At 42.6% G+C, this 72,089-nt stretch overlaps 3 protein-coding genes across 8 annotated transcripts; 1 reads left to right on the forward strand and 2 right to left on the reverse strand.

Moving 5' to 3' along the window:
• Positions 1–9,360: 9,360 nt before the first annotated feature.
• Positions 9,361–13,523, reverse strand: ARMCX1 (armadillo repeat containing X-linked 1). Of its 5 annotated transcripts, XM_055393624.2 has the most exons (4): positions 13,375–13,523; positions 12,378–12,481; positions 11,490–11,605; positions 9,361–11,234 (listed from the first exon to the last, which is right to left on the reverse strand). In XM_055393624.2, the coding sequence occupies exon 4, from the start codon at positions 11,110–11,112 to the stop codon at positions 9,751–9,753; it is 1,362 nt and encodes a 453-aa protein (XP_055249599.1). In that variant the 5' UTR covers positions 11,113–11,234; positions 11,490–11,605; positions 12,378–12,481; positions 13,375–13,523; the 3' UTR covers positions 9,361–9,750. The 5 variants fall into 5 exon arrangements, with proteins under 5 accessions (XP_055249599.1, XP_055249598.1, XP_055249604.1 ...); XM_055393623.2 differs by lacking the exon at positions 11,490–11,605; XM_055393629.2 differs by lacking the exon at positions 11,490–11,605 and having other exon boundaries at positions 12,378–12,541; positions 13,375–13,495.
• A 20,536-nt stretch (positions 13,524–34,059) lies between these two features.
• LOC129563966 (casein kinase I-like) lies at positions 34,060–35,148 on the forward strand. 2 transcript variants are annotated; one of them, XM_088833636.1, is made up of 2 exons: positions 34,060–34,507; positions 34,580–35,148. In XM_088833636.1, the coding sequence occupies exons 1-2, from the start codon at positions 34,060–34,062 to the stop codon at positions 35,146–35,148; spliced, it is 1,017 nt and encodes a 338-aa protein (XP_088689762.1). The 2 variants fall into 2 exon arrangements, with proteins under 2 accessions (XP_088689762.1, XP_088689761.1); XM_088833635.1 differs by having other exon boundaries at positions 34,060–35,148.
• Positions 35,149–53,599: 18,451 nt separating this feature from the next.
• ARMCX4 (armadillo repeat containing X-linked 4) lies at positions 53,600–63,558 on the reverse strand. The gene is made up of 5 exons (XM_088833832.1): positions 63,312–63,558; positions 62,279–62,356; positions 61,856–61,936; positions 61,482–61,572; positions 53,600–61,138 (listed from the first exon to the last, which is right to left on the reverse strand). The coding sequence occupies exon 5, from the start codon at positions 60,991–60,993 to the stop codon at positions 53,926–53,928; it is 7,068 nt and encodes a 2,355-aa protein (XP_088689958.1). The 5' UTR covers positions 60,994–61,138; positions 61,482–61,572; positions 61,856–61,936; positions 62,279–62,356; positions 63,312–63,558; the 3' UTR covers positions 53,600–53,925.
• Between the last annotated feature and the right edge of the window lie 8,531 nt (positions 63,559–72,089).

Genomic DNA, 72,089 nt, shown 5'->3' on the forward strand with positions numbered 1-72,089 from the left:
ATTTATCCCAAGCAGCGAGAGCAGCATTCTCTGCCAAGCTCCTTCCCTGTGAACTACACTCATCATCTCAGCATCGGGCTGCCATAGTTCTGTACTGTGCCATAGCACAGAGGCTTTATCTCAATCTATTTTATGTGTCCATTAATAATAATAATATTTATCTTAATTGGTCTTCATTTTAAGCCATTTTGGCTTGTGAAAGCTTTCACAGGAACACTCTACTTTTGGACAGCAGGGGAAACCTGTATTAGAAAATAAGAAAAAGGAGAGGTGTGGCCAAGATAGTAGGATTATGGAAGCCTGTGAACTCACCTCCTCCCATGGGAGCATCAAAATTACAGCCTTTACAGAGCAATTATCAATGGGAATGACCTGAAGACTAAGAGAAAATAGTTTCCACAATTGAAGATACAAAGAAGGAACCACAATGAGATGGGTAGGAGGGGAAGACACACAATACAGCAAAAACTCATGTCCCTGGGTAGGTGACCCACAAATGGAAGGATAAACACAATCACAGATGTTCCCCGCAAGGAGCAAAGGATCTGAGCCCCATATTGGGCTCCCCAGCCTGGGGGTCCTCTGTCAGGAAGAGGAGCCTCCAGAATTTCTGACTTTGAAGACCAATGAGGCTTGCAAACGGAAGAGCCTGACAGCTATAGGAACAAAGATTCTGCTCTTAAAACTCGTGCAGCTGTTTTTGGGAGTTCTTTCTCCTACGAGAGCACTGATGCTAATGAGGACCATTTTGGAGTCCTCTCTGTAGCCTATTAGTACCAGGGGCTTACTTACCACCAGCAGACAGGCCCAAGTCCTGGGAAACCATAAGCTGAGCAGCCATCTATTTGCAAACCTGGCCTCACCTACTAATTGGCTGGCACCAGCCCTGGAAACCCTCAGGTCATGCACTCAGCTGCACCAAGACCCAGCCCCACCTTCCAGTGGGTTGACAGCCACCATAAGAGGCAGAGAGTGGTAGTCAACCAGACCAGGAGTCAGCACTACCTATCAGCATGCCCACAATAGGGAACCCTACCACAACAGAAGGGTCCAAGTAGTTCATTCCCAACTCAGGGATCAAACCCAGGTCTCCCACATTGCAAGCAGATTCTTTACTGTCTGAGCTACCAGAATACTGGAATGGATAGCCTATTCCTTCTCCAGGGGATCTTCCCGACCCAGCAATCAAACCATGGTCTCCTGCATTGCAGGCAGATTCTTTACCAACTGAGCTACCAGGGAAGCCCCATATATGGAGTAACCCTAGAGCGTATAATTCTGGTGACCAGAGAAGAATGCACTGCTGTGATCTATAGGACATCTCCTACATATAGCCACTTCTCCAAGACTGAGAAACATAACTGACCTACCGAATACATAGAAATAAACAGAACAGTTAGACATAATGAGGAGACAGAGGAATATGATCCAAAAGAAGGAATAAGACAAAGCCCCAGAGGAATTAAAGATAAGCAATCTATCTGATAAAGCATTCAAGGCAATGATTATAAAGATACTCATTGAACTCAGGAGAAGGATGAGCACAATGAGAATTTCAACAAAGAGGCAGAAAAATAAAGAAGAATCAAATAGCTGAAGAAAAGAATTGCATATATATATGCATATATATAATACCCAAATCACTTTGCTATACACCTGAAACTAACACAATATTTTAAACTAACTGAACTTCCACTAAAAACATTTTTTAAACTTTTAGCCACCCAGAAATAAAAAAGAAGCTTCCATAATTTGATTAAAAACTACCTACAAGTGCACCAGCCCTGAGCATCTGAACCAGAGGGATGGGATGGGGAGGGAGGTGGGAGGGGGGTTCAAGATGGGGAACACATGTACGCACGGGGCAGATTCATGTCAATGTATGGCAAAACCAATACAATAATGTAAAGTAATTAGCCTCCAATTAAAATAAACAAATTAAAAAAAAACTACCTACAAAAACAAAGGAACAAATATCATAGTTAATGTTAAAGTATCAGGAGCTTCCACCTGAGATACATAACAAGAAAAGGATGGCCACTATCACCACTTTTATTCATTACCATGCTGAGGATTCTATGCAGTACAACAAGGGAAGAAAAAGAAATGAAAGTTCAAGAAAATTGAAGAAGAAGGAAGACTATTTGCATACAAAAGTATTACATATGTAGAAAACAGAAAAGAATCTATGAACAAACTATTAAAATTATTTCAACAAGATCATGAAACACATTGTCAGTACAGTTTTTAAAATCAGCTCTATTCCTATATCAGCAGCAAGAAATCAGAAAATGAAATTCTAAAACCTAAGTCACTTAGAAATAGCATTGAAAAACTACCAAGTCTTAGAAATATTAATAATTCATACAAAATACCTGGAAGACTGAAGATGGAAGTTCAGACATTATTGAAAGATGTTAAAGAAGACATAATTAAAGGAAGGAATATATCATGTTAATGAATTGAACTCAATATTGTAAATATGTTCTGGTTCATGCTAAGTCACCTCAGTAGTATCCAACTCTATCCCACCCTATGAGCTGTAACCCCCAGGCTCCTCTGTCCATGGGATTCTCCAGGTAAGAATACAGGAGTGGGTTGCCATGACCTCTTCCAGGGGATCTTCCAGACCCAGGGATCGAACCCATGTCTCTTACATCTCCTGAATTGGCAGGCTGGTTCTTTACTAATAGTGCCATCTGGGAAGCCCCTGCAAATGCGTTAATTCTTTCTAAATTGATTTCTAGATTAATTGCAATCCCAATTAAAATCCAAACAGCTGCAGTGTGTGTGTCTGTCAGTGTCTGCGTGTACATAAATTGGCAAGTTTATTTTTAAAATCTATATGGAAACACAAAGTGCCAAGAATAAGAAATCCTGAAAAAAAATTTATACTACCAAATATCAAGATGTATTATAGTTTATTTTTATAACTTGGAAGTAGGAAAGACTTTTCTCAGAATGAACAAAAACCCAGAAGCCAGAAAGGGAAAATATGAAAAATTAGATCACCTACAGGTTTTCACCTATAAAGGGAAAAAAAGAATAACACCAAATGAATTCAATATCAATCTACTTTGACAGCACTAACATCTATCTAAGTCAGGTCGCCCCAACACCCTGAGCACTAAATAAACAATCTTCTGATGATAATGTGGTTCCTGATGTACACCGATCCTAGGGACAGAATGTTCTGAGCAGCCAACACTAAAAATCTGTTCTACTTGGTAATTACATTTCTTAGAGTAACATAGACTCTCATTCTCTTTTTTTTGTTGTTGTTTTCAAAATGAAAATCTACCCAATTTAATAACATGTTATGTCCATGTACAAACTTAGAAATGCTCTAATGCCCAAAGAAGGCTCTAATACCCAAAGATGCTTGTACTACACTTACTCTTCCACTTTTTAAAATGTAAATGGTCAACGAGGGTCAAAGAGTTACACTTAGCCCACTGTCAGTGCTGGATCAAATTCCTTTGACGTGAACCTGGTAGAATGAAGCTACCCCTCCAATAAGGCTTCTTTCCCACTCCCTCCCTCCCCTCAGGCTTATCCCCAAACCCAACAATGCCCAAGCCCCTAACACTAGGCCTGAGAAGGACACAGTGGAGAGGGAAAAGCATGGAGATATACATCTCTGAAAGTAAATACGTGTTATCCTGCTTGACACCACACCTCAGGGGTCAATATCCTAGTCTTCTGCACCCGGAGATGGCAGCATGATAGTTCTGGTTTAAAGGCAAGAAGAGCCACAGTTTGAACAGAGAAATCAGGGGAAAAAAATCTTCAGTCTGGGATATGATGAAAAATGAATGTAAAATGTTAGCATTGAAAATAGTCATAATCATTCTCCAAAAAACCACTCTCAAGGGAATAGAGCAGAGAAATTAACCAAACAGAGGCATAAACACAAAATTTGCCTGAACTACATCAATTTGCTAAATCTACACTTAGAATCTCTTTTGAAACAAAGCAAGTAAAATATGAATTTAAAAATAGAAAACCAGTTTCCTGAGCCTTGAAATATTATGCTTTGGGTGACAATTTATAAGAGAACTATACTCCATCTTTGTAAAATTGCCTTTGAACACAGTTGACTGGGATAGATCCACTCAAATTCCTAAAATCATTGATGTTGTTCTCTCACTAAGTCATGTCCAACTGTTTGCAACCCCATGGGCTGCAGCATGCCAGGCTTCCCTGTCCTTCACTGTCTTCTAGAGTTTGCTCAAATGCATGTTCATAGAGTTGGTGATGCTATTTAACCATCTCGTCCTCTCTCTTCCGCTTCTCCTCCTGCCCTTGGTTTTTCCCAGCATCAGGGTCTTTTCCAATGAGTCGGCTCTTCGTATCAGGTAGCCAAAGTATTGGAGCTTCAGTGTCAGTATCAATCCTTCCAGTGAATATTCGGGGTTGATTTCCTTTAGTAGTGACTGGTTGGATCTCCTTGCAGTCCATGGGACTCTCAAGAATCTTCTCCAGCACCACACTTCAAAAGTATCAATTCTTTGGCTCTCAGCCTTCTTTATGGTCCAACTCTCACATCCATACATGACTACTGGAAAAACCATAGCTTTGACTATATGGACATTTGTTGGCAAAGTGATGTCGGCAAAGCTTTTTAATCTGCTGTCTAGGTTTGTCATAGCTTTTCTTCCAAGGAGCAAGTGTCTTTTAATTTTGTGGCTGCAGTCACCATCCGTAGTGATTTTGGAGCCCAAGAAAATAAAATCTGCCACTGTTCCCACTAAAATCATTGGATGAGATAAAAACCAAAATATCAGAATATCCTGAGTTTCTGATTTCCTCAGTTTCCCAGAAGTTGCCATGTTCTCTAAAGAAAAGACACTGGCTCCCCCCTGCCCCCATGAGCTGCCACAATCACGGCTACTATACTAGAAGGGTGCCCTTCCCAAAATATTTGAGAGTGGCAACCTCTGATGTGAAAGCATCAGGACATCAGAATGTGGCTGGGCCGGCCCTGTGTCTTCCCTGGACCAGGCAGTCACACATCTGTCTCACATAGCACTTCCCAAAGTCCGGGTGATTCAGTTCCAAATAATGCCAGGCATGGGACATCAAGATTCACGCAATGCACATAGGGCTGTTCCACACTAAGACCGGTGCTTTCTCAGTCTCTGTTCAACAATGATCTGAAAAGTCTTGGCATCCAGCCATACATGCCCAGGGTATCTTGTTACCACAGCAACAACAATTATCATTCTGTATCAAATGCCCATTGGTGCATGACCTGGTGTCATGGAAATGAAATGATCACCCCCAAAAGACGCAGCAGCACAAAGAGACTACTGTCAATGGTCTCTCAGAGGAGGAAATAAGAGAGAAGTGTGAAGGAGGGAAAGGGAAGGAGACTAGGAAGGGAGGAGAGGATGAGAAAAGAGACCTGCGGAGCAGATGGACACTGGTCAGGCCTGTGCCCCTGCTGCAGGGTGGCTTTTTATTACCCAAGTTCACCTCATTGCCACCCCAGGTCGAAAAGTCACTGAGCACTCCAAGTTCAAGTTATCAATATAGAAGTTTTTAACTATTTACTCCAATCTCCAACTATTCACCCTACCTGACACATAGGAGCAGTAATATACGTATCAGTATCTTTGTTCTCACCCAAGCCTCACTTGTAGGCAACTTCTAAGACTTTACTCTTTCTTCTTCATCTTGCTTGTGGATATCTACAAAGTTATGTAATCAATATACAGAACCTCATCTCCATCTCTGTCTTCATTAAGAGGAGTTTTGTGTTGAGTATCTATGGAGACATTATACTGATGTTTGGCTCTATAATGAGGATTTTAAAGCAAACAGTTGCTCATATTTAGATGGCTACTGGCTCTACCTCTTGCTGAGTCATCTTGGGAATCTTACCCAACTTATCTACATCTCATTTCTTCCTTAGCAAAGATATAATATTTACTTGACAGGATTACTGAGATTAGGGTGGAGGTGGGGGGGAAACATACAAAATGCTAGTGTCTGACAAATGCTAGGTACCACCCATTTCTTTTCTTGTCTTTGGCATAAATACCCTGCTTACAAAATTTGAGTAATATAATTCTAATTGCCTTTTCCCTAATAGGAATCTTTTGTTTTTATCAGTTTTGCAATAATTGGAAGACCACCCAATTCACGAATGGCATTTTGGTTAAATAAATATGCTGCATTGTTACCCAGAGTGACCAAGGCTGCTTCTTGAATAAAAGGATCATTAGATCTTTCTAAGGTGTTAAGGACCTTTTGAAGGTCAGCAGCACCCAGAATATCATCAATTTTATAGGGAAAGTTGAACTTGCCCTTTTGAACAGGCCATAACAAAGCTGGAGTCCTGGTGCTCTTAATTCTGGTCCTTCCCTTGGACTTGCCACTAGCCTTGCTCCCAGCCCTAGCTCCATTCCTCACAGGGTGGCAGCCTCCACCTAAATCAGATTCTCTTGATTTCTCCACAAAATCAGATTCTCTTGATTTAGACATTCCTTCAGTAGGGTGAGTCTAAGGACTACCCCTCAACCCTCTGCCAGTTTCCTAACTCAAACTACTGCAAAATTACTTATCAGTAGAAAGTGATACTTAACTTATCATGGAACAAATGCATCCTCTATGTATTAAGTATGTCTTTACATAAAGTATGTCTTTACAGTGACAAGAAACAATTTCATTGATCTAAGATGCCTTTGATTATTAGATACATCATTATTTTACATACTACTGAGAATGAAAAAAATACTTTTATTTAAACTACGACAACACTGTAAGACCTATCATAACTTCAGAAATACTAAAACTGGGGGTGGGGTAAGGAAATGTCCATCTTATGATCACTGAATATAGTGGCACTACTTAGTGCCATGACAATATTTAACATAAACACAAAATTTGACTCTCAAGTCACCAAGTGACACTTGAAAATACAGAGTATACTTACAATGAATTTCTTTAATGAAAACAGAACACTTTAAAAACATTTATAAGGAATGTGTTAAATCCAGAAACATATATGTGTATTTCCAAATTTCCACCAGCCCTACTCTTAGAAACATTTATGCTTCATGTCTTCATGTCTAAACCCATACAATGCTGTAAAAATTGATGAGATGGAATTGAGGAAACATTTTCAGCTCCCAGAAGGGAACAAAGATCCTATTTCTCAGAGGAATGTATCAGTTTATTTAAAATCTACTAGGCCAACAGATACACAAAAAGGTACTCAACACCTACTAATCATCAGGGAAAGAGAAATCAAAACCACAACGAAGTATCACGTCACACCTGTTATAATGGGTATCATCAAAAAGACAAGAGATAACAAGTGTTGATGAGGACATGTAGAAAGGGAACCCTTGTGTACATTGTGGTGGAAATGCCAGTTGGTACAGTCACTATGGAAACAGTAAGAAAGTTCCTTAAAATTTGATAAACAGAACTGTCATATGATCCAGCAATCCACTTATGGATATATGTCCAAAGAAAATAAAAACAAGATCTACAAAAGATATCTGCACACGCATGAGCACTGCAGCATTATTCAAAATAGCCAAGATATGGAAACAACCTATGTTTCCAACAACAAATGAATGGATAAAGAAGATGCAGTATATATACCACAGCCATGAGAAAGAAGGAAAACTTACTGTCTTCAACAACTTCAGTAAAACTTGAGGGCATTTATGCTAGGTGAAATGTCAGACCGTATAAAATAGAATGCTGTACGATATCACTTGTATGTGGAATCTAAAAAAGACAAACTCAGAGAGTAGAGTGGTATTTACTAGGAGCTGGGGGGTGGAGAAAATGGGGAGATATTGGTCAAAGGGTACAAATTTCCACTTAAAAGATTAACAAGTTCTGGGATCTAATGTATAACATGGTGATTATAGCTAGTAATACTGTATTATATACTTTAATATTGCTAATGGAATGCATTTTAACTCTTCTCACCAAAAAAAAAAGAAATGGCAATTATGTGACAGGATGGAGATGATAGCTAATCATTTTGATATAGATGAAGGAAAAGATTTAATATTAAATTCATTCATTATCCTGTTACTCATAGCCATTTTTCATATTTTGGTATATAACCTTTCAGAAATTATAATATATGTAAATATTTTGTGTTTATCAAAAATTGACTATAGTATATGGTAATGTAATTGGCTATTCCACTTAAGATTATATGCTGAATTTTTTCCATGTAAAAAAGTGTAGCTGACCATCAACATTTTCAAGAGTTAAATAATGTTTCAATGAATACATACCTTAATTTCTTAGCCAAGTGCCTATTTCAAGACAGATTTCTACAGGTGGAATCTCTGGGTCAAAGAGCATGCACATCTTGAAAGCTTCTGAAACATGTATCCAGATGGATCTTGTACCAAGTATGGTCCCACTAACACAGTTTGAAGGTGTCCCTCCTCCTACACTTCACCACACTCTAGGATGGAAGGGAGGTAGATCTCCAGTATGGATGTCAACAGCCGCATCAATGGTTCCATAAAGGCCCTGCCCCAAGCAACCTTGTAAAGAAAAGCTGATAGAAACACTAAAAATTATTTATTCTATTTTCTCATAACTTCAGAGTAATAACTAACGTATTCACTCCCATAGACACCGGAGTTGGACATAAAAGAGGATGCTTTTCTATCAAATGCCCTTAGGACCCTACAATGAAATTGTCTGTCTCTGTATGTTCCCAGGATATGTTGCAGCACTTCTTCACTCAAAACATCTCTCCCATCCTTCCTCCCCTTACCACTCCCATGGTCATCAGTGAAATTTCACAACTCTAGCATCTATGCCTGAACTATGGTGATAACTTCCTCATGTGATGTTGCAATCTCCAGTGGCTACACCTGTCCCAACCCCAACTCTGACTCATTCTGCACAGTCAGTCACATAATTTCCCTTTCATCCTGTCATTCATTCCTCTGGTCACGAAAGGCTTTTGTGTCTCCCAGGGGTGAGTGGAATAATACATAGACACCTCAGTTTAGAAATTGGGGATCCTCAATGCATAGGACTCACCCCAACTGCTGGACTGTATTTCCCATCACTCCCCTCCCCACACTTTGTATTCCATGCAGGCCAGCCTCCTCCACAAAGTTACAACCTCCATGCCTTTCTTCCCACAACTCCTCCCTCTTTCAGTGCTCTTCTGCCCTGTTCTTATCCCATCTTTCATGCCCACTACTTAAGCATCCCCTCTTCAGAGGAGAGCATTGTTGCTTGCATAAGTTTCTGCCAAAGGAAAGAGCTGGCCATGATTAGAGGCTCCCAGGTTTGTTACCACCATTTTGTTTCCATACATCTTGCCTCTCCATATATATCATCAACTCAAGAACATGATAATTTTTTGCTGGTTAAAACACACAACTTTATTGATGAAACATAAGATTAACAGATGTAAACCAATACAAAAGTATAGCTTATTTGTGGTTAGTTTGCTGTCAGTTTAAGAGTAAAAATATCTCAATCTAGGTAGCAAGATAGAATCAATAAATGCTTTCTTTGTACAAGCTCTAGTATTCATCTGACATCCTTAAAATGATCTAGCCTAAAACAAAGCATCACAGTCAGCATCACTGTTGATGACACGTAATAGTCATTATTCCAAAATAGCAGCTGAAAGGATCTCTTTGACATATAAGCACAGTGAAAAATAAAGAATTTACAAAATGCATTGTTTCCAACTGCAAACTAAAAAAAATTTCCCCAATATTTTTTGGGACAGACTCCCAATTAGAGTTTGGTCAATACCTTTAGGACTTTTACTTTCACGACCAGATCACTGTGATTTGCTAATGCTTTGATTTTCTTGACACACACTCCAGATTCTTTGAATAAGAAAAAAAGTGAACTTCTGCTGAATTCTTTCCTGGATGAGGCAAGCCCTTCATTTTTTATGTTGTCATTTATATTCTCGAATAGGGTAAGGATATTAAGAAGAATCTCTCTGTCCCACTCTTTATTAAAGAGGGAAATCAATTCTGACGGCACTTTACAACTCACCAGTTCTCTTGTCATGGCTGGATTCTCAGTAAAGTTTATGATTAGTTTCATAATCTGAATCTTGGTGAAGTAATTTCCCAGGAATAACAAAGCAAAAAAGTCTGGAAAAGAATAGGAAAGCAAATGCTGGTAATGATTAGTCACAGTCATGTTGGTTAACAGTCTTAGACCAGCCATCTGCACAGCTGAGTCCAAACGACAGATCATGGTGTCATCACACACTTGACTGATATATGTCTTAATCTTGCCCTGATTTTCCGAATTCACACTCAAGTTATTAAGGGCATTGTATGCCTTTTCCCTAATAATGGGATCTTTCGTTTTTATCAGTTTTGCAATAATTGGGAGACCACCCAATTCACGAATGGCATTTTGGTTAAATGAATATGCTGCATTGTTACCCAAAGTGACCAAGGCTACTTCTTGAATAAAAGGATCATTAGATCTTTCTAAGATGTTAAGGACCTTTTGAAGGTCAGTAGCACCCAGAATATCATCAATTTTATAGGGAAAGTTGAACTTGCCCTTTCGAACAGGCCATAACAAAGCTGGAGTCCTGGTGCTCTTATTTCTGGTCCTTCCCTTGGACTTGCCACTAGCCTTGCTCCCAGCCCTAGCTCCATTCCTCACAGGGTGGCAGCCTCCACCCCTGACTCCTGGGCAGGGTAAACCAGGTGCGAGGGCCCTGGTCCCAAAGATGGTACCCAACTTGGCAGCTTTGCCTGCCTTTGCACTTGCCTGTTCCTTCAGGGTGCTGAAAAGGGCCTTGGCCTTGGCCTCTAGGCCACCTCCACTCTCGGCCTTTGAGTGGGCCTCTGCCTTTACATCAGGTCCACTCTTGAGTTCCACAGATACCTCAGCCTTGGCCTTTGAGTCACCCTGAAGTCTGGCTCCAGCCCCCACCCCAAGATTAGCCTTAGCTCCTTTCCCAGTCTCTGAAATATCGCGAGATTCCTCCTCCTCATCGTCGTCCTCATTCCAGATTATCTCGTTCTCATCTCTTCCCCAGGTCAGCCTGTATACACAGTAGCAGGCTCCAGCCCCGATCACCACACCAGCAGCCACGCAGCCAGCTTCCCGAGTTCTGCCCATGATGCAGGGAGTGTCTGGAGGACTTGCTCTGGCTGGAGGAGTGCTCCCAAGTCGAGATGCGGGGGAGATGGGGCTGCGGAGTCTTCAGCTACAGCCAGCAGGCTCTGCTGCAGCTACAGGTACTGGGGGACATAAGGATAAAAGATTTAAGGCTTCAGTCTCCTTTTTGTGCCTTTGCATGCAGACAGACTGACCTACAGACCTACAAACAGACCAAACAAATAGAGACATGGCAGGGACTCAAAGCGAGATCACTGATTGCTTTCTTCAATCAGGAATTTTGGAAGTTTCCCCAACTCCAGATTCTCCAACGTCCTCTTCAACTACCCCACTCCAGTACAGTACGCTAAATTTAAGACAACTAATCAGTTCCCTACCTTCCCTGCCCCTGCAGATGTCGTGGGGGCAGAGGCACCCCCACATACACCCGCACAGGTCCAGGCAGTTTCTTCCTTCAATTTCTGGCCTGGAGTAACACCGAGTTCCTGCAAACCTGTGTACAAAGCGGGTGGGGAGGGTGGAGCTGAGCGCTCAGGGGACAGACAGATGAACCTCACCGGAGACGGGACACACGTTCCTCTCTGGCATCACTGGCCCTAGTCCTGAGGAGCCCAATATTTCCCATCTTCGGTTACCCTCCCCTCCTCACTGAGCTGCGGCTTTGATTTGAAAGTTTGTTTTGACCCGTCACTCCTCCCCCCACCCCGTTCCTACGACCTCCTCCAAACCTCCACCCTACCCCCTCCCTCCAAAAAAGTCACCGCCTTCGAAGGTGACTGCCACAACTCCTTCCCTGTAACAAAATGGATGGTGGTGGAGCCAGAGTGAGTGTCTAGAAGCCAGACAGGCGTAAAATGCACAAAGCTCTCGAACTCCGCCCTGGCTTCCGCCACCCCCACCATCTCAGAGGTACCGGGATACTCCTACCCCCACCCATTACATCCACTGCTCCGGAGCAATTTCCTTCCTCCCTCGTCTAAGGTTTCCGCCTCCATGTAACCTAAGGACTGACAACTCTGGGACCGGAGAGTAATTTGGCGTAACGTCCTCCCTACCCCCACCCCCATCCCAGGACTCTCGCAGACACCTACGTCCTCCCAGCCACTTCTTTCCCTGCAGAGCGCTTTCTTTTGCAAGCTCTGCAATGCTCCAGAGAGAAGGAGGGGTATTAGGGGGATGTCCACAGGCCCACTGGGGTTTGCAGTCTTCACCTTTCTCCACCCCAGGGATCCCTAAATAGTGCAACCACCTTCACCCTGACCTACTTGTTTCGGGGCAATTTTCCTCTTCTTCCTGCTCCTGGGGTTGATCTGGCCTTCAGGCGCAAGATCCACAGACACAGACAGGCGACAAGGCAGCGATGGGATGGCTAGGCAGACAGAACAGGACTTCAGACAGTCCTAATACCAGCTTTTCCGAATCCAAGGTCCTGGTTGTCAAACGGATTTCACTTTTTGATCTTTCACCCAACCCCCACTTCTCAGGACTCAGATAAGAGCAGCATTCTCCAGCAAGGGCGTCCATCCACCCCATCCCCCAGCCCCGAGTCTCAGCCCCAACTCCAGCGGTCAGCCATTTTCCCAGGAAAAGCCACACCCCTTTGGGACAACTGGAAAGAGGGGAGGCGGGACGAAGGAGTGCGGATAACCACGGGAGCGAAAGAAAACCCCAAGATCGGATTCCCCCTCCCCGATGCATTCGCGGCCCCAAAGACAACGCTGTTTCCTGTCTGCGTTGTCATATCCTATTTCCTGTATCAAATAGCAGGGAGGTAACTGGGAGTCGATAATGCGCCCGGGTTAGGGCGAGAAGCCCAGCCATCCTCATCCTTCTAGGAGTCGCGGGGCAATCCCACCTTTACACGGACCTGCTGGGCATCGGGGCAGATTCTTTATTCCTTTGCCCGGAGTGGTACAGCGCCCTACTGAAAGACACGGACAGACGCACAGCTCCAAGATTCTGGTTGCTAGATGGAGCAGCACACCGGGCAAGAATCTTAACACGGGTCCTTCCCGATTCAAGGCCCTGGATGTCAAAGGTTTCAGGTTTCCCCTCTCCTGGTCTGGGATGTCCCCTGGAATCTGGCTCCCAAGTGTCCACCATTTTTGTTCTTGGAAGTACCGAGGAAATCGTGCAAGGGTGTGGAGAAAGCGAGCCGTGTCCCTCTGTAGTCTCCACCCTCCGCTACCAGCACCGCGGGAATCCCCCAGGCAAGAGCCCATCCATCCACACAGAGACCTGCTGGCAGCAGGGCAGAGTTACCTCCTCCTCCTCCTCTTCTCCTGGCCACGGGCCCGCCCGCCTTCGAGGTAAAACGGAGATGGCAACCGGACCAAATGAAGACCAGGATTAGAAGGACGTCTGCAAACGTCTAGCTGCTGCTCACGTGAGAGCCACGTCACTCGTGAGCTCAGGACCCCAATTACCACTCCCACCAGCAGTGCGGCAGGAGCTGGCCCACCCCCCTTCCTTCCCCTCCACAGCAGGTCCTGCCACTCATGTTCCTCTGCTGATCCCAGAAACCAGAAGTAGCTTCTCTTGTAGTTGGCATTTGCCTTTCTTTGGTTAACAGAGACTACATCTGTCCCCATGTCCATCGGTCTTTTCTTACTCTTTGAGGAATAATTATTCTCTCCTCTACTCCCTGTCCACCCACCTCTCCCTTCACCTCCACCCCTCCCCAGCCTCAAATGAACAGGGCCTCTCCTGCACCACTCTGCGTAATTAGATTTAAGATCTCAGAAAAGGAGATGGGCAGTGGGAATATCTTACTTTCTTAAACTTTTCTGTTCATTTTAAAAAAATCAGCACTGCATTATTCCTATATAGAGAAAATGATGCTATTTTTGTTCGAGTGGAGAAGAATTTTAAGTGTGAGGGAATAACCCCAAAGGCCTCATTAATTTTATTATATTTATTTCTAACACAAGGAAAATGTTTCCACTGGTTATAGTCCAAAAGAAGCTTTCTAAATATAGAAAGTTTTTAAATATAATACAGTTTTAAAATTGAAAACCGTTATTTTTCACATGGTCTATGAATTAGTCCACAAAGATGACTGGTTGTCTAATCTTGGCGATTTTAAACAAATGATCTATTACTTTTTTGAATTTTGGGTCAACTTACAATTTGATAAAAGCAATACAATCATATCTTGTTTGATTAAAGAAAGAAATATATTACATTCAATTATCTCAAAGTTTTGACTGACTGCTGTGTGAACCTCTTGTGATTTGATGGCTTTTCTAAACACCTGTCCCAGATTAACTTTTTATCTACTAGGGCTTCCCTGGTGGCTCAGTGGCAGAGAATCCACCTGCCAGTGCAGGAGACACAGGTTTGATCCCTGGATTGGGAAGATTCCCCTGGAGGAAATGGCAACCCACTCCAGTATTCTTGCCTGGGAAATCCCATGGACAGAGGAGCCGCAGGCTATAGTCCATGGGGTTGCAAAGAGTTGGATTCGACTTAGCAACTAAACTACCATCTACTATGGCTGAAGAAGCTGAGGAGGTGAGGGATGAAGAAATTGTCCCTGCCTTGTCAAGAGGGGAGAGAGGAAGGTGATGCCTTCCCACCTCCCCTATATTCCAGAGTTTCTCATCTGACTCTCTTTGCTCACTCCTAAAATATACATGGACAGGTGACCAAGGTGGTAAATGCCACCTTTTCCTCAGGTGACCAACCTGAGTAAACACCTTTGACTTCTTTCCTCCCTCCATACTTCACATCCCACAGAGATAACTCAGGGATTCGGAGAAGGGACTGCTGTTCCCACCTACTCCTGCCGATTTCCATGAAACCTAAAGAAGCAATTTCGGGGGGAAAACACCCATGTCTGCCAGTCCTGCTCTGCCCTGATTCACGGTGGCCCAGTTAACCTTGTTCCTTATGCTGTTTGCTGATACCACCTGACCTGAGAGATGCAGCCTGCTGGCCTCTCACCTTCGGCCTTCCTACCTCAGGGCATCCAGGGGGAACCCAGCCTTGTTGCTGGGTCACTGCCCACAGCCCACACGCACCTTGGTGCCCCTTCAGCCATGCACACCTCTCCCGACTGACTGTCCTGATAAACGTAGAGTATGGCAACCCACTCCAGTGTTCTTGCCTGGAGAATCCCAGGGCGAAGCCTGGTGGGCTGCCGTCTATGGGGTCGCACAGAGTCGGACACGACTGAAGTGACTTAGCAGCAGCAGCAGCAAGTGTTCTCAACTGGCCGCCTCTGTGTTCTACCTAAAATTGTATCAAAGTCATGTGGATATATGTGTTCATTTTAGTTCAAAGAAGGGTCATAACTCTCATCAGATTCTCACAGGCATCATTTATGACTTAAAAAAATCTAAGAGGTACTCTCTTAGAAAAAAAAGATATATCCCTTTAGTGGTAATCAACCTCTGTTTTTCTCTCTCCCACATTATACACATTCTTTATATTTTTTAATGTGCAAACAACGCAGAAATGTATAAAGTGGAATGTGAAAGTTCCCTGTAATGCCTGTTCCACCAATAATTTTTCCAAAAGCAATCACTTTTAACAATCTCATTAAAGTAGAACTGATAACTTTAAAAATTGGGTCTTTCTATCCATGTCAACCTTTGCTTGTGGCTGTTGCGCATCATGTCTAACTCTTTGTGACCCCATGGACTGCAGCACTCCAGGCTTTTTGATTGTCAATAAATTTTATGTTTCTTCAGGGAGTTCATACTCATTACTTGTTAAGTTAGGTGTTTTATGGTTTTGTTGCTTTGGAGGGATGATATTCCTTTTATGATTATATTTTCTACCAGGTTATTGGCAAGGGAAATAATTCTGACATGTTTACTTTTAGTGACCTTTCTTAATATTTCTAATACGAGCATAACTCATTTTATTGCGCTTTGTTTTATTGTTTTATTGTGATTCACAGATACTGAGTTTTTTACAAAATGAAGGTTCATGGCAACTGTATCAAGCAAGTCTATTGGTGCCACGTTTCCAGCATCATGTGCTCACTTCATGTCTCTTGGTAATTCTCTCAATATTTCAAACTTTTTCATTATTATTATATTTGCTATGGTGATCTGTGATCTTTGATGTTACTATTGCAAAAACATTACAACCCATTGAAAGCTCAAATGATGATTAGCATTTTTTACTAATATCATTTTTTAATTAAAGCATACACACTAAAAAAAATAGTTATTTGGTTGTGCCAAGTGTTAGTTGTGGCACACAGGATCTTTAGTTTCAGCATACAAACTTTTAGTTGGGGCATGTGGGATCAGTTCCATGGCCAGAGATCAAACCTAGGCCCCCTTTATTGGGAGCACAGAGTCTTAGCCACTGGACCAGCAGGGAAGTCCCTGAGTACATTTTTAAGGACGTAATACTTTTGTACACTTAATAAGCTACATTATAGTGTCAGATCAGTTTATTTCTCTTCTTCTGTTCTTACCTCATTGTAATATTTGGAATGGTGGACTAAAGGGTTTAAAACACCAGGCAGGTTACATCGCAGTTTAGCTCAGACAGACAGATCTTTTATTAGACAGACCCTCCCAAGACATGGGAACAGGCCAATCCCAAAGGAGTTGTCCTCATAATCTCTCTTGGTTTCCCCCTTTATATACTTTCTTGGCTTCCCCTTTTTTATACTTCTTGGCTCTATACCTTTTTATACTTCCTGTCTCCTCCTTTTGGTTATGCCCTGTACAAAATAGGGCTTGTACCCACCACCAATCAAGAAAAGGGAATGCAAATGGGCGTACACTCAAGGCCAATTGACAACTGCAAGTTATATAACAGCCTATGTATGTCTTCCATTGATTCAATCTGTTATCAGTTTCACTTTAGTTTTGTTGCTCAGTCGTGTCCGACTCTTTGTGACCCCATGAACCGCAGCACGCCAGGCCTCCCTGTCCATCACCAACTCCCGGAGTTTACCCAAACCCATGTCCATCGAGTCGGTGATGGCACCCAACCATCTCATCCTCTGTCGTCCCCTTCTCCTCCTGCTCTCAATCTTTCCCAGCATCAGGGTCTTTTCAAATGAGTCAGCTCTTCCCATCATGTGGCCAAAGTATTGGAGTTTCAGTTTCAACATCAGTCCTTCCAATGAACACCCAGGACTGACCTCCTTTAGGATGGACTGGTTGGATCTCCTTGCAGTCCAAGGGACTGTCAAGAATCTTCTCCAACACCACAGTTCAAAAGCATCAATTCTTAGGTGCTCAACTTTCTTTATAGTGCAACTCTCACATCCATACATGACTACTGGAAAAACCATACCCTTGACTAGACGAACCTTTGTTGGCAAAGTAATGTCTCTGCTTTCTAATATGCTGTCTAGGTTGGTCATAACTTTCCTTCCAAGGAGCAAGGGTCTTTTAATTTCATGGCTGCAATCACCATCTGCAATGATTCGGAGTCCAGAAAAGTAAAGTCAGCCACTGTTTCCACTGTTTCCCCATCTATCTGCCATGAAGTATATATGTGTAGAATATTTATGAGCCTTTAATAGGTTCCTGTTTCCCAGGTGGCTCAGTGGGTAAAGAATCTGCCTGCAATGCAGGAGCTGAAGGAGACATAGGTTCAATCCCTGGATTGGGAAGATCCCCTGGAGAAGAGAATGACAACCCACTCTAATATCCTTGCCTGGAGAATCCCATGGACAGAGGAGCCTGGCAGGCTATAGTCCATAGGATGGCAAAGAGTCGGACCCGACTGAAGTGACTCAGCACAGCACAGCACAGCACAGCACAATGGGCTCCTAGCTGCCTAAGGTTACTTGGAGAAGCCCCTGTGGTTAGTTTGTATCCACCATGTGCTTAGGGAGCATGTGTAGGAGTTGGAAAAGTCTCTGGGTTATTTTTGTAGGGATTTGTGAGCTCTCCTGGGGTTGTCTGGGATGGGGTTTAGAGATCAGCTTGCATCCTTTTTGGCTAGGCCATCCCTCGTTGCTCATGCCTAACTTCCTACCTAACAATAGTATAAACAAAACTTCTTTGTGCACTGAGAAGCCAAAGAAATACATGACTCACTTTATTGAAACACTAGCTTTATTATGATAGTCTGGAAATGAACCCACAATACTCAGAGGTATGCTGGTAGTTTTTCAGTTGATAACTTTGGTTTTTCTAAGTATGCATACATGATCATCTGAAAATGATGATTTTTTTAAAATTTTGCCTTTTCCAATCATTGTATCTCTTATTCTTTCATTTTCTGGGTGTACTGCATCAGCCAGAACCTCCAGAACTATGCTGAATAATAATGGTGACTGAGAGCCTCCTGACCTTGTCCTTGAGAATGCCCCTAAAATTTCACCATTTAGTGTGATGTTTGCTATTTGTTTCTGCTGTGTTTCTCTTCATCTGTGTTTGTGTGATGGGGGAGATGTTTAACAACTGCATTATCATAACTCTTTTTGTAAGACTGAGAAAATGTAATTGTCTACATCAGAATATTGGGAGTGGGAGATGAAGAGGGAGAGTTGTCACAAGTACTGTGCTTATTGTGAATAAGTTGATGAGCAAAAGCAGACACTAACTCTGCTCTCATAGTGAAGAAAATAATAAAATAATCACATATACATACAAACTGAGCAAAATACTTTGAAGGAAAGGAACACTGTTAACATACTAAAAGAAGAGGCAGTGTCTGGGGATTGGGTAAGGTTTCCTTGCCGAGTGAAAGGAGAGAAATTTTGAATTGACATTAAGGAAAGCAAGTGTTAACTAGGAAAAGAGAGAAGCAGAAAATAAAAATGTCCCAAATTTTCCATCCTTCTTAATAACCACCATGATAACCCATCTACCTCAATCCTAGGATAAATCCTATGAATACTGCTGTTAACTATTCAATTGACTCAGTTTTTTTTTTTTTGTTTCATATACACCACCAAAAAGAAAATAATGTAGATATGTTATATGTGAGTGTGTGTACACATGTGCCTTTTAAAAATAATTTGAGATCATACTATGCAAATTATTCTGCACACTATTTTCACCTAATATACCATGTACAATATTTTATCAACTGTAATAATATTCTGTAGTGTGAATTTGCTAGAATTCAACCGATCTATTACTGGTTGATATTTAGCCTCTTCCCAATCTTTGTCTATTACAAAACTGCAACAGTGGGGACCTTTGTTTACATATGGTGCATGCTCAGTTATCATCCACTCTTTGTGACCCTATGGACTGTAGTCTGCTAGGCCCCTCTTTCCATGGGATATTCCATGCAAGAATACTGGAATGAGTTGTCATTTCCTCCTCCAGGGGATCTTCCAGACCCAGGAATCGAACCCTGTTGTCTCCTGCATTGGCAGGCAGATTCTTTACTGCTGCACCACCTGGAAACATTTGTTTTCATATATATTTTACAATTGTAGCGCTATTTCCTCAGTATAAATTCCTAGAAGTGAAATCACTGGGTCAAAGTGGAAGTTCGTTTTATTTATTTTTTCTTTTTTAAAATTTATTTTAATTGGAGGCTAATTACAATACTGTGGTGGTTTTTGCCATACATTCACATGAATCAGCCATGGGTGTACATGTGTTCCCCATCCTGACCCTCTCCCCCACCTTCCTCCCCATCCTATCCCTCAGGGTGATCCAAGTGCACCAGCCCTGAGCATCCTGTCTCATGCATCAAACCTGGACTGGCGATCTATTTCACATATGGTAATATACATGTTTCAATGCTATTCTCTCAAATCATCCCACAGAGTCCAAAAGTCTATTCTTTACATCTGTGTCTCTTTTGCTGTCTCACATATAGGGTCATCGTACCATCTTTCTAAATTCCATATATATGCATTAATATACTGTATTGGTGTTTTTCTTTCTAACTTACTTCACTCTGTATAATAGGCTCCAGTTTCATCCACCTCATTAGAACTGATTCAAATGCACTCTTTTGAATAGCTGAGTAATATTCCATTGTGTATATGTACCACAGCTTTCTTATCCATTTGTCTGCCAAAGGACATCTAGGTTACTTCCATGCCCTGGCTATTGTAAACAGTGCTGCAATGAACATTGGGGTACACGTGTCTCTTTCAATTCTGGTTTCCTCAGTGTGTATGCCCAGCAGTGGGATTGCTGGGTCGTATGGCAGTTCTATTTCCAGTTTTTTAAGGAATCTCCACACTGTTCTCCATACTGGCTGTACTAGTTTGCATTCCCACCAACAGTGTGAGAGGGTTCCATTTTCTCCACACCCTCTCCAGCATTTATTCTTTGTAGAATTTTTGATAGCAGCCATTCTGACTGGTGTGAGATGGTACCTCATTGTGGTTTGATTTGCATTTCTCTGATTATGAGTGATGTTGAGCATCTTTTGATGTGTTTGTTAACCATCTGTATGTCTTCTTTGGAGAGATGTCTGTTTAGTTCTCTGGCCCATTTTTTGATTGGGTAGCTTATTTTTCTAGAATTGAGCTGCAGGAATTGCTTGTATATTTTTGAGATTAATTCTTTGTCAGTTGCTTCATTTGCTATTATTTTCTCCCATTCTGAAGGCTGTCTTTTCACCTTGCTTATAGTTTCCTTCATTGTGCAAAAGCTTTTAATTTTAATTAGGTCCCATTTGTTTATTTTTGCTTTTATTTCCAATATTCTGGGAGGTGGGTCATAGAGGATCCTGCTGATTTACGTCAGAGTGTTTTGCCTATATTTTCCTCTAGGAGTTTTATAGTTTCTGGTCTTACATTTAGATCTTTAATCCATTTTGAGTTTATTTTTATGTGTGGTGTTAGAAAGTTTTCTAGTTTCATTCTTTTACAAGTGGTTGACCACTTTTCCCAGCACCACTTGTTAAAGAGACTGTCTTTTCTCCATTTTATATTTTTGCCTCCTGTGTCAAAGATAAGGTGTCCATAGGTACATGGATTTATCTCTGGGCTTTCTACTTTGTTCCATTGATCTATATTTCTGTCTTTGTGCCAGTACCATACTGTCTTGATGACTGTAGCTTTGTAGTATAGCCTGAAGTCAGGCAGGTTGATTCCTCCAGTTCCGTTGTTCTTTCTCAATATTGCTTTGGCTATTCAAGGTTTTTTGTATTTTCATACAAATTGTGAAATTATTTGTTCTACTTCTCTGGAAAATACCGTTGGTAGCTTGATAAGGATTGCATTGAATCTATAGATTGCTTTGGATAGTATACTCATTTTCACTTCTGATCCATGAACATGGTATATTTCTCCATTTATTTGTGTCATCTTTGATTTCTTTCATCAGTGTTGTATAGTTTTCTATATATAGGTCTTTTGTTTCTTTAGGTAGATATATTCTTAAGTATTTTATTCTTTTCATTGCAATGGTGAATGGAATTGTTTCCTTAATTTCTCTTTCTTGCTTCTCATTGTTAGTGTATAGGAATGCAAGGGATTTCTGTGTGTTAATTTATATCCTGCAACTTTACTATATTCACTGATTAGCTCTAGTAATTTTCTGGTGGAGTCTTTAGGGTTTTCAATGTAGAGGATCATGTCATCTGCAAACAGTGAGAATTTTACTTCTTCTTTTCCAATCTGGATTCCTTTTATTTCTTTTTCTTCTCTGATTGCTGTGGCTAAAACTTCCAAAACTATGTTGAATAGTAGTGGTGAGAGTGGGCATCCTTGTCTTGTTCTTGTCTTTAGGGGAAATGCTTTCAATTTTTAACCATTGAGGATAATGTTTGCTGTGGGTTTATCATATATGGCTTTTATTATGTTGAGGTATGCTCCTTCTATGTGGAAGATTATTTTAAATTTTATCCATGCTCCAAACTCTCACCTCTTAAATTTTGGTTTTATATTCCATGTTGAGATTCAAAATTTTTTGATTTCTTAAATTATAAGTGGGATTAAACATCTTCCCATAACTTTAACTATTTGTATTTCTCTTTCTGTGAACTACTTTTCCCCATTTTTCCACTAGATTTTTCATCCTTTTCTTATTAATACACAAGAACTTCCTGTAAATTAAGAAAATGTGCTCTTAGATTGTCATAAGCATTATAATTATTTTCCCAGTTTATAATTTTCTTTGGACTTTTGCTTTATAGAATTTTTGAAATCTTTTTTTATTAATTAATTTATTTTTATTGGAGGCAAATTATTTTACAATATTATATTGGTTGGTTTTGCCATACATTGACATGAATTCGCCCCGGATGTACATGAGTTCCCCCTCCCGAACCCCCCTCCCACCTCCCTCTTCCCTTTATCCTCCCTCTGGGTCATCCCCGCATGCCAGCCCCAAGCATCCTATAACATGCATCGACCCTGAACTGGTGATTCGTTTCACATATGACAACATACATGTTTCAATGCCATTCTCCCAAATCATCCCACCCTCACCCTCTCCCTGTGTCTCTTTTGCTGTCTCGTATACAGGGTTATCATTTGCATCTTTCTAAATTCCATATATATGCATTAGTATACTGTATTGGTGTTTTTCTTTCTGGTTTACTTCACTCTGTATAATAGGCTCCAGTTTCATCCACCTCATTAGAACTGATTCAAATGTATTCTTTTTAATGGCTGAATAATACTCCATTGTGTATATGTACCAAAGCTTTCTTATCCATTCGTCTGCAGATGGACATCTAGGTTGCTTCCATGTCCTGGCTATTATAAACAGTGCTGCGATGAACATTGGAGTACGTGTGTCTCTTTCAATTCTGGTTTCCTCGGTGTGTATGCCCAGGAGTGCGATTGCTGGATCATATGGCACTTCTATTTCCAGTTTTTTGAGGAATCTCCACACTGTTCTCCATAATGGCTGTACTAGTTTGCATTCCCACCAACAGTGTAAGAGGGTTCCCTTCTCTCCACATTCTCTCCAGCATTTATTGCATGTAGACTTTTGGATAGCAGCCATTCTGACTGGTGTGAAATGGTATCTCATTGTGGTTTTGATTTGCATCTCTCTGATTATGAGGGATGTTGAGCATTTTTTCATGTGTTTGTTAGCCATCTTTATGTCTTCTTTGGAGAAATGTCTGTTTAGTTCTTTGACCCATTTTTTGATTGGGTCATTTATTTTTCTGGAATTGAGCTGCAGGAGCTGCTTGTATATTTTGGAGATTAATCCTTTATCAGTTGCTTCATTTGCTATTATTTTCTCCCATTCTGAAGGCTGTCTTTTCACCTTACTTATAGTTTCCTTTGCTGTGCAGAAGCTTTTGATTTTAATTAGGTCCTATTTGTTTATTTTTGCTTTTGTTTCCAATATTCTGGGAGGTGGGTCTTGGAGGATCCTGCTGTGATTTATGTCGGAGAGTGTTTTGCCTACGTTCTCCTCTAGGAATTTTATAGTTTCTGGTCTTACATTTAGCTCTCTAATCCATTTTGAGTTTATTTTGGTGTATGGTGTTAGGAAGTGTTCTAGTTTCATTCTTTTACAAGTGACTGACCGGTTTTCCCAGCACCACTTGTTAAAGAGACTGTCTTTTCTCCATTTTATATTCTTGCTTCCTTTGTCAAAGATAAGGTGTCCATAGGTGTGTGGGTTTATCTCTGGTCTTTCCATTTTGTTCCATTGATCTATATTTCTGTCTTTATGCCAGTACCATACTGTCTTGATGACTGTGGCTTTGTAGTAGAGCCTGAAGTCCGGCAGGTTAATTCCCCCTGTTCCATTTTTCTTCCTCAAGATTGCTTTGGCTATTCGAGGTTTTTTGTATTTCCATACAAATTGTGAGATTATTTGTTCTAGTTCTGTGAAAAATATCGTTGGTAGTTTGATAGGGATTGCATTGAATGTATAAATTACTTTGGGTAGTATACTCATTTTTACAATATTTATTCTTCCAATCCATGAACATGGTATATTTCTCCATCTATTAGTGTCCTCTTTGAGTACTTTCACTAGTGTTTTATAGTTTTCTACGTACAAGTCTTTTGTTTCCTTAGGTAGATATATTCCTAAGTATTTAATTCTTTTCGTTGCAACAGTGAATGGAATAGTTTCCTTAATTTCTCTTTCTATTTCCTCATTATTAGTGATACATTATTTATGATACAAAATTTATCAATTATTTCTTTACAATTTTTGAGTTTTGTGTCCTGCTCAGGAAGACCTGTGTGTTCTTCTAATTTTTAGATGTGTTTTTTAATGTTTAAATTTTGGTCCATATACAATTTTGGGGGGGTTGTATTGCCTCTGTTATCAGTAAGCTAGAAATTTTACCCATCGTTCCTTTTGCACCATTTGTATAAATATCAACACAGTGAAAAAAGCAAATGACATCTCAATGTTATTATGAATATATTTTTACAGCTTTATTAACATATGAATTATTTCTTTCCAAATAGTTAGCAAATTTTCCTAATATCAGTTATCAAATAATACCTCTCTAGCTCCTGATTTTAAATGCCACCTTTATCATGAGCTAAATATCCACATATATTTGTATCTATTTTTTTATTCTCTCTGTTCCTTTAATCTGTTATTTTTTCTTTTTAGGTACAAAATATTCAATTATAGTGTCTTTATATATGTTTTAATATCTGGAAGAGTAAGGCCTCTCTAATTATTCTTTTTCTCAGTCATATATGTTTATTTACAAATAAAATGAATTATTTTGTTAAATTCCCTTAAAAATCTTGCTTTTATTTCCACTTGGATTATAGTTAATTCAAAAGTTAACTGAGGGATAATTGGCATTTTTATAAGACTATGTTACAGAACATGCAAGGGAACTTGTTTGTTCTCGATTGCCCCACCCTTACCCCTGACACCCCCAAGACAGCACAGGTGCCAATAAACTCTTGCCTGGATTTCCTGTCTGACCTCTAGTCAATTTCTATTGCTTAAGGAAGGCCAATAAACCTGGTTGGTATCAGATTTATGGTACCCAACATGGGGCAGTTGTACTTTCTGGGAAGAGGATCTGGGCACCTCCAGGACCACTGAACACAGCTTCCCCATGGGTGACAAGTAGCCACCTGACCATCTTGTTTCAGTGTCATGGAGGTTGATAAGTCTGCCTTCCTGGCCCCTGGGGGCCTCAGTACCCTCATTCAGGCAATGCTTTCCCCTCCCACTTGTCCTTTTCCCTCTCTTGAAATCTCTCTACTTCTCTCTGTCCTCTCCTTCCAAGAGAGTGAACGTTGAGCAGCTACAGTATCACTCCTCTAAGCTTGTGAGACCATGCTTCCTCTGGCCAGCAATTGACAGGTGACAAGCAAAGATGGGAAAGGCTCACCTCACACCATGCAGACCTTGGTCCAGCATGCTATCCTTGACGGGACATTTAGGAAAGTGATAGAGTATTAAACCCCATATCATGTAGTGGCTGGAAGTCTTGTCATCCCAGTATTCTCACCTTTATTTCTCTGTCGTCTCTTTCTCTTTTTCAGTCTTTTCTGTACCTCTTCCCTTGATCCTTATATCTACACTCCCATCGCCTTTATCCTGAAAACTACTTGTTTGTGTCTGTAAGTTTTTGTCATTGGTATCTTTGTTTTATGTAGTTTTGTTTGTCCAACTGCTTCTGCAAGTCTCTGCCAAAATTTTGGGCACAGTGGAGCATTTAAACCTTGAAATACAAACACAGCCCACCTTGCCCAAGACTCCAGCCTTGCATTACTTAGTGGGATTTAAAAAAAATTTTTTTTGGCTGTGCTGGGTCTTCATGGCTACAGACGGGCTTTCTCTAGTTGCAGCAAGTTGGGGGCTCCTCTAGTTGTGGTGCACTGAATTCTCATTGCTCTGGCTTTTCTTGTTGTGGAGCATTGGCTCTAGGGTGCAAGAGCTTCAGCAGTTGCAGCATGTGGGTTCAATAGTTGTGGTGCACCCCAGTTTAGTTTCTCCGCAGCACGTGAAATCTTCTAAGACCAAGCATTAAACCCTTGTCCCCTGCATTGGCAGGCAGGTTCTTAACCACTGGACCACCAGGGAAGTCCCCTTGGTGAGATGTAAAAGAACAAAATGAAAAGAAAGGAGCTTTCATTTCCCCCTCCTCTGCCTTTGCAAACTAAGCTTTTAAACTTGGCTCCAGGAGCTTGCATCACTCTTCTCTGCCTTTGCAACGTAACTATTCTCCCTGGGCTCTCAGGAACTACCTGATCCACCTGTAGTCCCCCAGACGGAGGTGGGGAAAGGGCCATTCTAAATTCAAGCAGAAAAACTATGAGGTCTTTGGTTCTGTTTGTTTTTATGTAAAAATTAACTTGTAAACGAGCTGTATTTAATTAGCTTAAAGGAAATTGAGTGTTTATACACATTCTCAGAAATATAAAAGAAAACTCACCAGAATATATTTTGCATTCATGTTGTCTGGGAGATAGTCAATATTTAATTAATATCTGTTATTAGAGCTAGCTTAAGCTTGTGAGTTTAATTAATATAGTTTTGTTTTTAGAATCATCAATGTCAAGTATAATATTCTTATTGAAGCTAGGTTTACTGAAAGTCAATAAATGCACATTCTTTCTGAGATTTCTCAACAGGGAAAACAACCTGATATGATTACATTTTTAAGTAAATGTAACTAGGATAAGAGCTTTTTGGTAAACTCTACAAGAATAATTATGCTTTGGAAATGTCCATCTAAAAATAGACTCTTCAAATTTTGGTAACCTAAAACTAAATCAAGTTAAACAATAGGAATTCATTGAATATTCAGGCCATTTCAAATAAACTATTGGGCTTCCCAGGTGCTACTAGTGGTAAAGAATTGGCCTGCCAATGCAGGAGACACAAGAGTCATGGGTTCAGTCCCTGGCCTGGGAAGATCCCCTGAAGAAGGAAATGGCAATCCACTCCAGTATTCTTGCCTGGAGAATCCCATGGACAGAGGAGCCTGGTGGGCTACAATCCATAGGGTTGCAAAGTCAGACACAACTAAAGTGAAGGAAGCAAGCAAGCAATTGGAACATTAACTGCAAAATAGGTCTAAATTTACCTACTTTTGAGAAGGTAAATTTACCTTCTTCTGAGAGAGAAACTAAAGCTGTTTTGTGTCATCTTGAGATTTTCTTCACCAATCTATAGAAAGTTAATGTAAAAGACAGTTCATGGTTGCCTAAGGAAAGTAGGATGTGTGTTTTCAGAAAAGAAGATATGAGGAATGGAAATATATTTTTTTAAAGGAAAAAGGGGTGATTTTGTCCTAAAACTTGTTAATTCTAAGTGGAAAGAATAAGGCACAAAGTATGACTACAGAAAGTTTGCAGAAGAGGAAGTTGAGAAAATAATTTTGTTTGTGGCTAGGATTTTCTATGGAGAAGGAAATGGCAATCCACTCCAGTACTCTTGCCTGGAAAATTCCATGGACGGAAGAACCTGGTAGGCTGCGGTCCATGGGGTCGCTAAGGGTCGGACACGACTGAGCGATTTCACTTTCACTTTTCACTTTCATGCATTGGAGAAGGAAATGGCAACCCACTCCAGTGTTCTTGCCTGGAGAATCCCAGGGACGGCGGAGGCTGGTGAGCTGCCATCTATGGGGTTGCACAGAGTCGGACACGACTGAAGCGACTTAGCAGCAGCAGCAGCAGCAGCAGGATTTTCTAAAGTTGGATTAAATTTAATTAAGTAAGTGAATTTTATTAGGAGTAGGTTGATGAAAGTCTGGTTTTGGTTTCTTTCACAAGAGAACAAAGTTTTCTTGGAATGCTGCTCTTGATAACAGATTATGTGAGTTTCTGTGCCTTTGCTGCTGCTGCTGTTGCTGGTAAGTCGCTTCAGTCGTGTCCGACTCTGTGCGACCCCATAGACGGCAGTCACCAGGCTCCGCCATCCCTGGGATTCTCCAGGCAAGAGTACTGGAGTGGGGTGCCATTGCCTTCTCCATCTGTGCCTTTCAGTGATCTGTATTAACTTTCGAGAATTTTTTTTCACCTTGACTCAGGGAATAATTGTTTCACAGTGACCTATGACCCTATCTGACCAGGTAAAACTTTTTGCAATTTTTTTACAAATTTCCCAAATATTAAATACAGTTCTTTTTACCTCCAACTAACTTCAGATGCTTCAAAGGATCTCTGGAGCATCCCAAAGAGAGATCTTAAACTGGTTCATTTATTATGTTAAATTACATGAGAAACATGGTCCATACTTGCTGCTGCAGGTATCAGATGGGATCATCAGGCTCTCCCTAGTTTTATCACAGCCACCAAACAAATAGGGGAAAGGGTTTGGGGTTCTTCTGCTGTTTAGTCTCTCACCGTACTCTATGTTAAAAATAAATCCCCTGTGGGAATACTCCCACTTTTAGGCCTGATCCTGTGGCATTGTCTATTGTGCCCAACTCCATTTCCTCCAGGAGTTCCTTTTTGTACCTCAGGGACCCACTTTACTCCAGGCCTTAGCAGCCCATACACTGTAACAGACTACCTATTGCTGGCCACTTTCAAGCAGCCCACATCCTTTAGGCTACATAAATGCTCAATCTCAAGGAATACACCCCCACCTAGGGGAAATTGTTGCTAGTCCATAAACCTTATAGACAACAGATCCCCCTCAAAGATAGCCCTGGCAATGCACTGGCACTGGTTCAAATATCCCTTATCACAGAACTATGGCATGAGGGGCTGGGTCAACCAGAGATATCTGGTTATGTGATGGGAGAGTATAGGAGGCTCAAAATCCCATTAGGTAAGAAGGGAATTCAGAGAACTCTCTGACTCTCTTCTGACAAAAGCTTCCTAGTAAATGTCTCTGAGATGCTGGACTTCATTTCTAGGAGCAGTCTTGGTTTCAGGTTACTCAACATGGGAGGATCCTCTTCTAAGCCAGAAGAAACACCTCTGGAATATATCCTCAAAAACTGGAAATTGCATAAAAGAGTAAAAATTAAACTCTAACACTGTCTGGCCTTTATATAAGTTGGAGGGGTGGAGAAAAATGATTCTCTAAATTACAATACCACAGTGCAATTGGATCTTTACTGTCCCAAGACAGGAAAATGGACTGAGGTTCCGTATGTTCAAGCCTTCATGGTCCTTTACCAAAACCCCACTCTATGTAGCTCCTGTAATTAAAAGCATGGAGAATCAGAAAACACTTTTGACATTTCAGATGATCCTCCTTTAATCTTCCCCAATTTTCAGGGAGGAAACCAAGTCTCCCCTGCTTGTTCAGGGCTACCTACTTCCCTAGAAGCACCTATTTCTTCAGATTCCTCTGACCCATTCCACACTTCACCTCCCTATGTCCCTTTATAGCCTCCTTTACTTCAGAAGGGAGAGACTAATCCCTCCAGAGCAACTTGTAGTGAAACTCCCTGTCTCCCAGGATCAGGAAAAATGTGCCTTCTTAGGGAAGTGGCAAATGGTGAAGGGACAATCAGAATATATGCGCTCCTCCTTGTAACCAATTTAGACCAACCCAAACAGAAACTGGAAGACCCTAGTAAGTTTGTTGAGGGGCCTCATGCCCTAACTATGGCCTTTGATTTAACTCAGAAGGATGTTCAAATAGTCTTGTCTACTTGCTGTATTCCTGAGGAAAAGCAAAGAATTTGGGCAGCAGCCCAGGTGCATGGTGACCAACTTGGCAGGGACTAATCCAAACATTTCATTATGGGTGGAGATGGAGTCCCAAATCAGAAGCTCCACTGGAATTATAAGTCCCTATTATCCAGGAGGGAACAGAAGTCAGGAAGCACACAATCCAATGTGTATTAGAAAGGATGAGAAAATATATCAAAAAGCCATTTAACTATGAAAAAGTTTAAAGGAGTGACCAGAGAAGAAAAAGAAAAGCTAGCCCTCTTTCAGGGTTGGCTTGTGGAGGCTTTTAGAAAATTTACTAACATTGATTCATCCACTCCCAAAGATCAGTCCCTGCTGGGACAACACCCTATCAGACAGTCTGCCCCTGATATTAGGTAGAGACTCCAAAAGTTAACAATTAGGCCCACAAACTCCAATTCCACAACTCCTACAATTGGCCTTTGGGGTATTTAATAATAGAGATCAAGCTGAGGAGGAAGGGAGAACCCAATGTGAAAACAGGCAGGCCATGACTCAAGCTAAACTGATGGCTAGAGCTGTTAGCCATGCATTGCAACCTCAGAACAGCCCAAGGGGGCCGAGGAAGTTTAACCATCCACCTCAGAGGTAAACCAGCAAGGAAGAATGCTTCAGATGTAATTCAACTGGCCATTGAGCCCCAAAGTACCAAAATAACCCCCTGGTCCATGCCCAGTCTACAAACAAATAGGTCATTAAAAGTAGAGCTGTCCCCAGTTCTGAGGGTGAAAGGAGGCTCCTGCTCCCAATATGGCCATGCTGGATGACTGAGTGGCCCAGGGATTCTGGTGGCAACCCCCATCTAGATGTGTACCTTCACTGAGGAGCCTTGGGTGGTTCTTGACATGGCAGGTGTGTGCTAAGTCACTTCAGTTGTTGTGTCCAATTCTCTGCGACCCCATGAGCTGTAGCTTGCCAGGCTCCTCTGTCCATGGGGTTTCCCAGGCAAAACTACTGGAGTGGGTAGCCGTTTCCTTCTCCAAGGGATCATTCCCGACCCAGGGATCGAACTCAAGTCTTTTGAGTCTCCTGCGTTGCAGGCAGATCTTTTACCACTGAACCACCAGGGAAGCCCAACATGGAAGGTAAAAAATTCAATTTTAAAATGGATGCAGGAGCCACTTACTCTGCTTTGATCTCTTGCACTGAGCATCTTTCCTCCAAAAGCTGTACTGTGACTGGTGTTGATGGAAAGACTCACGCCTGTTACTTCACTGGGCCTCTCACTTGCCAGTTTGAACAGTGTTTGATCTCACGGGCCTTTTTAGTTGTGCCTGAGTGTCCTACTCCACTACTAGGGAAGACCTCTGGGATCCATGTTATTATTAGGAGCCATATTATGATAAGGAGACCCTGAGCAGTCCCTTTTCTTGACTCTAAGACAGACCAGATGGAAGAGCAAGGTGCTATTCACAGCCTTATTCTACATGCAGTAAACCCTGCTGTTTGGGACAAAGGAATCCCTGGGAAGGCTATAAATGTCCAATCTGTAAAAATTAGCCTTAAGCCATAAGTCACCTATCCTAACGAGACTGCTGCTGCTGCTGCTGCTGCTAAGTCACTTCAGTCGTGTCCGACTCTGTGTGCCCCATAGACGGAAGCCCACCAGGCTCCCCCGTCCCTGGGATTCTCCAGGCAAGAACACTGGAGTGGGTTGCCATTTCCTTCTCCAATGTGTGAAAGTGGAAAGTGAAAAGTGAAAGTGAAGTCGCTCAGTCGTGTCCGACCCTTAGCGACCCCATGGACTGCAGCCTACCAGGCTCCTCCATCCATGGGATTTTCTAGGCAATAGTACTGGAGTGGCTTGCCATTGCCTTCTCCGTCCTAACGAGACAGGATCCCATAAAGTTGGAAGATAAAATGGTTTGCAATCCCTCATAGATAAATACATAAAACATCACATCTTAGTACCTTGTCAGTCTCCATGCAATACCCCTATTCTGCCAGTTAAACCAAATTGGGAATATAGAATGGTACAAGACCTTAGAGCAGTAAACGATGCAGTGGTCCCTATCCATCACCTGTGGCCAATCCATATAATATATTAGTCCCAGATTCCTGGAGATGCCAAATATTTTACTGTGCTTGACCTCAAGGATGCCTTCTTTTGCATCCCAGTTCATCTCTCACTTCAGTATCTATTTGCCTTCAAGTGGTCTAACCCCCACTCTGGCCAATATAATTGGACAGTATTACCTCAGAGTTTTCAGGACAGGCCACACTTGTTCACTTAGGCCCTGGGTGAGGGAAATACACCTAAAAGAAGGGGCCATTCTGTAGTATGTAGAGGACATATTAATATGCAACCCCACCATGGAGGCCTCAGATCAGAATACTACTGAAGTCCTTAATTTCCTTGGAACCCAGGGCACCAGGGTTTCCCAGAAAAAGCAACCCTGATGCCCATACCAGGTAGAAACCAACATTGAGAAAATTCCACAAGCCACTTGATTTCAGTAGGCAATTAACCACCAATCCTCACTATTTAATGTGGGTGGGAAAACTGAAAACTGGTTCTCTAGTTTGTTGTCTTGTATCTCACAAGGTATAAAAAGATTTCTAGCAGGAGATTTTCATATTTTTATAACGCTTTTCTTTTCAGTAAATCAGTCATGCTGATTTATACTGTATCTTCTTTAGTGCTCTGTTGTCTTCCCTACTGTTGTAAACCTGTGACTGAGACTTTTCAGTCCAAGGGAGGACTCCTAGGACCAACAAGTCCAGATCTTCCATTCTAAAATAGATGAATATGTTAAACTTTAACCCTGAGATTAACAAAAATATATACCTAAGCAGAATGGTTTCCTGGCAGGGGCAACATCACTTCCCCTGTCTGGTCAACAGTTAAGGGAACCCTCCCAAAGTTAACCTGGTTCCTTCCCTTTCTAGGCTCTTTAATGGCTATTATAGTTCTTCTCCTTTTTTAGCACTTGTTTGTTTAACATTTTGGTTACGTTTGTAAGTTTGTGTCTTCTAGGATCCAAAGCTTGAAGTAAGGCTCCTGATGGTTCAAGGAGTTCAACCTATTCCAGCAGTTGGCCAGGTCCCATCAGATCCTTGGAACAGTCATTGAGGGACTTCTACACCTCTATGGTAGGCTAGTGTCTGTGGCCCCCATCCAGTTGGAAGAAGTGTCAGAAGAAGAGATAGTCAAGTCCTTACCGATTAAGAATAAGGATGTGGAGTCTCTCAGAGGGGAACGGGACAGGCAGGGACCTGAGACCTTTTCCGGCAGTGCTGCAATGCTTGTACCTAGACATACCTCTCTTAGAACAACTCGATACAAAGAAACCATGGGACTAAAAGTAACTGCAAGAATACACGGTTGGGGCAAACTGTGGAAAAAGGAAACAGACAAAAAAAACTCAACTGTCACTTTTGAAGCGTGTGGAGCAAAAACAGGGTGTAAAAGCAGGGTGCTGAGCATGCCCCCTGCAAACCGCCTAAGCCACCCCTCTGGCCCAGCTACTGAACACACCTCTACCCTCACCCCACATAAGGAACAAGTTCACCTCCCCTCAGGGAGCGAACAAGCAAGGGAATCTATTGTTTGTTCTTGCTCCCGGCTGCTGCTGCAGAGGCTCCAATAAAGCCTTGCATTATAAACAGTGTTACCACTTCACATCAGTTAGAATGGTTATTATAAAAAAAAAAATAACAAGTGTTGGTGAGAATGTGGAGAAAATGGAACCTGTTAATTCTTAAGTAGCTTATTTTATATATATAATGGAATATTATTCAGCCATAGAAAAGAAGGAAATTCTGCTATTTTTGACAACATGGATGGTACTATATGTGGAACCTAAAAGCCAAATTCATAAAAACAGAGTAGAATGGGGGTTGCTAGGGACTGCAGGAAAGGGGAAATGGGGGACTGTTAGTCAAAGGGTACCAACTTCCAGTTATAAGATGAATAAGTTCTGGGGAATCTAAATGAAGTTACAAGATAAATTTCTGGGGAAAAGAATTTTTTCCTCTTGGGAACCCAGTTTTTCTAGTTATTTGCCTTCATTTGTTTTCGCAGCAGAATTTGTACGTTAAAAATATAAGACTCCCGGATTCCTTTCCCAGAATGCTCTGCGCTGAAGAAGAGGCTTCTGGGAGCTGGAGACATTTTGTGTTGGCTGCTGCGGGACTACCAAGATGGTGGTGTTTGTGGTGTAACGGACGTCCCTCAAGCCGGTGGCAGCGGTTTCACGGCCCTAACTCAGTGCTCCTCTTTTTCACCGAGAAAGTGAGGCAGAGGGTGGCGACCACCAGAAACCTGGTAACCTCGAGAACCCCCTCAACCATCAGCGGCTTCGCCAAAAGAAACCGACGGCAGAAGTGATCCGGTTTGCTTGGCCGATTTGGGGGTCTGTAACGCCGATAAAGAGCCGGCTGTTTCTGTTTCCTGCCGCCTTCCACTGCTTTGCTTGGTAGCCCTCGAGGCCTCTATCCTCCCCTTAGAGGTGTCCGGGCTTAGCCGCAGCCTCCATCTTTGTCTCAGAATGGCGAGCAGCAGTGGCTCCAAGTCCGAATTCATTGCCGGAGGGAAATTTAAGCTGGTAAGAAAGATTGGGTCTGGCTCCTTCGGGAAAGTCTATTTGGCCATCAATGTCACCACCGGTGAGGAAGTGGCGGTGAAGGTAGAACCTCAGAAAGCGAGGCAGCCCCAGTTGCTGTATGAGAGCAAACTCTATAAGCTTCTTGAGGGTGGGGTTGGCATTCCCCGAATATGGTGGTATGGTCAGGAAAAGGACTATAATGTGCTAGTCATGGATCTTCTTGGCCCCAGCCTCGAAGACCTCTTCAATTTCTGTTCAAGACGGTTCACAATGAAAACTGTACTTATGTTAGCTGACCAGATGATCAGTAGACTCGAATATTTGCATACAAAGAATTTTATACACAGAGATATTAAACCAGATAACTTCCTAATGGGTGCTGAGCCTCACTGTAATGTGTGTTTAGGATGTCAAGCAGGGAAGAGGAAAAGGGGCATGACTGATAGTACTACTCAGGACCCAGCTTCCTTACGCTCAAACCAGTTATTCCTTGTTGATTTTGGTTTGGCCAAAAGGTACAGAGACAGCAGGACAAAGCAACACATACCATACAGAGAAGATAAAAGTCTCACTGGTACTGCTCGGTATGCTAGCCTAAATGCACATCTTGGTATTGAACAAAGTCGCCGAGATGACATGGAATCATTAGGATATGTTTTGATGTATTTTAATAAAAGCAGCCTGCCGTGGCAAGGAATAAAGACCGTAACAATGAAGCAAAAATATGAAAAGATTTGCGAAAACAAGATGGCCACATCTGTTGAAGCTTTATGTAACGGATTTCCCGCAGAATTTGCTACATACTTAAACTATTGTCGTGGACTGCGCTTTGAGGAAGCCCCGGATTACACCTACCTGAGGCAGCTTTTCCGCACTCTTTTCAGGACCCTGAATTACCAATATGACTACGCATTTGATTGGATAATATTAAAGCAGAGAGCAGCACAGCAGACAGCCTCTTCAAGTGGGCAGGGTCAGCAGGCCCAAACCCCCACCCCCAAAGGCAAGCACACTGAAAAAAAAAAAGAGTAACATGAAAAGGTTTGTAAGCCTGAGGCAAGGAACAGAAGAAGCAGAGTAAAGTGATCAGAGCAGAATGTTTCTCCCCAAATCTAGAAATTTTCGTTCATATGTACACTGGCCAGTGATTGTGGACAAACGTTCACTTGGGGTAAAGAAAGTAATTTCAGTATAAACTGACTCTGGGCAGCATTGGCAATGTGGTGTGCTGAGTTGTAGCCACTGTAATTGTGAATATTAATGGAATTGTGAAACGTGTTGTCCAGTTTTCTATTGCATTCTTTCAGATGGGAAAGTTAACTAAATGGTTCACACACACATTGGTGGAGAAATTGTGCATATGCCAGTTTTTTGTTAATATCGTTTATTTTCAACTATGTTGCTTGGAGATCTCGTTTCAGAAGCAGGGCATGAACAGTCTTCTGCCACAGTTGAGATGGTTGTAAATGCTCACAATTGTGCATTCTTAAGGTCTATTCATCCCTGGGATCCGCAAGTTGTTCACTTAAAACATTTTTTAAATGATTGGCTTCTTGTTTGCAAGGCAGCTGACACCGTAGCAACCAAAGATTCCAGTGTTCCAGCATATGAAAGACTCTGCTTGCTTACGTGTACTGAAATAACAGCATTAAAGTGAAGACTTAAGAAAAATTCATTGACTACTAGATTATCCGTAGGACTCTTGTTAACTCTGTAATGTTCTTGGTATTTAAAAAGGTGTATTTGTCACAGAAATTTAGTTAACATTTTGCAACTGAACGTGTATGTGTGTTGCTTAGATAAATTAATCATTATAAACATTTGTATGATATGGGATTTTGTTTTTATTTTGAAATGTGTTTTTTACAAATTAAAAACTAAACAAAAAATCTAGAACATTGCTTAGCACACTGTAGGCTATCACTAAAAACTTGTGTGAATGAATATATTTTGCATATTTTTAAAGTTTATTCTTAAGTAGCTTATCTTTCCTCATGATTATTAGAAATTAAATATCTTACATGCTTTGTTTATATATGAAAGTGGTTGTTTTTGCTTAGTGATTTTATAAGCAACCTTTTTATGAAGTTTCTAAAGTTTCAAATAGTTTTTAATTGATTCAGCTTTGTTTCATTTGCAGTAATGATAATCTTGCCTTCTTTTCAATATAAATATAAAAAACATAACTCTTAAAACATTGCTTGGCACACTGTAGTTTATCAGTAAATACATGTGTGAATGAATATATTTTGCTTATTTTTAAAGTTTATTCTTAAGTAGCTTATCTTTCCTCATGGTTATTAGAAATTAAATATCTTACATGCTCTGTTTATCTTTATATATGAAAGTGATTGTTTTTTGCATAGTGATTTTATAAGCAGCCTCTTTATGAAGTTTCTAAAGTTTCAAATAGTTTTTAATTGATTCTCTCAGCTTTGTTTCATTTGCAGTAATGATAATCTTGCCTCCTTTTCAATATAAATATAAAAAACATAACTCTTAAAACATTGCTTGGCAGACTAGTTTATCAGTAAATACATGTGTGAATGAATATATTTTGCTTATTTTTAAAGTTTATTATTAAGTAGCTTATCTTTCCTCATGGTTATTAGAAATTAAATATCTTACATGCTGTTTATTTTTATTTATGAAAGTGATTGTTTTTGCATAGTGATTTTATAAGCAGCCTCTTTATGGAGTTTCTAAAGTTTCAAATAGTTTTTAATTGATTCAGCTTTGTTTCATTTGCAGTAATGATAATCTTGTGTTCTTTTCAATATAAATATCATAAAAAAAATATGACTCTTAGAATATTGCTTGGCAAATTGTAGTTTATCAGTAAATACTTGTGTGAATGAATATATTTTGCATATTTTTAAAGTTTATTCTTAAGTAGCTTACCTTTGCTGATTATTAGAAATTGAATATTTATCTTACATGTATTGTTTATTATTTATATATATGAAAGTGATTGTTTTTCTTTTTTTTGCATAGTGATTTTATAACCAGCCTCTTTATGGAGTTCCTAAAGTTTCAAATAGTTTTTAATTGATTCTCTCAGGTTTGCTTCATTTGCAGTAATGATAATCTTGCCTCCTTTCCAATATAAATACTGTGTTTAATTCTGAGAACGTGTATACCTGAGACCAGTTCATGTTGGTGTATGGCAAAAACCATCACAATAGTGTACTTATCCTCCAATTAAAATAATTAAATAATTGTGTGAAAACTAACAGCCTTGTCTTCTTCCTGATTTTTATGGGAATGCTTCTAGTATTTATTCCTCAGACATGAAGAACTTCTTGTTAGAAGTTCATATATGTTTTTATCATATTAAAGAAGTATCTACTTGTTCTTACTTCAGTAAGCTGTGTTCAGAAGATATATGGCTTCAAGCACAATTTGATTAATATTCTCTGTCATGCCCTTACTTGCATATAAGCTTCACTCTTGAGCTGACCACTCTGATGGAACCAAAATAGCGTCAATAGATCTAGGCCCTACATCAGCACATCTTTATCAGCATAGATTTCCAGCAGGAAAAAGAATCCAACTTGGCTGGTTCAAGAAACTTGAATGTAGGGACTATTCAAAGAGATATGTGCAAGATTAAGAGACCAAATTAGGGATTTTGAGATACCCAGAGACTAGCAATAGCAGGTGGAGAAGGCAATGGCACCCTACTCCAGTACTCTTGCCTGGAAAATCTCATGGATGGAGGAGCCTGGTGGGCTGCAGTCCATGGGGTCACTAAGAGTCGGACACGACTGAGAGACTTCACTTTCACTTTTCACTTTCATGCATTGGAGAAGGAAGTGGCAACCCACTCCAATGTTCTCGCCTTGAGAATCCCAGGGACGGGGGAGCCTGGTGGGCTGCTGTCTATGGGGTTGCACAGAGTTGGACACAACTGAAGCGATTTAGCAGCAGCAATAGCAGGAAGCTATTACCCAAAGCCTAAAGAGGCAAGAGCCTTTAAAAAAAAAAAAACTGGAGCCCGGTGGGAACTATAGCTATAGAAAAGGTACCTTCTGGCAAGAGATGAGGTCTTGGTCCATCACTAACAATAAAGTTATTGGTAATCACTGTTAATAAAACACAGCCCAAATCGGGGAGGGAGCAAGAAAGAAATATGTCGTCTTCTCTGCCCTCCAAAGTTCTGTCAATGTATTTCATTGGTCAAACCCAAAGAGACTCCAGCCAGAAACAAAGCCTGGGGTTATAATCCAGAAGGATTGGCCTCCTAGGGCATAGAACAGAACTGAGGAGGGCAGGAATGGATCATGAGGTAGGGCAAAATATTTTTGTTCTCTTAGGGTCAGAATTCTATAAAAAGGTGTTTTATCAAGCAAGGTTTCTCTTAACTGCATATGCGAAAAGAACTAGTTTTGGAATTTCAAAAGAGTCATCTTATTTTTTTTCCTTAGTCATAGGTTCATAGCTGTAATCAGACCATTTTTCCAGAATGTGCCCTGGAAGACTTTCCTTAGGAACAGACGAAACTTTTACCATCCTTTAAAAACAGAAAGATAAAATACAAATGGCACCTCTAAAAGCAAACTTTAGTATCCGAAGAAACAGCCAGTTCACAAATCAGGTAGAAGTTTGACAACTATTCCCCACTCCAACAGGGTAAACCCCAATAAATACAAAACGAACGGGCTGCTTCTGGAGAGGAAGGGAGTTTTCAGTTGTACACAACAATGAGATTCATCCTATTTTGAGTCCATCAACTCCCAAATGCTGGTTGATTAGCAGAAAAAGATCAAGAGGGGGTACTACCAGAAACAAACTAAAACCAGAGCCTTGTTCCCTTTACCACAGAATTGAAAGCACTGTAGACCAGCAATACCTGGTCAGTGTCAAGCACTCAAGGCTGTCCCTGAGACAAAGGGCAGTCAATGCCCTCAGGCAGAGCTGTACAATTCTTCCTCCTTATAGCCTGCCTTTTCTCCTGGGAAGAGCCTGAATCACTGCAGGAGAGCTGAAGGCAGGGACCTGCTTTTACTTGAGTGACACTCCTGCTCTGTGCGATGGAGATGGGAACGGGTGGAAAAGGTAGTATAAAATTCCATGCTTATAAACATTGTCAAAAACAGTGAAGATTGTGGTGGAGGATAATTAAGAAGAGGCTGGTAGCACTCACACAAGGAAAATGTCACAACAGTCACAAGTTTACTGAAGAGAAACCAGGGAAAGAACCAATCAGAGCCCTCCTGGAATTATCCACAATTGTGAAGGTCAGGAAGACTGTGTGCATATGCTACAGTCTTAGAATCAGAGAAAAGCATGGAACAGGCTTGAAGGGTATAAAACAAAGAAAAACAAAGAATGTGTTGCCCATTATTTGTTTCTACAAGGTTTAAGTCATAAGTCACTGCCACTGCTGACCAACAGTACACCCTGAAAAGAATTCAGGATGAAAAACAGGATGAGACACTCTGTACTTTGGAAAAACAGGCCCCCGAGATAGCTAGATATCATGGAAGATGGTGAATCAACCCAGGTTCTTATATCTTCTCATACCTTAAAAAAAATTAAAATCATTAACTGAGATACCTGTTTCTCATGACTCTTCAGTGAAGTTGCTCAGTCGTGTCCAACTCTTTGTTATCCCATGGACTGTAGCCTACCAGGCTCCTCCGTTCATGGAATTTTCCAGGCAAGAGTACTGGAGTGGGTTGCCATCTCCAGGGGATCTTCCCAACCCAAGGATAGAACCCAGGTCTCCCACATTGCAAACAAATGCTTTACCATCTGAGCCACCAGGGAAGCCCTCATGATTAGCAGTAAGCTTTTACTGAAATGTATGCTTGACTGTATATATTCCCTCAGTTCAGTTCAGTTCAGTGGCTCAGTCGTGTCCGACTCTTTGTGACCCCATGGACTGCAGCACGCCAGGCCTCCCTGTCCGTCAACACCTCCCAGAACCTACCCAAACTCATGTCCATTGAGTCGGTGATGCCATCCAACCATCTCATCCTCTGTCATCCCCTTCTCCTCCTGCCCTCAATCTTTTCCAGCATTAGGGACTTTTCAAATGAGTCAGCTCTTTGCATCAGGTGGCCAAAGTATTGGAGCTTCATCTTCAATATCAGTCCTTCCAATGAACACTCAGGACTGATCTCCTTTAGAATGGACTGGTTGGATCTCCTTGCAGTCCAAGGGACTCTCAAGAGTCTTCTCCAACACCACAGTTCAAAAGCATCAATTCTTCAGCGCTCAGCTTTCTTTAAAGTCCAACTCTCATATCCATATATGACTACTGGAAAAAACCATAGCCCTGACTAGACGGACCTTTGTTGGCAAAGTAATGTCTCTGCTTTTTAATATGCTGCCTAGGTTGATCATAACTTTCTTTAGTCAAAATCATATATATCCTGGCTTCTGTGCCTACCTCTTCAGAGCTGACCTTTCAGAGCTACAGAGAGACTGTTTCCTGGGATACAGTCCTCAGTAAAACACTGAATAAAACTTAACTCACAGCTCTTACATTGTGCCTTTTTTTCTTTCCATTGAAAAAGGATTCACTTACCTACACACAGACCCCTAAAGACTGGGCAAAAGTCTTACTGACACAAAGAGCTTAAACACAACCTCTGACCAAGCACTGACTGAACGACAGTTTACTCTGTTGTTGTTCAGTTGCCAAGTCGTGTCTGACTCTTTGCAACCCCAAGTTCCTGTGACCCAGGGACAAATCCTAAAAAGCCAAGGTTAAAAATAAAATCACAGGGCTTTCCTGGTAGCTCAGTGGTAAAGCATCCGCCTGCCAATGCAGGAGATATGGGTTTGATCTCTGATTCAGGAAGATCCCACATGCTGTGGAGCAACAAATCCCATAAGCCACAACTATTGAGCTTGTGCTCTAGAGTCTGGGAACCGCAACCATTGAGCCCATGTGCCACAACTATAGGAAGCCTGTGTCCTAGAGCCCATGCTCAGCAACAAGAGAAGCTACCACAATAAGAAGCTCATGCACTGCAACTAGAGAGTAGCCCCTGCTCCCCACAACTAGAGAAAACCCACACAGCAGTGAAGACTCAGCACAGCCAAAAATAAATAATAAAATTATTATAAAAAATAAAAACAATCACAGTCATTCATGGTAACATGAAAGGATGTGTGAATGCCCAAGGCATACTCCCTTTCAGGAGTAATCAGAGAAGAACATTTGAGCTAGTAGTTCTTGACTGAATTACCTATAGGCAAAATATATAAACTCACTGAAACATTGTTGCTTATGGTACAATACAATTAGAAAAACTACATTTAATAAAACCAGGTTCTGAAACTGAACATAGAATAAGACTCCAATTCTGTACAAAAAAAACTCAAGAACTTTTATGGGTTGAATGTGTGTCTCCCCAAAATTTATATTTTAAAAGCCTTACCCCCAGTATGGCTGTATTTGGAAATGGGTCCTCTAAATCAAAGCTCCAATACTTTAGCCACCTGATACAAACAGTCGACTCATTGGAAAAGGCCCTGATGCTGGTAAAGATTGAAGTCAGAAGGAGAAGAGGGTGACAGAGGATGAGATGATTGGATGGCATCATCAATTCACTGGACATGAATCTGGGAAAACTCTGTGAGATGCTGAAGGACAGAGAAGCCTGGCATGCTACACAGTCCATGGGGTCTTGAAGAACTGGACACAACCTGGTGACCAAACAACAGATGAGTCCTACAAGATTATCCTTATCCTACAAGATTAGTGTCCTTATAAGAAGGGATATCGGAAAGCTCGCTTGCTCTCCACACACATGCACCAAGAAAAGGCCATGACAGGTCAAAGTGAGAGGGCAGTTATCCACAAGCCAAGAGGAAAGCTCTCATGGAAACTAAATTTGCCAGCACCTAATCTTGGGCATCCCAGGCTCCAGAACTGTGAGAAATAAATTTCTATTGTTTAACCACCCAGTCTGACTCTGTGCAACCCTATGTACTGTAGCCCACCAGGCCCCTCTATCCATGGGATTCTCCAGGCAAGCATACTGAAGTGAGTTAAAACTGGCTATAAGACTGCTTGATTTTCCAAAACATCTAGGAATGTTATCCATGTCTATCTTAGCCTCAGTGCTACCATAAGAGCTAGACACAAGTCCCCCCTAAACCCCATGCTTTCAAGTGTCTTGCATATCACACACACAGACACTTATTAAAGAACATATGGGTGCCTATGTCACATGGGATCTGGTGCTCATTGGTGGTACAGTGCAGCTTATAAGCCCAAACATCTGTACTTTGACTAACACTTTTAGGCTTCAGGAAAATGCTTCACCACATCTGTTCCCCTGTCTCCTCTAAACAATAGGCAACTGTGTCCAAATGCCAAGAAGATTTGTGGGTTGTGCCACTGCTGACATAAGAGACAGACGTTATTTCAGACTACAGGGAAGATTTTAGCAGTGAACCACATAAGAAAGAGAAAAAACAAGCTAACTTGCCAGGGCCACCTTCTCAGATATATGAATTCCATAGGTTTTTGCTTACAAACTTTCACATCCCAATAGTGTCCATTTTCTGGCTTGTATTTATTTTCTGGTTTGTGGTTTAAAAATGAATGTAATAAAAAATCTACATAAAAATGTAATAAAAATGAATGCACTATTAGCAACTGTTGCATATAGAGGCTAAAGAATAAACAACAGATATCACTCTTGATTTGGGGATGTATGAAGAGAGAGAGAGGGATGCATGAATCACTGTCACAGATTGGATCCCCAGGAAACAGATTCTAAGGCAAAGATTAGTATAGGAGGTTTATTGGTGAGAGCTCCTGGGATAAGCATTTAAGAAAGAAAAGGGAGAAAATAAGAAGGAATGAAAAGAGGAAAAAATCAAATGTCAGTGCACTATTGATACAATGCCTCAGCATATCTTGTAAGGAATTCTAAAGATAGGATGAAATTTAAAAGCCATCTCAAGTAGTGCAAGAAGACCAGGTCTTTATACACAGTATCAATGATACACAACATCAATGAGCCACTGGATTTGGGACATGCTGAGAACACAGTGTGATCTTGAACAAGAAAATTCTCAGTTGATGCAATGCCTGAATGGGGCTAGCAGCCGAAGGCTCTCTGATGGCAGCATTCCTAACAACTGAAGTAATAAGGTCTTTATTGCTAAAGGAAACTCTGGGCAGGGCATTGCAGCATCCACCACAGTCCACTCCTTGTGCCTCCCAGATCTGCTTTATATAAGTTCCAGGATCAGCTCTTCCAGGGGTCTGGTGGGTCTTTCTTTCTAGGGGAAACTTAGGACAAACTATAGCCCCCACATTGCAGTTAGTCTCAGAGATGAAAATGATCATCTTGCTCTTCCGCTATCAATTATAGATCCCAATCACTCTTAGGGTCTTGGTGGATTGCCTGGTGATTTGATCCAAACCCTCATTCCTGATGATCATGACTTTTTCAGGCTGGAATTGCTATCCTTGTTGATACTCACGCACCAAGCCCACCAATCTATAAATAATGCTTGGGTTTTTTCTTCTCAGTCAGCTTGTCAAAAAAGATTCCCTATGAGGCCACGGGCACAAGGTGAGTGAAACAGTGGTGGATGTCATGGAGGGTCTGCTCTAGTTGATTATGCAGGTGTGCAAGAAAGAGAAAATTAGCCAAAATTGTGTGGTCAGGCTCTCTCATCCCACAGCCTCTTGCTCTTGCCCCACATTTTGTAGATAATGATTATGTAACAGCTGAGATCACTTATCACACTGTGCACACACATCACGAGGTACTCGCTTGGTCACGGATGTGTGTGGTTATGTTGCGTTATGTCTGCTGCTACAGCTGCTGTGCCAGGCAGAAGAGAATAAATGGTCTGCAGTTCTTATGGCTACTTGCATTTTCTTCCAGCCTCTTAGCTCCCACCTTGCCTACCATGAGTACAGTGAACAGTGCCCACAGTGAGATACAGCGAGACAACTGGCACTGTGAGCAGGGTCAGCAATACAAGGTGCTTAAACACTCCACTCCTGCTTGTGTGTGAAACTGCCATCTTGTTACTGGGCCTGCCCATCCTTATACCTTGGAGGATCTGACAGAACTCAGTTCATGATGAGCAGTTCTGGCTGTATGGTCACTTGCATGGTCACTTGATGTCCTACGGCTGGGTATTCCATCTCTATCAGGATACAGTAGCATATCAGGGGCTGTTTTTTTAAAATACTTTTAAAATATACTTTTGAATATGTAATTCTCCACTGCATGTGGCATGACTTTGACACAGAATCTGAGTTCTGGTATAAGTTGTGACCTTCCCATCAGAGCTTACCAAAAACTCCACATGGAATCTTCTGCCAACACAGATACCTCTAATCCTTCAGTTCAGCCGCTCAGTCATGTCTGACTCTGCGACCCCATGGACTGAAGTACAACAGGCTTCCCTGTCTATCACCAACTCCCGGAGCTTTCTCAAACTCATGTCCATTGAGTCGGTGATGCCATTCAACCATCTCATCCTCTGTCATCCCCTTCTCCTCCTGCCTTCAATCTTTCCCAGCATCAGGGTCTTTTCTAGTGAGTCAGTTCTTCGCATCAGGTGGCCAAAGTATTGGAGCTTCAGCTTCAGCATCAGTCCTTCCAGTGAATATTCAGGACCAATTTCCTTTAGGATGGACTGGTTGGATCTCCTTGCAGTCCAAGGGACTCTCAAGAGTCTTCTCCAACACCACAGTTCAAAAGCATCAATTCTTAGGCACTAAGCTTTCTTTATAGTCCAACTCTCACATCCATACATGACTACTGGAAAAAGCAAAGTTTTGACAAGATGGACCTTTGTTGGCAAAGTAACGTCTCCGCTTTTTAATATGATGTCTAGTTTGGTCATGACTTTTCTTCTAAGGAGGAAGTGTATTTTAATTTCATGGCTGCAATCACCATCTGCAGTGATTTTGGAGTGAAAAGGTAAAATCTGTCACTGTTTCCATTGCTTCCCCATCTATTTGCCATGAAGTGATGGGACCAGATGCCATGATCTTAGTTTTCTGCATGTTGAGTTTTAAGCCAACTTTTTCACTCTCCTCTTTCACTTTCATCAAGAGGCTCTTTAGCTGTTCTTCGTTTTTTGCCATAAGGGTGGTGTCATCTGTATATCTGAGGTCATTGATATTTCTCCTGGCAATCTTGATTCCAGTTTGTGCTTCATCCAGCCCAGCATTTCTCATGATGTATTCTGCATATAAGTTAAATAAGCAGGGTGACAATATACAGCCTTGTCTTACTCCTTTTCCTATTTGGAACCAGTCTGTTGTTCCATGTACAGTTCTAACTGTTGCTTCTTGACTTGCATACAGAGCTCTCAGGAGGCAGGTCAGATGGTCTGGTTTTCCAATCTCTTTCAGAATTTTCCACCGTTTGTTGTGATCCACACAGTCAAAGGCTTTGGCATAGTCAATAAAGCAGAAATAGATGTTTTTCTGGAACTTTGCTTTTTCGATGATCCAATGGATGTTGACAATTTGATCTCTGGTTCCTCTGCCTTTTCTAAATCCAGCTTGAATATGTGGAAGTTCATGGTTTACGTATTGTTGAAGCCTGGCTTGGAGGATTTTGAGCATTACTTTGCTAGCATGTGAGATGAGTGCAATTGTGCGGTAGTTTGAACATTCTTTGGCATTGGCTTTCTTTGGGATTGGAATGAAAACTGACCTTTTCCAGTCCTCTGGCCACTGCTGAGTTTTCCAAATTTGCTGGCATATTGAGTGAAGCACTTTCACAGCATCATCTTTCAAGATTTGAAATAGCTCAGCTGGAATTGCATCACCTCCACTAGCTTTGTTCGTAGTGGCCCACTTGAGTTCACATTCCAGGATGTTTGGCTCTAGGTGAGTGATCACATCATTGTGATTATCTGGGCCATGAAGATCTTTTTTGTATAGTTCTTCTGTGTATTCTTGCCACCTTTTCTTAATATCTTCTGCTTCTGTTAGAATGAAAGCCACAATCACAGAAAACTAACCAATCTGATCACATGGACCACAGCTTTGTCTAACTCAATGAAACTATGAACCATTCTGTGTAGGCCCACCCAGGACGGACGGGTCATGGTGGAGAGTTCTGACAAAAGTTGGTCCACTGGAGAAGGGAATGGCAAACCACTTCAGTATTCTTGCCTTGAGAACCCCATGAACAGTATGAAAAGGCAAAAGGACAGGACACTGAAAGATGAACTCCTCAGGCCTGGAGGTGCCCAATATTGCTACTGGAGATCAGTAGAGAAATAACTCTAGAAAGAATGAAGAGATGGAACCAAAGCAAAAACACCACCACCCAGTTGTGGATGTGACTGGTGATAGAAGCAAGGTCCAGTGTTGTAAAGAGCAATATTACATAGGAGCCTGGAATGTTAGGTCCATGAATCAAGGCAAATTGGAAGTGGTCAAACAGGAGATGCCAAGAGTGAACGTCAGCATTTTAGGAATCAGCGAACTAAAATGGACTAGAATGGGTGGATTTAACTCAGATAACTGTTACATCTACTACCATTGGCAAGAATCCCTTAGAAGAATTTGAGTATCCATCAGAGTCAACAAAAGAGTCTGAAATGCAGTACTTGGATGCAATCTCAAAAATGACAGAATGATCTCTGTTCATTTCTGAGGCAAACCAATCAATATCACAGTAATCCAAGTCTATGCCTCAACCAGTAATGCTGAAGAAGTGGAAGTTGAACAGTTCTATGAAGACCTACAAGACCTTCTAGAACAAACTCCCAAAAAAGATGTTCTTTTCTTATAGGGGACTGGAACGCAAAAGTAGGAAGTCAAGAAATACCTGGAGTAACAGGCAAATTTGGCCTTGGAGTATAGAATGAAGCAGAGCAAAGGCTAATAGAGTTTTGCCAAGAGAACGCACTGGTCATAGCAAACACCCTCTTCCAACAACACAAGAGAAGACTACACATGAACATTACCAGATGGTCAATACCAAAATCAGATTGATTATATTCTAATACCTCAGAGTTTATTTTTCACATGGTCCAAGTGGTGAGTGCTTGAAACCCCTGGACCTGCTATAGGCTCTTCTTTTGTTCTAGGCCCCACTCAAAGTTGGCAGCTTTTCATGTCACCCAATATATGGGTCAAAATAGTAAATTCCAGATGTAAATATGCTGCTTCCAGAATCCAATAAAGCCTATAAGATGTTGATTTTCCTACTTCATGGGATGCCGCAGGCCATTCAGTATCTAAAACCTGCATCTAATGTAGCCAGGCCCTGGATCTTTGTAAGGTTTATGTCCCATCCTCCAGAGTACACATGTCTTAGCCTCCAGTGCACTAGCCACTTCTTAGCCATTTGGTCCAATTAACATGATATTATCAACACAGTGGGCTATGAACAGTATTATATTCAGGTGGTTCAGATCTCTTCACATTATGTAATGACAGAGGACAGGGAGCTAGTAGAGTCTTGAGGAAAAACTATAAATGTATACTGTTGCCATCTATGTGAATGTGAACTTTTAAGATGTTCCATTCTGATAGGGATAGGAAAAATAATTTTCCAAACCAATACCCGATTACTAGGTACCTAAGGCCATATTATTCTGTTCTAGCAAAGATATTGTATCTGACATGACAGATGCACTTGTGCCACTACTTGGTTGAGTTTGCAGTAGTCCACGGTCATTTACTGGACTCTGTCCACATTTTGCAGGGGCCCAAACTGATTTAATGGAGATATGATGGGGACCACAGCCCAGCATTCTTTAGGTCTTTAAAGGTGGCACTGACTTCTGCAATCTTCTCAAAGATGCTATCTATATGTTTTCATTTACTGTCTTTGCCAAGGAAGAGGAAGGAAATTTCAAAGCTTCCACTTGACCTCATCTACAAATAGCTCTGGCTCCACATGCCAAGAAGGGGCTTACCAGGTGGCTCAATGGCTAAAGAATTCACCTGCACTGCAGGGGACACAGGAGACACTGGTTCGATCCCCAGGTTGGGAAGATCTCCTGGAGGAGGGCATGGAAACCGACTCAAGTGTTCTTGCCTGGAGAATCCCATGGACAGGGGAGCCTGGCTGGCTACAGTCCATAGAGTTGCAAAGAACTGGATATAACTGAAGCAACTGAGTGGTCATGCCACATGCCAAGGAACCAATATGGGGTTTGCACCAACTATCGTAATGTCTATTCCAATTATATATTCAGAAACCAAGAAAATAACCATTGAGTGAGTCTGTGGACCCAGTGGAGCTACTGTAAACCCAACAGAGACCAAGAGCCTATCTAATTTCTGGCTCCCATCTGCCCCTATTCTAACGAGGTGAGGCATGATGACACGTTAGTTCTCTGGATATAAATAGCAACTCACAGCCAGGATCCATCAGCCCTCAAAATGTTTGGGTATTCTTTTTTCCTCAGCACACAGTTACCTTAGTAGAGGGAAGGACTGGATGAAAGGGAAGAACTGGGATGCCCAGGACTGGGTGCCCTACTCTTTTAAACAGTGCACTCTGGATCAAAAACTGACTTAGGGCCAAAGCTGAGCAAGGAGGAATGTAATTCTTACTGAGGCACCTTCCCTCAGACTCCTGAGCATCTCTGATTTTTTTTTTTATTGCATGGATTGAATAAAAATTGTCAGATGCCTTTTTCCTAGAGTAATATGTTATATTGACCAGCATATTCTATTAACTGTTTTAACCATCTCAACAACCTCAGATATGCAGATGATACCACTCTAATGGTAGAAAGTGAAGAGGAACTAAAGAGCCTCTTGATGAGGGTGAAAGGAGAGTGAAAAAGCTGACTTGAATCTCAACACTGAAAAAACTAAGACCATGGCACCCAATCCCATCACTTCATGGTAAATAGAAGGGGAAAAAGTGGAAGCAGTGACAGATTTTATTTTGGGGGGCTCCAAAACCACTGCGGACTGTAGCCATGAAATTAAAAGACACTGGTTTCTTGGAAGGAAAGCTATGATAAACCTAGACAGTGTGTTAAAAAGTAGAGACATCATTTTATAGACAAAGGTCTGTATAGCCCAAAGTATGTTTTTTTCATTAGTCATGTATGGATGTGAGAGTTGGACCATAAAGAAGGCTGAGCACCGAAGAATTGATGCTTTAGAATTGTGATGCTGGAGAAGACTCTTGAGAGTCCCTTGGACTGCAAGGAGATCCAACCAGTCCATCCTAAAGGAGATCAGGCCTGGGTGTTCATTGGAAGGACTGATGCTGAAGCTGAAGCTCCTATACTTTGGCCACCTGACTCGAAAAACCGACTCATTAGAAAAGACCCTGATGCTGGGAAAGATTGAGGGCAAGAGAAGGAGGCAGCACAGGATGAGATGGTTGTATAGTATCACTGACTCAATGGACATGAGTTTGAGCAAACTTTGGGAGATGGTGGAGGACAGAGGAGCCTGACACGCTGCAGTCCATGGGGTCACAAAGAGTCGGACATGACTGAGTGACTGAACAACCACCACCATCGATCCACTGGGAGCACTGTATTTGTTCTAGTAATCCTTTTCAAAGCTTTCTGCAGATCAGGCTTCCCTATTACGCTGACCCAGTGGTGCATTATGGTATTTGCATCCACCTGACTTCTGACAGTTGAGTACAGTTACCTTGCCTCTATTGCTTCAGGTACATCACCATTTCTATCAGTGATTTTTGTCCTGTAACACCCTCTCCTACTCTGAGCCCTGATCTGCAGAAGCAAGCCACCACTGAACTTAGTGATGCTGGTACCCCTTTAAGCGGTGCATTCCTTCCTTATAGCTTTAGCAAATTCTTGCAGCACATAGTCCTCTGGAGGGATTTCTGACTTTATTCTATTCCTGCTTCCCTGAGCCATCTCCCACCATTGATGCTGTTGTTCGGTTGCTAAGTCATGTCTGACTCTTTGTGACTCCATGGACTGCAGCACGCCAGGCCTCCCTGTCCCTCACTATCTCCCGGAGTTTGCCCAAGTTCATGTCCATTGAGTCAGTGATGTTAACCAACCACCTCCCACCATCTACTATGGCAACTCTGGCATTTACATCTCACTTAAAGTGGGGCTTTGTTGTTTGTTTCTTTTTCATTCTTTGAGGAGTCATTCTAGTAGTGAGCTCATATTGATCTCCTAGGGTCTTTTCCAGGGTGTTAAATCCTGTATCTTGGGAAAGGACTCTCAAATCAATTCATTCTTCCTTATTCAATTTTTGATTCTAGCTGCCCTGATCAAGGCTCTCAGAATTCAGTCCCTTGCTTACTCCCTCAGCACCTGCTAGGCCCAGCATGCTGGCTAGGTCCGCAGCTCCTTCCTGAGGTCTTCCCTTTCCCTCCTTATTAGGCCCAGCACATCACCAATGCAGTTATGCTTTGATTTAACCCTAGACATAGACCCAGTGACCAGGGTGGGAGGTGGGGGCCGATTCTGCAGAAAATACACGTTATCTTACCTGGGAAAGGGCTCTGCATATGCAAGTAAGGTGAAGCACTAACCCTTAAAAGGAAGGACTGGGACACTTCTGAATGCTCAAGGGGCTCAGGGAAAGCAGAGGAAGTAAGACATCTAGGGACATCAATCCAGACATCCCCATTCCATGTGTCAGGGTCATATTCCCTCCTAACGAGGGCCCTGATCTTGGAATAGCAATAACCACCCAATTTTCTGGCCTTCTTTATATTTAATATTCCTCACAAATTTCTCAAACACCTGCCACACAGCACCAGTTAATAATGCATTCCCATCCACCAATGCCATTCCAGGTCACTACCAATGAAGGCTCTAACAGCTCCTCTCCTAGATGTCCTACACGCCTATCTACTCCACCTACCACAAATGATGGAATCCTTACCGCCAGCCAGGCAGCAGGCAGTCCACCTCCAAATTCATCACAGTGTATGCTATTCTGAACCTCTTCTTGTACCAACTATTGTAGGTTGGCTTCCTGGAGGGCAGACTCAAAGATAGGATTCAGCATGAAGGGTTTTTACTAAGGAATATTCTTAGGATCAAAACCTGTAGAAAGGAAAATAAAGAAGAAGGATTGGACAGAGGGAGAAGTTAAGCTGTCTCATTTGGGGTAAGAAGGCCATATAGATCAGTCATTGAATGTGAAGTCCCCCAGAAAGGAGGTATGACCTTGGGGGAGGTGGCTTTCTAGCTGAGGCAATTCCTGAAGAGAGTTGACAGCTGAGGGCTGTCTTCTGGAAACACTCCAAGCAACTGAAATAATAAACTCTTTATTCCTAAAGGAGGATTAGAGTAGCAGATTGCAGAATTCACTGCAAGTGTGACATCATTTTTTCCACTGGAAAGTTGGTGACCATCAAATGCTAGAATTGAGAAGAGCTTTACTTTCAAAACAGTTAATGAAATTTAAAATTTCAAACATTTATACTTATATTTACAACCTTACTTAAGCAATGTTTATTTTAAAATTTTAATTTTTACCTTCCAAATACTTAGAGATGAGTATGTGAACCTCTATTTATACTTTTGCTCTAGTTCCCCAAAATGCTATTGACAGGTCTGCTTAGCCTGAATTCATCCATTTCCCTCTTGGGAAATTATGCAGAAGTCCTGGTTTACATTAATACAAGAAAAAACATAAAAGTGAAAACAGGTAAAATTATTCATTAATCTTACACTCATAGGGAACTATCCACATTCTCAGAATATGCACTCCAAAGTTTATACATAGAGGTTATTTAAGTATATGCTCTTTCTTCATAAAAGTTATAGAATATGCCTTTGCAGCCTACTTTCTCCATTATATGTGGGGTTGCTAAGGGTTGGACACGACTGAGCGACTTCACTTTCACTTTTCACTTTCACACATTGGAGAAGGAAATGGCAACCCGCTCCAGTGTTCTTGTCTGGAGAATCCCAGGGACAGGGGAGCCTGGTGGGGTCCGTCTATGGGGTCACACAGAGTCGGACACGACTGAAGTGACTTAGCAGCAGCAGCAGCAGCATATATATACACACACAGAATTTTTCCCATGTAAATAAGTGTAGTTGCCTATCATCACTTTCAAGAGTTGAATAATGTTTCAATGTGTAGACATACCTTAATTTCTTAGCCAAGTGCCTATTTCAAGACACTTGGGTCATTCACAATTTTTCACTTTTCAAAACAGTGCAAAGATGCACAGCCTTGTACAAGACAATTATTTGATTATCTCCTAAGGATAAATTAGTATAAATGGAATTACTGGGTCAGAGACCATGCACGTCTTGAAAGCTTCTGAAACATGTATCCAGATGGATCTTGTACTGAGCATGGTCCCACTAGCACAGTCTGAAGGTGCCCCTCCTCCCACAGTTCACCACACTCTGGGATGGAAGGGAGGTAGATCTCCAGTATGGATGTCAACAGCCGCATCAATGGCTCCATAAAGGCCCTGCCGCAAGCAATCTTGTAAAAGAAAGTTGATAGAAGCACTAAAAAGCATTCTTCTATTATGCTCGTGTGTGCTCAGTCGCTTCAGTCGTGTCCAACTCTTTGTGACCCCATAAACTGTATCCTGCCAGGCTCCTCTGTCCATGGGATTTTCCCAGCAAGAATACTGGAGTGGGTCACCATGCCCTCTTCCAGGGATTGAACCCATGTCTCCTGTGTCTCCTGCATTGGCAGGTGGGTTCTTTACCACTGAGCCACCAGGGAGGCCCTTCTTCTATTATATTTTCTCATAATATCAAAATAATAACTATTGTATTCACTCCCACAGACACCAGAGTTGGACAAAAAAGAGGATGTTTTTCTATCAAATGTCCTCAGGACCCTACAATAAAATTGTCCTTTTCTGTATGTTCCCAGGATAGGTTGCAGCACTTCTTCATTCAAAACATCTCTCACTTCCTTCCTCCCTTAACCACTCCCATGGTCATCAGTGAAATTTCACACCTTTAGCATCTATGCCTGAACTATGGTGATAACTTCCTTAAGTGATGCTTCAATTTCCAGTGGCTACTCCTGTCCCCAGCCCAACTCTGACCCATTCTGCACACAAGTCAGTCACATAATTTCCTTTTCATCCTGTCATTCCTCTGGTCATGAAAGGCTTTGGTGTCTCCCAGAGGTGAGTGGAGTAATTATATAGACACAGTCTAGAAGTCAGTCTAGAAATCCCTCCATGCATGGGACTCACCCCAACTGTTAGACCATATTTCCCACCACTCCCCTCCCTGCACATTGTATTCCAGGCAGGCCAACCTCCTCTGTGGAGCAAAATTACCACCCCCATGCCTTTCTTCCCATCACTCCTCCCTTCTCCAATGCCCTTCTGCCCTGTTTTTAGCCCATCCTTCATGCCCAGCCTACTTAAGTGCCCCCTCCTCTGTAAAAGTTTCCCTGAACACTGTCACCTGCAGAAGTTTCTGCTGCCTTTAAGCACTAATAGGAAACAGCTGGCCATGACCAGAGGCTCTAACATGCTGCTAGTACCTTTTTGTTTCCATAAATCTTGCCTCTCCAAATAGATCATAGGTTCAAGGACAAAGATGTGGCTTTTTTTTTTCTGCTTAAAACACACAACTTTATTGATGACATAAAAATAAAGTCTCAAATGTATAAACGTAAGTCCACACAAAGGACCAAAGATTACTTATGGAAGAATCAATTCAGTTTCTGCTCATGAAGCATACCAAAAATATCTCAATCCAGACAAGGTAAAAATCAACACATGTATTTTCAGTACAAGATTGAATTCATTTGGTGTTCATAAAATGGTCCAGCTATCGACCATCATAAGCAACATCACTTTAGAAATTATAATGCGATTTACAATGTGCATTACTTCCAAGCTGCAAAACGAAAATATTACTCAAATTTGTTTGGAAAATTACAACTAATCATAGTTTTCTTAATAACAGCTCAACTCTTTCTTTCACCTCAGGGTCATTGTATTCTGCTGCTAAGATGCGAAGTTTCTTGGCACATGCTTTAGGTCGTTGGAATATGAAATAAAGGGAATTTTTACTGAACTTGTCTTGGGTAAATACTTTTGCTCTTCTTTTAAAATGGTAATTTATATTTTCAAATAGTGAAAGAGCATTAAGAATATTCTCCTTTGTCTCTTTCTTGCTAAAGATATTAATCAGTGATGCTGGTGCATTGGCAATGAGCAAGTCCTTTGTCATAGAGGGATTTTTAGAGAAATTTAAAAGCATTCCCAAAATATGGTGTTTAGTTTCTCCACTTCCCACAGTTAACAAACGAAGAAATTCTGAAATGTAATTTGTAACCATATGCTGATACTCACTGATAACAGTCAGGTGCTTTATCAATCTCAGTCCAGCCAGCTGCACATTTGAATTCAAGGGATAGGTGATGGTGTCTTCACATACTTGATTTAAGTATGTTTTAACCTTCCTATGGTTTTCAGCAGCCACTGAGATGTTATTCAGTGCATTTAAAGCCTTCTGCCTAACACTGGGGTAGGGATTATTAAGCAAGCCTTCAATAACTGAGATTCTACCTGCATTACGAGTTATTTCATGGGAAAATGGGTGATCACTACTGTTACATAGAGCATTATTGGCTATTTCATGAATAGAAGGATCTTCAGTCATCTCAATCATGCAAATGAGTTTTTCGAGCTCTCGTGGATCCATGTTATTTTCACGTTTACAACGGCAAACCCAGGGCTGAGTTTTCTCCCCAGACCTGATCTGCTTTCTGAGTTCATCTTCAGGTGGGAAGCAAGACTCATTTTGGTACGGAAATTTCATTTCTCTCCAGATCATGGCTCCTGCCCATGACCCCACTCCTGCCCCAGAGACCATGGACGGACATGAGACTCTTGACTCAGCTGTCTTTTTGGCTTTAGTCTTAGGCACAGATTTATCCTCACTTCTGTTTCTTTTACCATCCCAGGAACAAGACTTTACATCGACTCCACCAGCAGCCTCCAGCTTGTCCTTGTTGCTGACCTTATGTCTAGCCCCACGCTCAAAACTGGTATCTTTCTCACACTTAGATCTGAGTGCATTACTGTTCTCACTGTCAGCCCAAAACAAGGACCTTAAACTGATCTCCTCAATATCAGGGCTGGATGCTCTACTTAGCTCATCCTCATCTCCAGCCAAAGTCCAGGACTGTCCACTAGCCTCTGCCCCAGCCCCAAGCCTAGACCCCGTAGTGGCTACACCTCCATCCCACAGCCAAGACTCCTGCCTGGCCTCAGCTCCAGCCACAGCTCCCAAACAGGAATCCATACAGACAGCCTCATGAGATTCCATCCAGGACCCAACATTGGCCTTGTTCTTGGCCCCAAATCTGGAACCAATGATGGCTTCTTTCCCAACTACTGAGCTGGCTTTAATGCTGGCTTCATTTTTATCCCCAGGACTAGATACAATACCAACTTCTTCCCCTCTCCAGAACCAAGACCCTGTGCTAGCCTCACTCCCAGCTCCAAACCAGGATCCCTCCCTGGCCTCCACCCCAGCACTTACCTGAGACTCTCTACTGGGCTGATCTCCAGGGCTCGTCCACGACCTTCCACTCGCGTGCTCTTCAGGCCCCATGCTAGATGCTCTACTGGCCTCATTTGCAGGCTTAGACCCAGTCCAGGATTTTCCACAAGCCTGATCCCCAGTGCCAACCCAGGAGCCTCCTCCACTGGTCTGAGCCTCAAATCCAGATTTGGAACAGTTACTGCCTTGATCCCCAGTCACAATCCACGACCTCTCACTGGCCTGACTCCCAGTGCCAGTCCAGGACCCACCACTGGCCTGGTCTGCAAGCCCTGGACTAGACCCTCCAATGGCCTGGTCCTGAGCACTCGACCAGAACACTCCACCACTGGCCTGATTCTCAAATCCAGGTTTGGAACAGCTACCAGCCTGATCCTCAGCCCCAGCCCAAGACCCTCCACTGGCTTGACTCTCAGTTTCAGCCCAGGACCCACCACTGGACTGGTTCATGGGCTTGAGCACAGGCCCTCTAACCGCCTGGCCACCAGCCCCACCCCAGGACCCTCCTGCACTGGCCTGACTCCCACTGCAAGCATAGAACCATCCACTGGACTGATTCTCTGGCACTGGCCTGGATCCTCCACTGGCTTGGTCTCCAATAGCAGCCCAGGAATCTCCAACAGACTGGCCCCTTGGCCCCAGTATAGACCCTCCACTAGCCTGACCTGCACTGTCAGCCCAAGATACTCTTCCAGATTTGGCCTGATCCTCATACCTAGGCTTCGCCTCACCACCAGCCTGATGCCCAGGTCCAACCCAGGACCCTTCATTGGCCTGGTCCGCAGCTCCAACCAAGAACCCTCCACTGGCTTGGTCCCCAGAGTTAGCCCAGGACCCTCCACTGGACTGGTCCTCGGGTCCAAACCTAGACTGTCCATCAGCCTGACCACCAGCATGGGCCAAAGAACCTTTTTCACTGACATGACCCTGAAATCCAGGCTTGGACCCACCATGAGACTGATCACCAGTCCCAGTCCAGGAACCCCCACTGGTCTGCTCCACAGTCCCAACCAATAATCCTTCACTGGCCTGATTCCCAGTGCCAGACCAGGACCCAATACTGGACTGGCCTACAATCCCTGGCCTAGCCCCTCCACTGGCCTGTTCTCCAGTTGTAACCCAGGACACACCACTGGACTGATTCACAGAAGCTAGCCCAGACCCTCCACTGGCTTGGTTGGCAGTGACAGCCCAGGCCTTTCCACTGGACTGGTTTTCAGGCCCCAGCCCAGTCCCAGTCCAGGACACACTTTCACTGGCAAGTCTAGGCTTGGCCAGATCACTAGTCCCAACCCAGGTTGCACCGCCAGAGAGGTCACTAGTCAGAATCCAGGAACCTCCAGTAGCCTGGTCCACAGCCACAGCCCAGTACCCAATGTTAACCACATTCCCAGCTGTAGACTGAGCCCAGGAGGCTCCATTAGCCTGAGTCCCAGCCCCATCCTGGGACCTTCCACCAGCCTGTGCCTCAGCCCCAGTCCAAGATGCTCCATTGGCCTGGTTCTCAACCACAGCCCAGGATACTCCAATGGCCTCTCCCCCAGTCCAAGATACCCCGCTGGTCTGGCCCCCAGCCCAGGAACTGTCACTCACCTGAGCTCCAGTCCAGGGCACCACAACAGCCTGGTTCCCAGTGCCAGCCCAAGAAGTCCCACTGGCCTGGTTCTCAGCTACAGTCCAGGACCCTCCAACAGCCCTGTTTGTAGCCTCTACACAGTAACCTCCATTGGCCTGTCCCCCAGCCCAGGACTGTTGACCGGCATGACTCCCAGCCCAGAACCCTCCACTGGCCTGGTCCCCAGCTCCAGCCCAGGACTGAATACCAACCTCATTCTCACTCCTAGCCACACTCCAGGACTCAGTATTGGCTTCATTTTCATCATCAGCCCAGGACGTGCTATTCTCCCAGTATCCATCCCTAGCCTGAAACCTAAATTTGATCCATCGCTCTGAAGCAACCCAGTCCTCAACACCAATCCCATTCCAGTAGTAGTCGTGGACCTTAGACTGAGACTTTGTGCAGGCCTGAGTGCCTGCCCTACCTTCACTCTCTGAAGTGGGCGTGGCCTTAGCCTTGGGCTTTACAGAGACATCTCCCGTGGCTTCTGCCTTGCACTTATGCTTAGCCTTGTCCTTTGCCCCCAACGAGGTCTTGCTCTGGGAATGGGCTAAAGATTGACGCTGGCCAGAGCCCACCATACCTGCTCCAGCCTCTCCCTTAGACTCAGTAATGCAATTGCCCCTGACCTTACTCCTGGCACCAAGCAAGGCCTCTCCCTGGGAACTGGCCACAGCCTGGGATGGGGCAGAGCCTGTTGTATTTGTCTGCAGCTGCACAGAGTCCATTGCATCTGGCCCAGCACCTGCCTTAGACGCAGCACTGGCACTGCCCCGAGCCTTCTTCTTAGTACCACACGAGGTCTCACCCTGGGAACTGGCTGTATCCTGGGGCTGAACACAGCCCTTGGTATCTGGCTTAGACCCTGCCTTGGATGCAGCACTGGCACTGCCCCGAGCCTTCTTCTTAGTACCACACGAGGTCTCACCCTGGGAACTGGCTGCAGCCTGTGGTTGAACACAGCCTTTGGTATCTGGTCCCGATTCCACCTTAGACACAGTACTGGGATTGCCCCAGACCTTACTTCTGGCACCAGGCAAGTATTCACCTGGGGAATCAGACTCAGCTTGGGGCTGAGCATAGCCCATGGGGTCTGCCCCAGCCTCTGCCTTGCACAAATTGTTGGGATTACCCCTGAAGTTATTCTTGGCACCAGGCAAGGCCTCACCCTGAGAACTGACCATACCTTGGGGCTGGGCAGTTTTTGTCGTATCTGTTTGAGGCTGGGCAGAACATGTTGCATCTGGCCCGGTCCCTGCTGTAGACATGGCACTGGGATTGCCCTGGGCCTTATTCTTAGTAACAGGTGAGGCTTCACCCCGGGAACTGCCCACAGTCTGGGGCTGACCAGGGCCTGTTGTATCTGTTGGAGGTTGAGCAGAGGCCTTTGCATCTGGCCCAGTCCCTGCCTTAGACGTAGCATTGGGATTGCCCCGGACCTTATTCTTAGTACCAGGTGAGGCTTCACTCTGAGAACTGACCACAGCTTGGGGCTGAGCAGGGCCTGTGGTATCTGGCCCAGCCCCTGCCTTAGATGCAGCACCAGCATTGCCCCGAGCCTTCTTCTTGACACCAGGCAAGGCCTCACCCTGGGTACTGGCCACAGCCTGGGGCTGGGCAGAGTTCTTTGTATCCTGTCCATTCTCTGCTTTAGACGCAGCAGTGGCATTGCCCCGAGCCTTATTTTTGACACCACATAAAACCTCACCCTGGGAACTGGCCACAGCCTGGAGCTGGGCAGGGCCTATTGCATCTGTCGGAGGCTGGGCCGAGCCCTTTGCATCTGGACCAGCCTCTGCCTTAGACACAGCACTGGCACTGCTCAGAGCCTTATTTTTGACACCACATAAAACCTCACCCTGGGAACTGGCCACAGCCTGGAGCTGGGCAGGGCCTATTGCATCTGTCGGAGGCTGGGCCGAGTCCTTTGCATCTGGACCAGCCCCTGCCTTAGACACAGCACTGGCACTGCCCAGAGCCTTCTTGACACCAGGCAAGGCTTCCCCCTGGGAACTGGCCACAGCCTGAGGCTGAGCAGAGCTCTTTGTATCTGACCCAGTCCCTGCCTTAAAAACAGCATCGGGATTGTCCTGGACCTTATTCTGGGCACCAGGTAAGACCTCGCCCTGGGAAATGGCCATATCCTGAGGCTTACCAGAGGCCCTCAATTCTGCCTTAGCCCCTGTCCCAGAAATGGCATCAGGATCACCCTTGCCATCAATTCTGGAATCAGGGGAAACATCAGCTTGGGCCATGACCCCAGCTTGAGGCTGTGCACAGGTTTTCATCTCTATTCCAAGCCCTGCCTTACTCTTGCCTTTGGCTTTGCTCCTAGATTTACGTCTGGTGGTAGGCAGAGCCTCAGCCTGGCTCTTGGTGGAAGTCTGAGACTGTGTTTTTTTGTCTGTCCCAGCTTCTTCTTTAGACTTGGTGTTGGCATTGCCTTGAGCCTTAATCCTGTCATCAGGCAAGGCATCAGCCTGGACACTGATCATAGGTTGAGGCTGTGTATAGGACTCAGTGTCTGTTCCAGCCCTCACCATGGATACAGCATAGGGACTGCCTCTACCCTTAACCCAGGCATCAGGCGCAAATTCAATCTGAGTATCAGCTACAACTAGAGGCTGTGTGGCAGCCGTCATGTCAGTTCCCATCATTGCCCTAGATACATTGGTATTTCCCCTGTCATCAACACTGGCACCAGACACTGTCTCAGCCTGTTTCTTGCTCACAGTCTGAGATTGTGTAGAAACTCTTGTATCTGCCCCAATCCCTGCTTCACACATGGCCTTGGTATTACCCCCAACATCAACTGCCACCCCAAGCATGGCCTCAGTCTGGGCCTTGGCTACAACTTGAGGCTGAGCAGAAGCCCTCATACCTGCCAAAGACCCTGCCTGAGACATGCTTGTGCAATTCCCCTCGGCCTCAACCTCAGTACCAAGAACGCTGTCAATTGGGATCTTGGCCACAGCCTGAGACAGTGAACAGGGCTTCATGACTGCTCCAGCTTCTGCCTTGGACACAAAATTAGGATTTCCCTGAGCATCAACTGAGGTACCAGACCAGACCTCAGACAGAGTCTCAGCCACACTCACAGTCTCTTCCAGGGCTCTTGCCTTGGTGTCAGCCACACTTCTGATCTTGTTTATGGTGCCCGTCTTGGTCACTTCCCTGATTACTGCCAAGGCCTCATTCTGTGTCACTCTGTTCATTTCTATCTCTTTTTCAGCCAATATACGAGTTTCTGCTTTGGTTTGGGTCATTGCTTCTTTCTTGGTCTCTACCTTAGTACCAAGTGCCCAAGCTTTAGCTTTGGTCTGGGTCACTGCCTCTTTCTTGATTAGTTTCCCAGCCCCACAGTCAGTTTGGGTCACTGCCTCTTTCATGGCCACTTTACTGGCTTTGGCGTTAGTCAGAATCACTGCCTCTGTTATTATCACTGTTCCAGCCACCGTTTTGGCCTCAGGTTGGGTCTCTGTATCTGCCTCAGCCATTGCCTTGGCTTGAGAACAGGCTTTGCTTCTGTCTGTAGCAGTGACCTTAGTCTCTACTTCAGCTCCAGACCTATCTCTTGCTCCAGTTTCTGCTCCGGTCTTGGGCTTGGGTCTAGTCTCAATCTCCGTCCCAACCATGGCTTCACACATGGCCAAGGTCTGGTTTTGTATCCCAGTCACAGTCTCCATCTTGACTTTGGACCCATTTCTGGCAAGTCGCCTCACACTCTGGGCTCTTCCCTTGGTTAATCTGTAAATGCAGTAGCAGGCACCAGCCCAGATCATCAGTCCTGCAGTCACCAAGCCCACTTCCTGAATGCGACCCATGTAATCACCCTTGATGAAGGCAAAAACAAGATACAAAGGGGCTCAATTAGACTGGGAAAAGAGGGTAGTAGGTCTGCATGTAAGCCTGCAAGGGTGCTGGTCTTCAGTCACTCAAAGGCCACCACAGCTGCCACTGGAGATGTACCTAGAAGTGGAGGAAGGAAACAGGCTAAAGTTTCTCTTATAATTCTGTGCATCACACAGACAGATACACAGAATAGGAAAGCGTAAAAATGATGTGCTTTGTGGGAGAAGAGGATAAGTAGCAAATTCTCTGTCCATCCCCTTTATTTTATCTCCTCTCCATCTTTCCCAGTGCCCAACAATTTCCCTCAGGGTACTTCCATATACATTTTCTTACATCAAAGGAACAGTGGAAAAGATGGTGGTAGCGCTGACTATGGATGATAGAATGAAGCCCACACACCCTGATTTTTACTGGACCTACTCTGGTCACCACTCCCACAGGTCCCCACCCTCATACCAACCTGTAATGATCAAGGCAGTTCCCACCTCTTTCCTTCTCTTGATTGGAGGTATAGCCTAAAGGAGATCTATTAACTCATGAGATTTGTGGACCTAGAGACAGACAGACAGATGGAGGAACAGATGGGAGTGAAGATTTTGTTTACCATGACAGATATATTATTAACAAACCCCTCCCTATCCTCTTCAATTCACCCCATTCCCTGTTATCACTGTAAAGGTGAAGGTGTGGGGTAAGTGAAGGGATGGTGGGGAAAGTGCCTGGAATAGGGGGAGGCTGAGTATCCTCCAGACTGGACACTGGATACCTCCAGATAGACACTCACCTACAACAACCCACCTTAGACGTCTACCCAGGCAATCCCCATCCTCTTACCAGCATATACTGATCAGGAATAATTTCCTCCTTATCTCCTTGCTTCCAGTGATCTTAAGCCTTTCAGACCTGTAGACCCAGCTGTGGACAAGTAAACAAAGAGGGACTAGAGATCAGATCCTTCACAGAATGGACAAGCACCCTGATCCCTGCCTCCAATCCCTGCCTTGTGAGAGCCCATGTCTAATTTGCTAATATGATCCATCCTCTCAAGTCTTCTCTCAGTCCCACTGCAGCCCGCCCTTACCCCAATATTCCTACCATTTCCTGCACTGATATCAGCAGGGAGCATGGCAGCACTGGGGAAATCTGGCAGAGTGCAGAAGAAGTGGAAGAACCCTCCACTGAGACTCTCTCAAGCCTCAGCCATCTTATATGCCCATCCTCTCGTTACCCCTATGCACTGCCCATCTTCATACCAACCTCCACAGTCCCAGGCCAGTCTCCCACTTTCCTTTGCTTTCAGTGGTTAAGAGCCCTACTGTTGCCCTATGGGAAGACCTAGGAACAAACAGAGAAAAAAAGAAAGGTAAATGTTGAGCATCTAAAACATGGGTCCCAGTACCTACCTTACTGGGCATCCCTGGTGGCTTGGTTGCTCAGTGGTCAAGTATCTGCCTGCCAATAACTGTCAGTGCAGGAGACTTGGGTTCAATCCCTGGGTCAGGAAGAACCCCTGGAGAAGGAAATGGCAATCCACTCCAATATTCTAGCTTGGGAAATCCCATGGACAGAGGAGTCTGGCTGGCTACAGCCCATGGGGTTGCAAAAGAGTCAGACATGACTTGGCAGCAAAACAACAACAATCTGGATTTAGACACCTGTTCTCTGGCAAACAAAACCTAGGGCTTCTCCAGCCCTGAAACAGGTAGGGTAAAAGGGAACAACAGAGTCGAATTATTCTAAAACCACCTGTAGGATTCTAGGGCTTCTCCCCAAAGTCTCATTTCCTTCACCTGTGCCAACAGGTGGAACAATCTGGAAAACTGGAAAACAGGGAGACAGATGGAGGCCCCTAGAGTCTATACTCTAGAATGACAGCCTACTGCCATCTACTTCTCCTTAAACCCATCTCTAGCAGTCTCCAACAAAAGAGACAGGATGTGTGTTGGGCTCGGGGGCTTTTGCTTCTGCAAAATCTCCATCCCTACCCCGCAAAGGTTATCTCAAAAAAAAAAAGTAGTTATTTGAGACAGCAATTTGTATTTTCGCAGTATTATCTGAGGTGCAAAAAAAAAGCATCCATAGAAAAGTTGCTGTCTTTATTGGTCTTCAACATACATTTTAAGTTAAAAAGCCCAAGCTTGGTAAGTTTGGTAAGTAAACACAGTTTAGAGAAAGTCCCCTATAGAGCCACCCTATATACTAACTAGATAGCGGCGCCTAAGCTTCTGTCATAGAGAATATTCATATAGCACTTCAAAGGTTCACAGCGAGTGTCTGTGCCCACACTAACCTGCGCAGATCCTGTGCAGTTTGCTCCTCTCCTTCCCTCGCCTCGCCACAAACACTGCCACACGAATCACTGTCCTCAGACAGGAGAGAGGAAAGGCACTGAGTGCTTGGACTAGCACCCAGGACACAGATCCCAATACTCGCTTTTCTGGATTCAGGAACCCGGTTATCAAAGGTCCCTCTGCACCTTGCGAGACGCCACCCGCACCAACCCCGCCGTCCAGTCACTCAGGCCCACCATTTTCTCTGCAAACGCCACCGTGGCGGCGTGTCCCTTCCACTGAAATTAGCAGGAAGCGGAGCGGACGTGTGCGATCCGTGATTAGAGTCAGAGAAGAAGGAACATCTCAATCTCAGCATTTCCCTCTTGAGACACTCCCCCCACCATCCGCCCTGTCAAAGCCCAGGGTTCCCCAGCACAGACTTAGGCAGGAGGAGCAGGGCTTGGGAGACTCGGAGCGAAAGCTCCGGGAACTTGAGCCCGCTTTCTCCCCAGCCCCTAGGCCAGCTCCGGGGTTGCCAGTCCGCTGCCGCTCTGGCTTCCGTGCGCGGGGCCCTTACCTGCTCCGCTCGCCGCGGGCCCGAGGCCAGCCCGCCGTGCGCAGGAGCGCGGGGAGCTGGTACCCAGACTGGAGTGACGCCTGCAGCGAAGGCTGCGTCGCTCTGCAGCTCGCGGTCACGTGAGGGCCCCGCGTCAGCGCCGAGCTCGCCCTCCGACCCCCCTCCCAGGGGCTGGTGGGGAGTTCAGCAGGACCCTCCCTCCACCTCCGCACGCACGGTCTCCCCCTCCACCCAGCTGTGCGCGAGGCCCCGTCACTCAGCTCGTTTCCCTCCAATCTGAGAGCCCACAAGTGGCATCATCTCCCTGCGGTTGGAGTTTGCCCTTCTCTTGTTACCAGGGAGGGTCTGCATCCCCCCTTCCACCTCCAGGCCTTGGCTCCGGCCTTTTCCGCAGCTTCTCTGAGGACTGTCTCTGAGACAGTTGCCCTAGGGTAGCTGCCACACCTACACGGGCCAGAGAAGGGGTGTCAGGAAGGCGAGTAGAGAGGTTTAACTTTCTTTTGTTGTGCCCCTTTTTTTTTCTCCCGTTTTTACGTCACATTCATTGTTTTTGTAATGAGGAAATGGCGTCAAGCCATTTTCGTTTGACATTTACAAATTAGGTTGTAAAAATAACAAAAGACTCATTCATTTGTTGACGTTAGTTTATGCCACCTTAAGAATGCTTTCTAGTTGTGTAAACTATTTCACAGCTTTGAAAACAGACTAGTAATTATTAACATTTTAAATATAAAATTTTCCTAAACGAAACCAGTAGGTTTTCAATGGGACCTATAAATTCGTCTTTGGAAGGACATTCAGCTGTCCGGTCTTGGCAGTTTTGCACAAGTGGTTTACAACTTTTTGAAGTTCTAGCTTCATTGACGATGTTCCATCAGGTCTCTGAGAACTTCATAGATGACTCCTGGTTGATGAACCCAGTGCCTGAAAAAACAGTGACTTCCCAGATTAACCGGTTTTCCATTCAAGGAGTTTTATTGGGATTTTGCATAAGCCTGTAATCAAATGAGTCTCATCACACCCAGGAAAAGACCAACTGTGCTATCCCACTAATGGAAATGAGGCTCAACAGGTGGATTTTCATTAGACCATGACAGTGGTGAGATATCGCCACTATCTGCCTTTCATGCACTGTAGGTCCCCGAGTAGCAGAAACATACACTGTTCAGCACCTTCCAGTGGAGATAGTGAGTAGGGTCTATGGCTGAGGTAAAGGGCTATGGGCAATATCCCTGAAATTCATGTCCTTTTTCTCTCACAAAAGGCACAGATTACAGGATCCCAAACAGCGTCGCCAGGAAAAAAGTTTTTTTTCACCCTCTGCCTTCTGTTACAATTTCATTGTACTATCTATGCAAGCTCCTCAGAATAATCCCAGAAGGTAGGGACAAAGTCTGCAGAATTTAGTCCCCAGACAACCAGCTGTCTGGGCTGGGGAGTCCTACACTAAATATAAACTCTTCAGGCAACCTCTCTCTTAGAACATTGAAATCTGACACCCCAGAAGGAAGCTCCCTGGGTGAGAGGCCCCTGTGTGGGGGAGGCCTTTTCAGGAGGTGAACTAGGAAGCCCAGAGTGCCTTAGACCCACTAATGGCTTTTCAGAACTCAATCGACTGTGACCAATTTATGCTCTTCATCAGAGGGAAACATTTAGAAATTGATTATAAAGACATTTAAAACGTAAAATTTTAAAAAAACAAAGAAACAAAAAACCCAGGAGCATAATGTCAACAGCTCATTTGCAATAATCGAAAAACTCTTACTGATCATTAATAACATGATAACCCAAAGAAAGTGTGCCAAAGACTGGAATGGATTTGTTTGCAGAAAAGAAATACCAGTGACCCATAAACATATGAAAAAAAAAGACTCAACTTCAAAGAAATGCAAATCCAAACCACTATGTGTTGCCCTATTTCAGCTATGAGTATCAAAATTTAGAAATTTGACATTTTGTTGACTGGTTTATGGTGAAATGGACACTTCCACACTCTGTTGGATGCAGATGCTGTGATGCAGCCTTTTTAAGGAGAGCAATTTGGCAAAATCTGATATTCCACAGATTCTTTAAGCAATTCTTAGGAGTTTAGCCAGCCTGATACTAACAAAGTTTCACAAAAGATACATACAATAGGGTATCTCTTGCAGTGCTTCAGTTCAGTTCAGTTCAGTTCAGTCGCTGTCCGACTCTCCGCGATCCCATGAATCACAGCACGCCAGGCCTCCCTGTCCGGTTAAAAAAAATGAAACAACATAAAAGGTTCATCAATGAAAACCCCTACGTTATGAAAAAGGGCTGAAATGTAGGATTGATATCATTAGGCTTTCAAGGCAGGTATACACAGACAAAAAAGCCCAAGCTTCAAAATCACAATGGGAGTAGGGAATGCAAGCAAGGAATCAAATATTAAATTTAGAAATTCTTTATGTTGGACAGTGTGGTAAAGTTATCTATATAGACTTTAATGACTTTTGTAATCTCTAGGGTGACCACTAAAATTACAGTGAAAAAAGTATAATTAACAAAGTAATAGAGAGAGAAACAGAATTTAAAAATTACTAAGCAAGAGAAAAGAGACAGAGCAATACAAAATAGGCAGAACAAATAATCAAATAATAAGATTATAGATTTAAGTGCAAATATACCTCTAATTTACTGGTAAACAGCCTAAACATTTAAATCAAAAGACAAAACTTGTCAGGCTGGATTTTTAAAAAATAACTGTTTGCTGTTTAGAAAAGATTAACCTTCAATATCAAGCTACAGAAGGCTGAAAGTGAAGAAATGGAAAAAGATATACCATGCAAATATTAACAAGAGAAATCTGATGTAGCAATGGCAATATCAGATAAAGTAGATTTTAAAGCAAGGAGCATCAGTAAAGAAAAAAAGGGACATTTCACAGCTGTTACCATTTTATTTTATAAGTATATATATCCATCTAGAGTTTTCCCTGTTCATTTACATATGTGTGTGTGTATACACATGTATTTGAATAAAAAACTCACACATATCATCCCTTTACCTATTTTTACCTAAAAAAATGTATATCATAAATGTATTTCCACTGAAAACTTTTGGTTCTGTTATAGTTTCTAAAGGCAACACTGTACTCTATGATATGACAGTATCATGACTTGTTTAACCTATTCCCTATTTAATATTCAAGTTGTTTAGCATTATAAATAACACTGCAATGAGAATTTTTATGAATATATGTTTGTGCATTTGTTTTACCGTTTTGGCAGAAAGCTGTTCCAGAAATTAAATTCTCGGATTCAAAGATATACATATTTTTAAAACGTTCTAATATACATTCAACAAACTTTATTAGTTTATACTCCTGACAATTATGTAAGTGCTGGCAAAGGTTAAAAAAAAAACTGAAGCAACATAAAAAGACCATGAAGAGGGAAAACTTTAGGTAAATTAAGTTAAATTTATGTAATATAGTTGACAAAAAGATTGAGGTCTGCATATCCTGATGGAAAGATACTTAGGGCATGTCACTATTTGCTTATTTTCTGTTAAACTATGTGTTTATTTGTCACTGTGTGAAAATTCCACAAGAATACATTCTAGTACAACATTCAAACCCAGAAAAGGCATTAGTACTGCTTTAACGCTGCTGTCCTCATCAAAGCACAGTTACCTCCCCTGTTCATAAACTTTTAAAAATGCTTTTCTACACATTGCACATACATGTCTTATTAAAATATATAAATATATCTCTTCAGTAAGCAGTGCTGGAAAAACCAGATAGCTACATGTAAAAGAATGAAATGAGAACATTCCTTAACAACTTACACAAAAATAAACTCAAAATGATTTAAAGACCTAAATGTAAGACCGGATGCTGTAAAATTCCTACAGGAAAGCGTAAGCAGAGCACTCTTTGACATAAATCACAGCAATATCTTTTTGGGATCTGTCTACTGGAGTAATGGAAATAAAAACAAAAATAAACAAATGAGACCTAATTGAACTTAAAAGCTTTTGACAGTAAAGGAAACCATCGACAAAATAGAGAGAGCCAGCAGAATGGGAAAAAATACTTGCAAATGAAGTGACCGACAAAGGATTAATCTACAAAGTATACAAATAGCTCTTGTAGCTCCATATCAAAAAAACAAACAACCCAATCACAAGATCTAAATAGACATTTCTCCAAAGAAGTCCTTTTGGATGGCCAAAAGGCACATGAAAAGATGCTCAACGTCACTAATTGTTAGAGAAATGCAAATCAAAGCTATAATGAGGTATCATCTCACACTGGTCAGAATGGCCACCATCAAAAACATCTACAAACAATAAATGGTGGAGAGGGTGAGCATGGGTTCCTTAAAGAAACCCATTTTAGTTTCCTTAAAGAAAACTGAAAACAGAGCCACCATGTGTGTACTTAGTCACTCCGTCATATCTGACTCTTTGCGACCCCATGGACTAAGCCCTCCAGGCTCCTCTGTCCATGGGGATTCTACATATGACCCAGAAATTCCAGTCCCAAGCATGCACTGAAAGAAAAAATGCACCCCAGTGTTCATTGCAGTGCTGTTTACAATAGCCAGGACTATTCATTTAGGATGAAAGCATCCTAAATGTCCATAGGCAAATGAATAGACAAAGAAGATGTGGTACATATCTACAATGGAATATTACTCAGGCACATAATAGGATGAAATAATGTCATTTGCAGTAACATGGATGGACCTAGAGATTATCATACTGGGTGAAGTAAGTAACACAGAGAAAAACAATCTATGATATGATATTCCTTATTTGTGGAACAAAAAAAATATGGTACAAATGAACTCATTTACAAAATAGACTCACAGATATAGAAAACAAACTTATGGTTATCAAAGGGTGTAGAGGGATAAATTAGGAGTTTGGGATTAAAACATGCATGCTACTACATATAAAATGTGAGTTAAAAGGATAATCTCTTACTTTTTTAAACATCTTGTATTGCCACTAATTACTAATTTACAGTGTGCACGAGAACATGGAGAAAGGGGTTCTGTCATGTGCTTGAGAGGAGTGTAAACTGACTAGTCTTTCTGGAGGGCACTTTGGTGGTATATTCACTAAATATATAAAATCTCACATCTTTCTTTTGCCAGTGTCAAATGTATTAAAATCTCTTACCCTTAATTGAACAATTTTTTTATAGTAGAATGTCCTAAAGCAAGATCACTTGTGGGCAAAGCTGTACATACCAGGTTGTTCATTGTTGCCTTTTTTTTATTAGCTCCAGACTCAGAACAATTTCATGTACATCAATGAGGGGATGGAGGTGGAAGTAAATAAGCAATAGTGTAAACAAGCTGTAGAAGAGTTATGCAGCAGTTAAAAAGAATAAAGCAACATTATATGTACTGGTTCATATACATTATATGTATAAGCTCTCTGAGATATAATTTTAAGTGGAAAAAAAAAAGGAATCGGGGAATTCCCTGGCAGTCCAGTGATTAGAAATATGTGCGTTCACTGTTACAGTATGGGTTCAATTCCTGGTCAGGAAACTAGGATCCAAGCCCCGTGGCACACACACACACAAAAAGGGAATTGTGAAACAGCATTTTAAATATGATCCCAAATATATATATATATATAAATTTTGTTGAAATATAGTTGATTTATAATGTTGTGTTAGTTTCAGGTGTATAGCAAATTGAGATATATATGTTCTTTTTTAGATTCTTTCCCATTGTTGGTTATTACAAGATATTGAGTACAGTTCCCTGTGCTATACAGAAGATATGATTGTTATCTATTTCATATATTGTTGTGTTTGCTTAATCACTAAGTCATGTCTGACTCTTTTGTGACCCCATGGACTGTAACCCACCAGGCTTCTCTGTCCATGGGATTTTCCAGGCAATAATACTGGAGTGGGTTGCTATTTCTGTCTCCAGGGTATCTTCCCAACCTAGGGATCAAACTCTCATTTCCTGCTTGGCAGGCAGATTCTTTATCACTGCTGCTGCTGCTGCTGCTAAGTCGCTTCAGTCGTGTCCGACTCTCTGCGACCCCACAGACTCTGGCAGCCCACCAGGCTGCCCCGTCCCTGGGATTCTCCAGGCAAGAACACTGGAGTGGGTTGCCATTTCCTGGAAAACCATTTTATATGTAGTAGTATGCATGTTTTAATCCCAAACTCCTAATTTATCCCTCTACATCCCTTTGGTAACCCTAAGTTTGTTTTCTATATCTGTGAGTCTGTTTTGTAAATGAGTTCATTTGTACCATTTTTTTAAGATTCCACATATAAGTGATATCATATGATATTTGTCTTTATCTGATTTACTTCACTTAGTAGGATAATCTCTAGGTCCATCCATATTGCTGCAAATGGCAGTATTTCATTCTTTTTTTACTATTGAATACTATTTCATTGTGTATCTGTACCACATCTTCTTTGTCCATTCATCTGTCAATGGACACTTACGTTGCTTCCATGTCTTGGCTGTTGTAAATAGTGCTGCTCTGAATATTGGGGTGCATATATCTTTTTGAATTATAGATTTTTCCAGGTATGTGCCCAGGAGTGGAAGTGCTCGATCATATGTTGATTCTATTTCTAGTTTTTCATGCAACGTCCGTAGTGGCTGCACTAACTTACATTCCAACCAATAGTGTTGGAGGGTTCCTTTTTCTCTACACTGTCTCCAACATTTATTATTTGTAGACTTTGAGAAAAAATTGTTGAAATATAGTTGATTTACAAGGTTGTGTTAGTTTCTGCTGTACAGCAAAGTGAATCAGTCATCCATATACATATATCCACTCTCTTTGGAATTCTTTCCCCATGTACATCATTACAGAGTATTGAGAACTATACAGTACATCCTTATTAGTTATCTATTTTACATATAGTATGGTGTATATATCAACCCCAATCTCCCAATTTATCCCTCTCCCCTCTTTCCCCCTGGTAACCATAAGTTTGTTTTCTACATCTGTACTACGCTGTGCTTTTTTTTTTAATGTTTTTGTTGTGTTTTATTTTTTGGCAGTGCCATATGGCATGTGGGATCTCAGTTCCCTGAATGGGAATCAAACTCATGCCCCCTGCATTGGAAGCATGGAGTCTTAACTGCTGGACTGTCAGGGAAGTCCATCTATCTTTGTTTTGTTGATAAATTCATTTTTTTAGATTTTGCATATAAACAATATCATAGATTTGTTTTCTCTGTCTGACTTACTTCACTTGGTATGATAATCTCTGGTCCATCCATGTTCTGCAAATGACGTTATCTCATTCTATTTTATGGCTAATAGTCCATTGTAGATATGTACCACATCTTCTTATCCATTCCTCTGTCAATGGACATTTAAGTTGATTTCATGTCCTGGTTATTGAAAATAGTGCTGCAATGAATATTCGGGTGAATTAAATTTTCAAATTATGATTTTTCTCTGGATAGATGCCCAGAATTGGGATTGCAAGATCCCATGGTAGCTCTATTTTTAGTTTATAAGGAACCTCCATACTGTTCTCCATAATGGTTGTATGAATTTACTTTCCCACCAACAGTTGTGGGAGGGTTCCTTTTTCTCCACACCCTCTCCAGCATTTTATTATTTATAGATTTTTTTTTGTGATGGCCATTCTGACTGGTGTGAGATGATACCTCATTGTAGCTTTGATTTGCATTTCTCTTGCCAACATCCGTTGGAATATCGAAAAAGCAAGAGAGTTCCAGAAAAAAACATCTACTACTGCATTATTGACCATGCCAAAGCCTTTGACTGTGTGGATCACAACAAACTGTGGAAAATTCTTAAAGAGATGGGAATACCAGACCACCTGATCTGCCTCTTGAGAAACCTGTATGCAGGTCAGGAAGCAACAGGTAGAACTGGACATGAAACAACAGACTGGTTCCAAATCAGGAAAGGAGTACGTCAAGGCTGTATATTGTCACCCTGCTTATTTAACTTATATACAGAGTACATCATGTGAAATGCTGGTGTGGATGAAGCACAAGCTAGAATCAAGATTGCCAGGAGAAATATCAATAACCTCAGATATGCAGATGACACCACCCTTATGGCAGAAAGTGAAGAAGAACTAAAGAGCCTCTTGATGAAGGTGAAAGAGGAAAGTGAAAAAGTTGGCTTAAAACTCAACATTCAGAAAACCAAGATCATGGCATCAAGTCCCATCACTTCATGGCAAACAGATGGGGAAACAGTGGAAACAGTGAGA

Source organism: Moschus berezovskii, chromosome X (assembly GCF_049115385.1).
Source record: "Moschus berezovskii isolate FMDL1 chromosome X, NW_MosBer_1.0, whole genome shotgun sequence".
Lineage (NCBI taxonomy): Eukaryota > Metazoa > Chordata > Mammalia > Artiodactyla > Moschidae > Moschus > Moschus berezovskii.

Bases quoted from the DNA above. Each gene is read 5' to 3' on its own strand.
- LOC129563966 (XM_088833635.1), top strand. From the start codon at position 34,060: ATGGCGAGCAGCAGTGGCTCCAAGTCCGAATTCATTGCCGGAGGGAAA.
- ARMCX1 (XM_055393623.2), bottom strand. From the start codon at position 11,112: ATGGGCAGAACTCGGGAAGCTGGCTGCGTGGCTGCTGGTGTGGTGATC.
- ARMCX4 (XM_088833832.1), bottom strand. From the start codon at position 60,993: ATGGGTCGCATTCAGGAAGTGGGCTTGGTGACTGCAGGACTGATGATC.